Source organism: Myxine glutinosa, chromosome 8 (genome assembly GCF_964187855.1).
Source record: "Myxine glutinosa chromosome 8, kmMyxGlut1.1, whole genome shotgun sequence".
Classification (NCBI taxonomy): Eukaryota; Metazoa; Chordata; class Myxini; order Myxiniformes; family Myxinidae; genus Myxine; species Myxine glutinosa.
This window is the reverse complement of record NC_136268.1, coordinates 168204788-168276876: the sequence shown is the minus strand read 5'-3', so window position 1 is coordinate 168276876 and position 72089 is coordinate 168204788.

The window sequence follows — 72089 nt, the reverse complement described above, 5'->3', positions numbered from 1 at the left end:
ATATATTTAGAAATTATTTTTCCACAAAGGAGTGTCTGTGGTGAAATATAAATGTTAACAATCAACTCAGAATCATGAAAAACCCTTATTTGACCCCTCATAAGTTACTTAAGGGCCGATTTTAAAAAAAAAATTCTCGAAAATAATTTTTCGGTACCCGAATTCAACAGCTTTTTTTCTGGGTTTCCCACGGGAGTTGACCTTCAACATTTTAACACATGTTATTACACACCTTTGCAAACATATTGGTGAAGAAATTTTTTGGTAACAATTTAGTTAACAGATTTTCATATGTTTCCCTTACTAAATTCACGCAATAGAGAAACAACATAATCATTAATCAAACATAAGATAATCAATCTCTTACTAGACAGAACACAGCAACGCAATAAAACATCCATACAGAAAAGAAATAATCAATTAAAACTTTATTGCGACAAGTTAACCACGACAAGTTAACGACATGTGAAATTATCAATTAAAACTTTATTGCGACAAGTTAACCACGCCAAGTTAACGACATGTGAAATAATCAATTAAAACTTTATTGCGACAAGTTAACCACGCCAAGTTAACGACAAGTGAAATAATCAATTAAAACTTTATTGCGACAAGTTAACCACGCCAAGTTAACGACAAGTGAAATAATCAATTAAAACTTTATTGCGACAAGTTAACCACGCCAAGTTAACGACAAGTGAAATAATCAATTAAAACTTCATTGCGACAATTTAACCACGCCAAGTTAACGACAAGTGAATAATCAATTAAAACTTTATTGCGACAATTTAACCACGCCAAGTTAACGACAAGTGAAATTATCAATTAAAACTTTATTGCGACAAGTTAACCACGACAAGTTAACGACATGTGAAATAATCAATTAAAACTTTATTGCGACAATTTAACCACGCCAAGTTAACGACATGCGAAATTATCAATTAAAACTTTATTGCGACAATTTAAACACGCCAAGTTAACGACAAGTGAAATTATCAATTAAAACTTTATTGCGACAATTTAACCACGCCAAGTTAACGACAAGTGAAATTATCAATTAAAACTTTATTGCGACAAGTTAACCACGACAAGTTAACGACATGTGAAATAATCAATTAAAACTTTATTGCGACAAGTTAACCACGCCAAGTTAACGACAAGTGAAATAATCAATTAAAACTTTATTGCGACAAGTTAACCACGCCAAGTTAACGACAAGTGAAATAATCAATTAAAACTTTATTGCGACAAGTTAACCACGCCAAGTTAACGACATGTGAAATTGTCAATTAAAACTTTATTGCGACAAGTTAACCACGCCAAGTTAACGACATGTGAAATAATCAATTAAAACTTTATTGCGACAAGTTAACCACGCCAAGTTAACGACAAGTGAAATAATCAATTAAAACTTTATTGCGACAAGTTAACCACGCCAAGTTAACGACAAGTGAAATGATCAATTAAAACTTTATTGCGACAAGTTAACCACGCCAAGTTAGCGACATGTGAAATAATCAATTAAAACTTTATTGCGACAAGTTAACCACGCCAAGTTAACGACATGTGAAATAATCAATTAAAACTTTATTGCGACAAGTTAACCACGCCAAGTTAACGACATGTGAAATAATCAATTAAAACTTTATTGCGACAAGTTAACCACGCCAAGTTAACGACATGTGAAATAATCAATTAAAACTTTATTGCGACAAGTTAACCACGCCAAGTTAACGACATGTGAAATAATCAATCAAAACTTTATTGCGACAAGTTAACCACGCCAAGTTAACGACAAGTGAAATAATCAATTAAAACTTTATTGCGACAAGTTAACCACGCCAAGTTAACGACAAGTGAAATAATCAATTAAAACTCTATTGCGACAATTTAACCACGCCAAGTTAACGACAAGTGAAATTATCAATTAAAACTTTATTGCGACAATTTAACCACGCCAAGTTAACGACAAGTGAAATTATCAATTAAAACTTTATTGCGACAATTCAACCACGCCAAGTTAACGACAAGTGAAATTATCAATTAAAACTTTATTGCGACAAGTTAACCACGACAAGTTAACGACATGTGAAATAATCAATTAAAACTTTATTGCGACAATTTAACCACGCCAAGTTAACGACAAGTGAAATAATCAATTAAAACTTTATTGCGACAAGTTAACCACGCCAAGTTAACGACAAGTGTAATAATCAATTAAAACTTTATTGCGACAAGTTAACCACGCCAAGTTAACGACATGTGAAATTGTCAATTAAAACTTTATTGCGACAAGTTAACCACGCCAAGTTAACGACATGTGAAATAATCAATTAAAACTTTATTGCGACAAGTTAACCACGCCAAGTTAAAGACAAGTGAAATAATCAATTAAAACTTTATTGCGACAAGTTAACCACGCCAAGTTAACGACAAGTGAAATGATCAATTAAAACTTTATTGCGACAAGTTAACCACGCCAAGTTAGCGACATGTGAAATGATCAATTAAAACTTTATTGCGACAAGTTAACCACGCCAAGTTAACGACATGTGAAATAATCAATTAAAACTTTATTGCGACAAGTTAACCACGCCAAGTTAACGACATGTGAAATAATCAATTATAACTTTATTGCGACAAGTTAACCACGCCAAGTTAACGACATGTGAAATAATCAATTATAACTTTATTGCGACAAGTTAACCACGCCAAGTTAACGACATGTGAAATAATCAATTAAAACTTTATTGCGACAAGTTAACCACGCCAAGTTAACGACAAGTGAAATAATCAATTAAAACTTTATTGCGACAAGTTAACCACGCCAAGTTAACGACAAGTGAAATAATCAATTAAAACTCTATTGCGACAATTTAACCACGCCAAGTTAACGACATGTGAAATAATCAATTAAAACTTTATTGCGACAAGTTAACCACGCCAAGTTAACGACAAGTGAATAATCAATTAAAACTTTATTGCGACAAGTTAACCACGCCAAGTTAACGACAAGTGAAATAATCAATTAAAACTCTATTGCGACAATTTAACCACGCCAAGTTAACGACATGTGAAATAATCAATTAAAACTTTATTGCGACAAGTTAACCACGCCAAGTTAACGACAAGTGAAATAATCAATTAAAACTTTATTGCGACAAGTTAACCACGCCAAGTTAACGACATGTGAAATAATCAATTAAAACTTTATTGCGACAAGTTAACCACGCCAAGTTAACGACAAGTGAATAATCAATTAAAACTTTATTGCGACAAGTTAACCACGCCAAGTTAACGACAAGTGAAATAATCAATTAAAACTTTATCACTGTCCATGGGTCAATATCTCAGAGCTGGATCACAGGGTTAGAGTACGACACGTGGTGCTCCGAACCCACTACCCCAACAATTTAGCACTTTCTGTTTCCAGCATATTTCAGAGAGTGCCAATATTGGGGCAGTGGGTAAACGGGGCTTATCAAACTTCCACAAGCATATCAATTCATCGATCAATACATATTTCATACATACACATGCATACATGTATGAATACATCTTACTATAATTCACCAAATGTCTGTCTGTCCGTCTGTTCCCAGGTACCGCAAAAACGGCTGAACCGATCGCAACGAAATTTTGGGTGGGTAATCCTGGGACCCCCTGGAGTAAAATAGGCTATATTGTGTTTCCAATTTCAGCTTATATATAATAAGCAAACTTATATGGTTATGGATGAGACCATAACGTCCCCTTCTTCTTCAAATATAATTACGAACACCGTTCCTAATTAACCCTCTTAATTACGTTTAGACTACTGAGACCCTCAGACCTTTGACGACCCTTTAGTTCCCCCCAAGACCCTTAATACCACCAAAACCCCTGAAGACCCAAAATACCCTTAAAGACCCAAAAGACCCTGAAGACCCAAAATACCCCGAAGACCCAAAAGACCCAGAAGACCCAAAATACCCTGAAGACCCAGAAGACCCAAAACACACTGAAGACCCCAAATACCCTTAAATACCCAGAGGAACGAAAAGACCCTTAATACCACCAAAACCCCTGAAGACCCAAAATACCCTTAAAGACCCTGAAGACCCAGAAGACCCAAAACACACTGAAGACCCCAAAGACCCTTAAAGACCCAGAGGAACGAAAAGACCCTTAAGACCCAAAAGCCCATGAAGACACTGAAGTCCCAAAAGACACCGAAGACCCCACAAACCCTGAAGACACAAAAGACACCGAAAAGGTCAAAGATGCCTATCCCCCTGAAACGACGTGTGGTGAGGCGCGCAGAGCGCGCCAAGTCATACTAGTACATATAATGCATCAACGCATACACACATAAATACATAATACTTACATACATACATACATTCATGCATACATACAGATGTAGATAGACACACATACACACATACATACATACATACATACATACACATATGCAAACATACACACGCACACACATATGCATACATACATACATACATACATACATATATACATACATACACATGTAAACACACACAAGAGAGGTGAATACTTTGAGACCTGGAAGGGCTCCGTTCCAGATTCTGAAACCCACAAATGGAGATGACAACCAAAGAAATACATACATACATACATACATACATACATACATACATACATACATACATACAATTATACATACATAGACATACATACATACATACATACATACATACGTACATACATACACACATACATACATACATACATAAAAACCTAAATACACATACATACATAGACATACACATGCATGCATACATCCATCCATATATACACACACAATCACACATACATACACACATGCACACATACATACATACATACACACATACATGCACACATGCACACATACATATATACATTCATACATACATACATACATGCATACACACACACATACATACATGCACACATACATACATGCACACATACATACATACATACATACATACACATACATACATACATGCATACATGCATGCATGCATACATACATACATACATACACACACACACACACTCACATACACACACACATGCATACATACACACATACATACATACACACATGCATACATGCATACATGCACACATACATACATACATACATACATACACACATACATACACACATACATACACACATACATACATGCGCGCATACATGCACACATACATACATACATACACACACAAACATGCACACATACATACATGCACACATACATACATGCATACACACATACATACATACATACATACACACACATGCATACATACACACATGTATACATGCACACATGCATACATACATACATACAGAATACATAACGGTAACATATCATTGTGAAGGTTTCAAACTATGATGTCACATTATTCATTTAAATCACTAACATGGCCAAGCATAACCGCTTTCAAATGCTCTTAGTAACTTCGTAATCTGAGAGTATAAATAAATAAGTAAATAAGACAAAAGTAATTCTCCGTTTATTGAGTTTTATAAAACCTATTACACGGAAGACTTAACCTTTATACCTCATATTTAATACCTAACCTTTATACCTCTCGTGGTTTGTAAAGAAATTAAATAATGCATACGATGTTCACAAGTCTAAACTACACTTGTGGATGGGTAGCCGTACAGCGATGGACACTCAAAGTGATCTGAGACGGAATTGTTAACGAATAACGTTAACGAATTGTTAACGAACTGCATTCAACATTTAACCCACAGCATCTAACCCCTGACTATCTCCTCTCCTTCTCCCTCCTTTGTGCTTTGAATATTTCCCTATTGATTCTTCTTTTTTTGCAATTGTCTTTATGTTTTGCTATGCGTTATGTTTTGCACTCTGTCAAAGCGTCTTTGGGCTTCCTGAAAAGCGCTATATAAAATAAATGCATTATTATTATTATTATTATTAATAACGAAATGGTAACTCTACCTACCTGGTATCGGATCAATATATTAATTAATTAATATTGCACCGTTTCGGTTTCCATCTGAACCCAAGTTACCTGAGCTGCAGACTCGGCCTATCGAGTTCCCGTCCGATGTCCTTGGTCATGATGCAGACAATCCATGATTTTCCATGATGGGTTCAAATCCATGAGGTTCAAATCCCGTAACTACCAATTACGCATTGTCCGTTAATTGTTGACTATAAACTCCTTGTAATTGATATCAAGGTACACCGACGTCTTCTAACATTTTTGTCCTGAACACGAGATATGTACAAGCCCTCCCCTTACCTGTAGCAAAAACGAATTGCACGCAGACACTCATTGTAGACATTTTCGCTTTTCCTGGCCGAATAACGTATCACGTAAGCTCGGTTTGAATGGACTCCATTTTAAAAAGAAGATTCTCAACCCGAATTATCATCGATTGTAATAAAAAAATAATTCAAACTGCAGTAAAAACAGTTATTATTGTATGGGTACCACATATGACAAGCAAAGCACAAGCACATCCCGGTACCTGGAACGACAGGTAACTGGAACGACAGGTAACTGGAACGACCGGTAACTGGAACGACAGGTAACTGGAACGACAGGCACCTGGAACGCCCGGCACAGGGAACGCCCAGGTGTCTATCAACATACATATGACATCGACATATCGATCATGTGAGACTTGTACAATGTAGACAGAGAAACAAATACATTATAGGTGTCTATCAACATACATATGACATCGACATATCGATCATGTGAGACTTGTACAATGGAGACAGAGAAACAAATACATTATAGGTGTCTATCAACCTACATATGACATCGACATATCGATCATCTGAGGCTTGTACAATTTAGACAGAGAAACAAATACATTATAGGTGTCTATCAACCTACATATGACATCGACATATCGATCATGTGAGGCTTGTACAATGGAGACAGAGAAACAAATACATTATAGGTGTCTATCAACCTATATATGACATCGACATATCGATCATGTGAGGCTTGTACAATGTAGACAGAGAAACAAATACATTATAGGTGTCTATCAATCTACATATGACATCGACATATCGATCATGTGAGGCTTGTACAATGGAGATAGAGAAACAAATATATTATAGGTGTCTATCAACATACATATGACATCGACATATCGATCATCTGAGGCTTGTACAATGGAGACAGAGAAACAAAATAATACATTATAGGTGTCTATCAACCTACATATGACATCGACATATCGGTCATCTGAGGCTTGTACAATGGAGACAGAGAAACAAATACATTGTAGGTGTCTATCAACCTACATATGACATCGACATATCGATCATCTGAGGCTTGTACAATGTAGACCGAAACAAATACATTATAGGTGTCTATCAACCTACATATAACATCGACATATCGATCACGTGAGGCTTGTACAATGGAGACAGACAAAGAAATACTTGGACAAACTCGTTTTACCAAATGGAAATCGATCTCATGACAATTTCCTGGTTTCCTGGACACGAGGCCTTCGCTTGATCCACATCACCCCAACAGTTTAGCACTTTCTGGGTGCACACGTACAGAAGAGTACTACTGTTGGAGCGAGGTGGGCCAAGCCAACGGAATGTACACCAGGTACAACGGAATGTAGCGCTTGAGCAGAGAGTTCATTCAGGCGGATCGATCATGGTCACTCCTGGACCGGAAAGGGAAAGAAAGCAGCAATAAGTAAGTGATGAAGCAAACCTGAGTTAAAGTGAAGGTAGGGGGGGGGGGGGGGTCCATGGGGCGGACTGTGAGCGGACAAAGCAAGAGAAGAAGAGCACATACCTGCGTGGTTCCCTAGAGGACGAAATGGAGACCGAGTGGCCACAAGGAGACCTTTTTATACCCGCGCTTTCCGTCGCTCCTTAAATCCCACATTTGCAAGTTGCTTTCAGGTTAATGAGTATGAAAATCCCCATTGTGTCCGGCAGATGTGACTGTTTGCTGAGAATCAGCAGGGGGGAGGGAGAGGTGGGAGGGAAGGTGTTGGTGGTGGTGGAGGAGATGGTGGTTGCTGGTGGTGTTGGTGGTTGGGTGGGAGGATGGGAACTTTGGTCCGGCCGATGTTATATGGACTTTAAATGTCTTGATGTCGATCACCAAGTATCCTTCGTTATCCAAAGAAATGTTTGTTATCCCATAGTTTGGGACAACTTGGGGCCAGTGAGTTGACGCATTCCTTATAGCGAGCGCGTATCATCGGATCCTTAGACAATAAATAGACATAGATTTGTCTGATTGGGAGTATGTGCGCACAGGTCCATGAATCGTTTGTGTTTTATCTCCCTTTGCATTGGTGACTAGGCCCTTGTTTGTCCGCCTCGGTTTGAAGCCGCTTTGTTAATCTGCTCTGGTCAAGCAATGCTTGTTTGACAATCACGGATATGCTCGGTGCGGGAACGTTATCATCTGGTGCAGGAACGTTATCATCTGTACGCCTCAATAGACTCAGATTTTGGTGAATACTCCATTGTTGTTCTGGTCCACGCGGAAACCTTTGTAGGTCTCGTGAGCGACTGTGAATAGTCGGCGGTGAAAAACAATACTCTTGGAGTGAAGTAGAGGTGGACAAGACCTGCCTGGGTCGACGTAGAGGTTATGTCCACCTTAACCTAGACCCGTGGACAAGACCTGCCTGGGTCGACATAGAGGTTAGGTCCACCTTAACCTAGACCCGTGGACAAGACTTGCTGGGTCGACGTAGAGGTTATGCCCACCTTAACCTAGACCCGTGGACAAGACCTGCCTGGGTCGACGTAGAGGTTAGGTCCACCTTAACCTAGACCCGTGGACAAGACCTGCCTGGGTCGACATAGAGGTTAGGTCCACCTTAACCTACACCCGTGGACAAGACTTGCCTGGGTCGACGGAGAGGTTAGTGTCGTGTCCATCAGGCTTGCAGTTGCAGAGGATTTTTTTTTTCATACTGATCAGATCAAGCGTTGTACTTGTCGAATTATGACGTCATAATGAAGGCACCGATGACATCATCATCAACATATCTTATTCCCCATGCGGACTACTTGACAATGAGCCATCTTTCAACTTTTTTCCATTGAGCGGTTTGGAAGATATCGAGATGTAACGTTTTTCCAAGATGGCGTCCGTACCACGTGGCCTATACGTCATAATTATGGATAGAAACAATTATACATGGGGAGGCGTTCCTATGGTAAAATTTCGTGTCAATCGGACCAACAGTCGCCGATAAAATGAATTTTAACAAGTCGATGGATAGGTTAGTGATATTTAACATTCAAAGTACACGGTGCCAAAAAGTACACTGTACTACACACCAAAAGTACACACAAAAGTACACCAAAGTACACTGTACACCCACATACATTCAAAGTACACCGTGCCCATGCCAAGTAAATACATATCCTACAGCACGGAATTGCAGGGGCGCCTTCGGTGATACCACCGTGCAGCTCATAGAGACTGTATTGGGAGGAAGAGGTGTACAATTATAATTGATTGTATATATAACGATCATAAAATTGGGATCGTAAAATCATGAACAGGCATGATTGAACAAATAATGATCATAAAATATTTTCTGAATCAATTGGCTAAAAGCATGCCTAAACCACCAGTGCTTCATCCGAAGCTGTAACTTTTTGAAAATTAATGAAATAAGGCATTAATCGAAAAAATTAAATAATTAGTTGTTTAATCAATAAATAATTAATCGATTAATTGAGTAATCAATAAATCAAAAATACCCTTAACAGCCAAATCACTTGGTCACTGTCATGTCCAAATATCAGCTTCCCAGCTCAAAAGGTGCCTGAGATATTGGCCAGATGAGAAAGAAAATAAATAAATGATTAATAATGAAAATAAATAAATAAAAATTATAAATAAATAAAAAAATGAAAGAAAATAAATAAATGAGTAATAATGAGAATAAAGAAATAGTAATCATAAAATAATTAAATAATGAAAGAAAATAAATAAATGAGTAATAATGAGAATAAAGAAATAATAATCATAAAATACTTAAATAATTAATCAATTGGCTAATAGGATATGTATATAAAATAATTAAATAATGAAAGAAAATAAATAAATGAGTAATAATGAGAATAAAGAAATAATAATCATAAAATACTTAAATAATTAATCAATTGGCTAATAGAGGCACCTTTGAATACCTAAAAAACCATCACCATTTCATCCCAATCATTAACTTCAATTTTTTAAATAAAGTCATTTATCGAAAAATTAAATAATTAATCGATTTATTGATCAATCAATAAATCAAAAATAGCCTTTACAGCCAAATCACTTGGTCATTGGAATGTCCAAATATCAGCCTCCTAACTCAAAAGGTGCCTGAGATAATGCCCAGAAGAGAAAGGAAATAAATAAGTACTTAATTAATCGATAATAATTAAGTAACAAATCAAATAATTGATTAATCAAAAAACCCCAAAAATTTTTTGGACAAAAAACTTGCTCACGATTGTGCCCAAATTTCAGCTTCCTAACTTAAATGATGGCTGAGATATCGTCCGGAAAAAAAAAAACATGAAAAATCACTCATAGAGCGACACTTGGCAAAAGGGGAACAAAGTAGAATGGCACTCAGTAGAGCATCCTTTTGACCTCACAAATAATTGGTGGTTGAATTATGTGACCTAATATGCAAATCGTCTTCAAATTAAGTTAATCGGATGAAAATTGAAGATTTTAGAAATTTGGCCTATGTTGACCTTTTGGCCTATGTTGACCTCAAAAATAGTTGGGGGTTGAATTCAGCGACAAGATATGCAAATTGTCTTCAAATTTTAAATTAATCGGATGAAAATTGACAATTTTAGAAATTTGGTATATGTTGACCTTTTGGCCTATGTTGACCTAAAAATAGTTGGTTGTTGAATTCAGTTCGCTGATATGCAAATCCTATTCAAATTTCAAGTCAATCAGATGCAAATTGAGGATTTTAGATTTTAAAAAAGTGGTTGACCTTTGGCCTATGTTGACCTTTTGGCCTACGCTGATCTCAAAAATAGTTGGTGGTTGAATTCAGTTAGCTGATATGCAGATCCTACGCAAATTTCAAGTCAATCGGATGAAAATTGAGGATTTTAGAAATTTGAAATGGTTGTTGACCTTTGGCCTATGTTGACGAGGAGAGCCCATGAGATGTCATAACAATAAAATCTGTCTTAGACAGTAAAACGAGCATTAAGTAAATCAAATCTGTGGTATATGTGACGTTAAACAAATGTCACGTGATGTGAAACTTCAGCTGAACTGCGATTGGGATGTGACTGTAATCAAAGTTTCGAGCTATAATCACAGCCGTGATGGTTTGGTCAAATAATGGGATAACAATGATAATAATCACAGCCGTGATGGTTTGGTCAAGCAATGGGATGACAATGATAATAATCACAGCCGTGATGGTTTGGTCAAACAATGGGATAACAATGATAATAATCACAGCCGTGATGGTTTGGTCAAATAATGGGATAACAATGATAATAATCACAGCCATGATGGTTTGGCCAAACAATGGGATAACAATGATAATAATCACAGCCGTGATGGTTTGGTCAAATAATGGGATAACAATGATAATAATCACAGCCGTGATGGTTTGGTCAAGCAATGGGATGACAATGATAATAATCACAGCCGTGATGGTTTGGTCAAACAATGGGATAACAATGATAATAATCACAGCCGTGATGGTTTGGTCAAATAATGGGATAACAATGATAATAATCACAGCCATGATGGTTTGGTCAAACAATGGGATGACAATGATAATAATCACAGCCATGATGGTTTGGTCAAACAATGGGATAACAATGATAATAATCACAGCCATGATGGTTTGGTCAAACAATGCGATGACAATGATAATAATCACAGCTGTGATGGTTTGGTCAAATAATGGGATAACAATGATAATAATCACAGCCGTGATGGTTTGGTCAAACAATGGGATGACAATGATAATAATCACAGCAGTGATGGTTTGGTCAAATAATGGGATGACAATGATAATAATCACAGCCGTGATGGTTTGGTCAAACAATGGGATAACAATGATAATAATCACAGCCATGATGGTTTGGTCAAACAATGGGATGACAAAGGCAATAATCACAGCCGTGATGGTTTGGTCAAATAATGGGATGACAATGATAATAATCACAGCCATGATGGTTTGGTCAAACAATGAAAATAATCACAGCCGTGATGGTTTGGTCAAACAATGATAATAATCACAGCCGTGATGGTTTGGTCAAACAATGGGATAACAATGATAATAATCACAGCCATGATGGTTTGATCAAATAATGGGATGACAATGATAATAATCAGAGCCGTGATGGTTTGGTCAAACAATGGGATAACAATGATAATAATCACAGCCGTGATGGTTTGGTCAAATAATGGGATAACAATGATAATAATCACAGCCGTGATGGTTTGGTCAAACAATGGGATGACAATGATAATAATCACAGCCGTGATGGTTTGGTCAAATAATGGGATGACAATGATAATAATCACAGCCGTGATGGTTTGGTCAAACAATGGGATAACAATGATAATAATCACAGCCATGTTGGTTTGGTCAAACAATGGGATGACAAAGACAATAATCACAGCCGTGATGGTTTGGTCAAATAATGGGATGACAATGATAATAATCACAGCCATGATGGTTTGGTCAAACAATGGGATAACAATGAATCACAGCCATGATAGTTTGGTCAAACAATGGGATGACAATGATAATAATCACAGCCGTGATGATTTGGTCAAATAATGGGATGACAATGATAATAATCACAGCCGTGATGGTTTGGTCAAACAATGATAATAATCACAACCGTGATGGTTTGGTCAAACAATGGGATGACAATGATAATAATCCCAGCCGTGATGGTTTGTTCAAACAATGGAATGACAAAGACAATAATCACAGCCGTGATGGTTTGGTCAAACAATGGGATAACAATGATAATAATCACAGCCATGATAGTTTGGTCAAACAATAGGATGACAATGATAATAATCACAGCCGTGATGGTTTGGTCAAATAATGGGAGAACAATGATAATAATCACAGCCATGATGGTTTGGTCAAACAACGGGATAACAATGATTACAAGCGTTACGCCTAGGTCCCCCGTCGGTGAAGTGATGTGAGTTGACAAAGTGGAAGACGCAAGGCGGCCATCTTGGATTTTGACGTGGCGACCCAATTTTCAAAGCTTTCTTCCTTATGCCTAGATACACCCACACACCAGATTAGAAGTTGGTACTTCGCTTATTTTTCAAGATATTCCGCTCACAAGGTTCATACATATATATGGTGACGGCCATCTTGGATTTTAACGTGGCGACCCAATTTTCAATAGCGTTCTTCCTTGTGCCTGGATACACCCACACACCAGATTAGAAGTTGGTCCTTCGCTTATTTTTCAAGATATTCCGCTCACAAGGTTCAGACATACATGGCGTCAGACATACATGGCGGCGGCAATCTTGGATTTTGACGTGGGTTGCACCCACACATCAAATTAGAATTCGGTCGTTCGCTTACGCACGCACGTACGCACGCACGCCCGCACGGACACACGGATGGAGGGGAAAACCATAGTCCCCCTTTCGCTCCGCGGTGCGACGGGGGGACAACAAGCATTACGCCAAGGTCCCCCATCGGTGAAGTGATGTGAGTTGACAAAGTGGAAGACGCAAGGCGGCCATCTTGGATTTTGACGTAGCGACCCAATTTTCAATAGCCTTCTTCCTTATGCCTAGATACACCCACACACCATATTGGAAGTTAGCAGTTCATTTATTTTTCAAGATATTTCGCTCACAATGTTCAGACATATATATGGTGGCGGCCATCTTGGATTTTAACGTGGCGACCCAATTTTCAATAGCCTTCTTCCTTATGCCGAGATACACCCACACACCAGATTAGAAGTTGGTACTTCGCCTATTTTTCAAGATATTCCGCTCACAAGGTTCAAACATACATGGCGTCAGACATACATGGCGGCGGCTATCTTGGATTTTGACGTGGGTTGCACCTACACACGAAATTCGAATTTGGTTCTTCGCTTACGCACGCACGCACGCACGCACGGACGGACGGACACACGGATGGAGGGGAAAACCAAAGTCCCCCTTTCGCTCCGCGGTGCGACGGGGGACAATAATCACAGCCGTGATGGTTTGGTCAAACAATGGGATGACAATGATAATAATCACAGCCATGATGGTTTGCTCAAACAATGGGATGACAATGATAATAATCACAGCCATGATGGTTTGCTCAAACAATGGGATGACAATGATAATAATCACAGCCATGATGGTTTGGTCCAACAATGGGATGACAATGATAATAATCACAGCCATGATGGTTTGGTCAAACAATGGGATAACAATGATAATAAGCACAGCCATGATGGTTTGGTCAAACAATGGGATAACAATGATAATAAGCACAGCCATGTTGGTTTGGTCAAACAATGGGATAACAATGATAAATAGCACAGTCGTGATGGTTTGGTCAAACAATGGGATGACAATAGGCAACTGGTCCAGCAGTAGAAAGTGTTGTCCATCACTCACAGAACACTTGTGGGATTTTCAGGGTGTTTTGGGTCTTCAGGGTGTTTTGGGTCTTCAGGGTCTTTGGGGTCTTCAGGGGCTTTTGGGTCTTAAGAGTCTTTTGGTTCCTCTGAGTCTTTAAGAATCTTTTGCGTCTTCGGGGTGTTTTCGGTCTTCGGGGTCTTAAGGGTATGTTGGGTATTTAAGGGTCTTTGTGGTCTTCAGTGTGTTTTGGGTCTTTGGGGTGTCCGTCACTCACAGAACACTTGTGGGATTTTATGGAGTCGCCCTGAAACTTGTCCGCGCTTTTCAGGGTTGGAGGGGATGGGGGCGAATAAACGGCGAATGAACGTATGATTCGCTAGACCTGGAAAGACATCACCTGGTTTCACTAATCCGTTCCGATGTGGCTTAGCCTGGGATAATGAGATATCGAATGTAACTCGGGGTCATTAAATCATGTTTCGAGGGCCGTTCAATAAGTTCTCGTATGTGGACACTCATCAAGAACGGCCTGCTTTATATTTTCCAATATGTAACGCAGTAACGATGTGTAATGTCCACTCGACAGAAAGAGTAATGCTCGTACATACATACACTCAACTCTAAGTTGTCTAGCTAGGTTTTGAATCCAGACACAACTATAAACTGCCATCCTGGTGTTTCACGGGCAGGGGATTCATCAACGTGGTTGTGTCCTTCGGATGGACGTTAAGCCGGATACCTAGTCTGCCGGAATTCGTTGGTGGATGTTAAATATCCCGACGATGCCCTTCGTGAAGAGTGGGCGACCTATCGCCGGCACCCTGAATAGATTCCTCATTCCTGCACGAACTGCTGCTGGGAAGGCAATGGCAAACCACCCAATGTAACCCTTGCTTAGAAAGTATTTCCTCTGAATGGTACATCGATGACATGAATATATTAAAATTTAAATCACAAGTTCTCGCTTCTTGTCCCACCCACGAGTACCTCCGTCCGATAACATTTTGAACGTGTCTCGTGACGACGAATGGATTCGTGTTTATGCATTTGTAACATTTCATGTTGTATTTCACACGCAATGTGCAACACCCGGATTAAACAACACTAGCGTGCCTCACCACACGTCGTTTCAGAGGGATAGGCATCTTTGACCATTTCGGTGTCTTTTGGGTCTTCAGGGTCTTTTGGGTCTTCATGGTGTTTCGGGTCTTCTGGGCCATTTGGGTCTTTTGGATGCTCTGGGCCTTTAAGGGTAGTTTGGGTCTTTGGGGTGTTTAGGGGCCTTCAGGGTCTTTAGGGTCTTCGGTGTCTTCAGGGGTTTTTGGGTCTGAAGGGTCTTTTGGTTCCTCTGGGTCATTAAGGGTCTTTGGGGTATTTTGGTTCTTCAGGGTATTTAAGGGTCATTTGGATCTTCAGGGTCTTTGGGGTCTTCAGGGGCTTTTGGGTCTTAAGTGTCTTTTGGTTCCTCTGAGTCTTTAAGAATATTTTGCATCTTCGGGATGTTTTGGGTCTCCGGGGTCTTTTGGGTATTTGGGGTATGTTGGGTATTTAAGGGTCTTTGTGGTCTTCAGGGTGTTTTGGGTCTTTGGGGTGTTTTGGGTCTTCGGTGTCTTTTGGGTCTTCGGGGTATTTTGGGTCTTCAGGGTCTTTTGCGTCTTCAGGGGCTTTTGGGTCTTAAGTGTCTTTTGGTTCCTCTGAGTGTTTAAGAATATTTTGCGTCTTGGGGGTGTTTTGGGTCTTCAGGGTCTTTTGGTTCTTCGGGGTCTTTTGGGTCTTCATGGTGTTTTGGGTCTTTGGGGTCTTTGAGGTCTTTGTGGTCTTCAGGGTGTTTTGTGTCTTCGGGGTCTTTTGGGTCTTCAGGTTATTTTGGGTCTTCAGGGTGTTTTGGATCTTTAGGGTGTTTTGGATATTTAGGGTGTTTTGGGTCTTCAGGGTGTTTTAGATCTTCGGGGTATTTTGGGTCTTCAGGTTCTTCTGGATCCTCAGGGCCTTTTAGGGTATTTTGGGTCTTTTGGGTGTTTTGGGTCGTCAGGGTATTTTGGGTCTTCAGCGTTCTTGGTGGTCTTAAGGGTCTTTGGGGACTTAAAGGGTCGTCAAAGGTCTGAGAGGTCTCAGCAGTCTATACGTAATTAAGAGTTCACGGACTGTTTTGGGTGTTAATATAATTTGAAGAAGAAGAAGAAGACGTTTGGGTCGCATATAAACAAACAAACAAACATAACCATACACGTTTGCTCTATTATAATAAGATTTATAGCAGGGATTCTTGGTACTGGTGGAAAATGAAGGACGAGGCCGGCGAGAGGATCGCGGGGTCCATTTTCTGACCGCGGATGATTTTCATCCCTGAAGTGATGCCAGGTATCGTGGGTGCCCCTCCCCCCATACGCCCCAGCAATGTGGGGGATCTGGGCCCAGGTTGCCCCCGCCCTCCACCCCAGAAATGTGGGGGATCTGTACCCAGGTTGCCCCCACTCTCCACCCCAGCAATGTGGGGGATCTGTGCCCAGGTTGCCCCCACTCTCCACCCCAGCAATGTGGGGGATCTGTGCCAAGGTTGCCCCCAATCTCCACCCCAGCAATGTGGGGGACCTGTGCCCAGGTTGCCCCCACTCTCCACCTCAGCAATGTGGTGGATCTGTGCCCAGGTTGCCCCCACTCTCCACCCCAGCAATGTGGGGGATCTGTGCCCAGGTTTCCCCCAATCTCCACCCCAGCAATGTGGGGGATCTGTGCCCAGGTTGCCCCCAATCTCCAACCCAGCAATGTGGGGGATCTGTGCCCAGGTTGCCCCCGCCCTCCACCCCAGCAATGTGGGGACCTGTGCCCAGGTTGCCCCAAATCTCCACCCCAGCAATGTGGGGGATCTGTGCCCAGGTTGCCCCCGCCCTCCACCTGAGCAATGTGGGGGACCTGTGCCCAGGCTTTTGCTGGAGCCCAACAGGAAACCGCCAAGACAATGGGGGACGCAATCTGAAAAGGTTCATCGGAGCCTGCAGAGAAGTGCGCACAAGGTAATTTAGATAATGGTACTCGAGCCTGGTGCATATGCAGGAATGTTAAACGCCTGTTTCGAGGTGTTACATCTTCAAAGGAACATTGTTCAGCTGCGAGTCCGTTCGTTTACAAGACTTTTGGGCCAGGATTTGTACCCAACGAGATTCCTCCATCACAACATCTCGAAACAATTGGAATGTCAACTCCAACAAAACTTGAACACTCCTTTCCTCCACCACTGGAAGCAATCTCCAACAAAAACCGAGCACTCCTTTCCTCCACCATTGGATGCCATCTCCAACAAAAACCGAGCACACCTTTTCTCCACCATTGGATGCAATCTCCAACAAAAACCGAGCACACCTTTTCTCCACAATTGGATGCCATCGACAACAAAAACCGAGCACTCCTTTTCTCCACCACTGGAAGCAATCTCCAACAAAAACCGAGCACTCCTTTTCTCCACCATTGGATGCCATCTCCAACAAAAAACAACACACCTGTTCGCTACCATTGAATGCCATCAACAAAAACCAGCACACCTTTTCTCCACCACAGGACGCCATCTCCAAAAAAACTGAGCACACCTTTTCTCCACCAATGGAAGACATCTCCAACGAAAACCGAGCAATCCTTTTCTCTACCATTGGATGCCATCTCCAACAAAAACCGAGCAAACCTTTTCTCTACCATTGGATGCCATCTCCAACAAAAACCGAGCATACCTTTTCTCTGCCATTGGATGCCATCTCCAACAAAAACCGAGCATACCTTTTCTCTGCCATTGGATGCCATCTCCAACAAAAACCGAGCAAACCTTTTCTCTACCATTGGATGCCATCTCCAACAAAAACCGAGCATACCTTTTCTCTGCCATTGGATGCCATCTCCAACAAAAACCGAGCAAACCTTTTCTCTACCATTGGATGCCATCTCCAACAAAAACCGAGCAATCCTTTTCTCTACCATTGGATGCCATCTCCAACAAAAACCGAGCATACCTTTTCTCTGCCATTGTATGCCATCTCCAACAAAAACCGAGCAAACCTTTTCTCTACCATTGGATGCCATCTCCAACAAAAACCGAGCAAACCTTTTCTCTACCATTGGATGCCATCTCCAACAAAAACCGAGCAAACCTTTTCTCTACCATTGGATGCCATCTCCAACAAAAACCGAGCACACCTTTTGTCTACCATTGGATGCCATCTCCAACAAAAACCGAGCAAACCTTTTCTCTGCCATTGGATGCCATCTCCAACAAAAACCGAGCACACCTTTTGTCTACCATTGGATGCCATCTCCAACAAAAACCGAGCACACCTTTTGTCTACCATTGGATGCCATCTCCAACAAAAACCGAGCATACCTTTTCTCTACCATTGGATGCCATCTCCAACAAAAACCGAGCATAACTTTTCGCTACCATTGGATGCCATCTCCAACAAAAACCGAGCATACCTTTTCTCTACCATTGGATGCCATCTCCAACAAAAACCGAGCAATCCTTTTCTCTACCATTGGATGCCATCTCCAACAAAAACCGAGCATACCTTTTCTCTACCATTGGATGCCATCTCCAACAAAAACCGAGCAATCCTTTTCTCTACCATTGGATGCCATCTCCAACAAAAACCGAGCACACCTTTTCTCTGCCATTGGATGCCATCTCCAACAAAAACCGAGCAAACCTTTTCTCTACCATTGGATGCCATCTCCAACAAAAACCGAGCACACCTTTTGTCTACCATTGGATGCCATCTCCAACAAAAACCGAGCAAACCTTTTCTCTACCATTGGATGCCATCTCCAACAAAAACCGAGCACAACTTTTCTCTACCATTGGATGCCATCTCCAACAAAAACCGAGCACACCTTTTGTCTACCATTGGATGCCATCTCCAACAAAAACCAGCACACCTTTTCTCTACCATTGGATTCCATCTCCAACAAAAACTGAGCACACCTTTTCTCTACCATTGGATGCCATCTCCAACAAAAACCGAGCACACCTTTTGTCTACCATTGGATGCCATCTCCAACAAAAACCGACCACACCTTTTGCCTACCATTGGATGCCATCTACAACAAAAACCGATCACACCTTTTCTCCACCATTGGATGCCATCTACAACAAAAACCGATCACACCTTTTCTCCACCATTGGATGCCATCTCCAAAAAAAACGAGCACACCTTTTCGATACCATCTGATGCCATCTCCAACAAAAACCAACACACCTGTTCGCTACCATTGGATGCCATCTCTAACAAAAACCGAGCACACGTTTCTCTACCATTGGATACCATCTTTAACAAAACCTGAACACACCTTTTCTCCCCCACTGGAAGCCATCTCGAACAAAAACTGAGCACCATTTTCTCCACCATTGGATGCCATCTCCAACAAAAACCAACACACTGTTCACTACCATTGAATGCCATCAACAAAAATCAGCACACCTTTTCTCCACCATTGGATGCCATCTCCAACAAAAACCAACACACCTGTTCGCTACCATTGAATGCCATCAACAAAAACCAGCACACCTTTTCTCCACCACTGGACGCCATCTCCAAAAAAACTGAGCACACCTTTTCTCCACCAATGGAAGACATCTCCAACGAAAACCGAGCAATCCTTTGCTCTTCCATTGGATGCCATCTCCAACAAAAACCGAGCATACCTTTTCTCTACTATTGAATGCCATCTCCAACAAAAACCGAGCACACCTTTTCTCCACCATTGGATGCCATCTCCAACAAAAACCGAGCACACCTTTTCTCTACCATTGGATGCCATCTCCAACAAAAACCGAGCACAAGTTTTCTCTTCCATTGAATGCCATCTCCAACAAAAACCGAGCACACCTTTTCTCCACCATTGGATGCCATCTCCAACAAAAACCGAGCACACCTTTTCTCTACCATTGGATGCCATCTCCAACAAAAACCGAGCACACGTTTTCTCTACCATTGAATGCCATCTCCAACAAAAACCGAGCACACCTTTTCTCCACCATTGGATGCCATCTCCAACAAAAACCGAGCACACCTTTTCCCTACCATTGGATGCCATCTCCAACAAAAACCAAGCACACATTTTCTCTACCATTGAATGCCATCTCCAACAAAAACCGAGCACACCTTTTCTCTACCATTGAATGCCATCTCCAACAAAAACCAGCACACCTTTTCTCCACCATTGGATGCCATCTCCAACAAAAACCAGCACACCTTTTCCCTACCATTGAATGCATCAACAACAAAAACCGCGCACACCTTTTCTCTCCCATTGAATGCCATCTCCAACAAAAACTAGCACACCTTTTCTCTACCATTGAATGCCATCTCCAACAAAAACCAGCACACCTTTTCTCCACCATTGAATGCCATCTCCAACAAAAAAAACAGCACACCTTTTCTCTAGCATTGGATGCCATCTCCAACAAAAACCGAGCACACCTTTTCTCCACCATTGGATGCCATCTCCAACAAAAACCGAGCACACTTTTTCTCTACCATTGGATGCCATCTCCAACAAAAACCGAGCACACCTTTTCTCTGCCATTGAATGCCATCTCCAACAAAAACCGAGCACACCTTTTCTCCACCATTGGATGCCATCTCCAACAAAAACCGAGCACACCTTTTCTCTACCATTGGATGCCATCTCCAACAAAAACCAAGCACACATTTTCTCTACCATTGAATGCCATCTCCAACAAAAACCGAGCACACCTTTTCTCTACCATTGAATGCCATCTCCAACAAAAACCAGCACACCTTTTCTCCACCATTGGATGCCGTCTCCAACAAAAACCAGCACACCTTTTCTCCACCATTGGATGCCATCTCCAACAAAAACCATCACACCTTTTCTCTACCATTGAATGCCATCAACAAAAAGCAGCACACCTTTTCTCTACCATTGAATGCCATCAACAAAAAGCAGCACACCTTTTCAACACCAAATGTCCACTCCTTGTGAGTCACTGCACTTGCTCAATCGTTGGGGAGCTCAATTTTCTACCGCTGGATGAAACTCCCGAGTGGCTAAAACGCAACAACATTCATCATGTTTTTCCATAGGATAAGTGTGTGCAATTTCCAGTGACTTCAGTATTCAACTTGGACGAGTACTGAAATAAATGGCAAAGTTCCATGGTTTTCAATCAATCTTCTTCATCAAACATTCTTCTTTCCCCCACTTGAGGGGGTCGGACTGTCTCCTGTCTCCTCCAAGCTTCCCTATCCCTTGGCCATGCATGGGTCCACTTGAACGTGCGTACAGCCCATCCTCCGTACAGCCCATCCTCCGTACAGCCCCTCCGTACAGCCCATCCTCCAGACAGCCCATCCTCCATACAGCCCATCCTCCGTACAGCCCATCCTCCGTACAGCCCATCCTCCGTACAGCCCATCCTCCATACAGCCCATCCTCCGTACAGCCCATCCTCCGGACAGCCCATCCTCCATACAGCCCATCCTCCGTACAGCCCATCCTCCGTACAGCCCATCCTCCGTACAGCCCATCCTCCATACAGCCCATCCTCCGTACAGCCCATCCTCCGGACAGCCCATCCTCCATACAGCCCATCCTCCGTACAGCCCATCCTCCGTACAGCCCATCCTCCGTACAGCCCATCCTCCATACAGCCCATCCTCCATACAGCCCATCCTCCGTACAGCCCATCCTCCGTACAGCCCATCCTCCGTACAGCCCATCCTCCATACAGCCCATCCTCCATACAGCCCATCCTCCTTTCACCCTCCTTTCCTCCATACAGCCCATCCTCCGTACAGCCCATCCTCCTTTCACCCTCCTTTCCTCCATACAGCCCATCCTCCTTTTCCTCGATCTTCCTCTTCTTTTACCTTCACTCTTGACTTACCTTTGTCCTTCAGAAACACTGGCGAGCACCCCTGTCCATCCTTTCTACCTGCCCAAACCACTTCACCTTGAATCCTGAACCTGAATCTGTTTCTCTTTGTGTTTTCTGCTTATTTATTTTCAATAAACAAGCATACTGTGTGTGTGTGTGTGTGTGTGTGTGTGTGTGTATGTGTATATATATATATATGTGTGTCATGTGTGTACATTATGTGTGTGTATGTGTGTACATATGTGTCTGTCATGTCACTGAACTACTCCCTCAAACTTTTTGAAATCGTACGAAGCTTATGTTTAATTTTTTGAAAACAATTTTTTTAAACAAATAAATATATACAGACTTGGCCTTTAATATGGAATTTTTTTTTTCCTTGACTTTGGTTTACTTTCTGAACTCAGTATATCAATCTAGTGAGTTTCTTTAACCCTTCAGTGATGTCTTTGTTGAAAGAACCATGTCACTGAATGTCTTTCGCAGCAAGAAGTCAATAACAGGATTATATCACAGGTGGCGTGACAAAATGTAAGGACAGGTACATTTGATGATTGGCTTCATTAACAAAGTCACATTAACAAAGTCACAAAGATGATTGTCACATTAACAAAATCTAGAATAATTTCAACATAATTCCAATGAACTTTTGGTTCTAAGACATCTTGAAAAGTAAGTTCACCACCACAAAAAAAATATTCCATATTAAATGCCAAGTCTGTGTATTTATATATATATATACTGTATATATGGAGGTCCAGACACCCTGGGAACATTTTGAAGAACGACATCTGCAACAAACAACTAAGTTTATTATTGTTCTTTGGTGCGAAACAAAACATGAGTATGGATGTGACCGCTTTAACACGGACAGGCATCACGTGACACGCAACAGGGTGAGGTGCATCACGTGATATGGATCGGTCGAGGTGTATTACGTGACACGCAGCAGGGTGAGGTGCATCACGTGACACGCAGCAGGGTGAGGTGCATCACGTGATATGGATCGGGTCGAGGTGCATCACGTGACACGCAACAGGGCGAGGTGCTCCATAAGGACAAGAGTCGCTTGTCCCCGCGTACAGCAATGAGCGTGGCTGGTTGGCTGCAGTCACCGTCTCACGGCTCAGTCAGTGCTAGCTGCTAGCGATCAGATCCCAAAGGTACGTACAGTGCTTGTAACGCGACATACGGTGTAGCGACTTATAGTGCAGTGATCTTATTTGTTGTACATATTATTATTATTATTTCATATACTACAAATATATATGTAAAATTTATTATAAGAAACTCATTGTTGTCAATATAGTTACATGTACATTTAACAAAAACATTATCTAATACGTATAAAATGGTAAACTATATATATATATTTATTTTTTTTCAGACCAAGATGCCGAAACAAGTCGAGAAGAAATATCGACCCCAAAACTATCGCCGTGAGTGGGAAAAAGAGAGTTGGGCACAAGGATGGCTTTCTGTATCGAAACATCATCCAGGAAAGGCTTATTGCTCCTTTTGCGATAAACATCTCGTCCCGGGAAAATCCGAGCTTATCGGACACACGAAGACATCACTTCACTTGCCGCGAGCCAAGACATGTCAGCAAAATCGGCCCATATCATCTTTTGCTGTCACCAGGGATTCCACAACTGTCAAGGCAGAGTTGAACGTTGTGGCCCTTATTGCAAGAAAGAACATTTCACTCAACTTCTTAGACTCTCTTGTGGCAACTCTCCATGGCATCGCCGATGACTCAAAAGGCATCAAGGAAATGAGCTGCAATCGCACCAAAGGTACATACCTTCTTACCGAATGTTTGTCACAGTATGCCCACGAAAAGCTTGTTGAGGACTTGAAACTATCGAGGGGATTTTCCATCTTGTGTGATAAGGCGACCGACATCACAATGAACAAAGTCTTCTGCGTTAATGTCCGTTTCCTGAACGCAAACAATGAACCAGTCACACGATTCTACCGTCTTATTCCTGTGGAGGAAGGGGATGCCACTGGACTGTACGCATCCCTGGAAAGTACTTTGCAGAACGATGAGCTTCATTGGGACAAAGTCATAGGCTATGCATCAGATGGGGAGAATCTGATGCAAGGAGCCAAGAACTCTCTTCTGACGCGAATGGAAGAGGCTGCACCAAATCTATTTGTTCTAAAGTGTTACTGCCACACTTTCCATCTTGTTGCAGAGCACGCCAGTAAGGTTCTATCAAAGACAGCTGATCAGCTAATACACGATGTCTACAATTACTTCAAGATGTCCCCCAATAGGCAGAAAAGTTATGCTGAGTTCCAGAAGTTTGTAGATGTGGATACTCATCGAATCCTGAAACCATGCCAGACACGTTGGCTATCTGTGGCCCAGTGTGTTACTCGGATTTTGGAACAATGGCCTGCTCTCGTTCTGTTCTTCACTGCAGAGGCAAGTGATGTCACAGAGGCAAGTGATGTCACAGAGGCAAGTGATGTCACAGAGGCAAGTGATGTCACAGAGGCAAGTGATGTCACAGAGGCAAGTGACAAGAGCGATGGCTCCCCGCAGGCTGAGAGGATATTACAGGCATTGAAATCTATGTACGTCAAGGCAACATTGGAGTTCTGCGATTATGTCCTTGGAGACTTGACAGGTTTGAATGTTATATTCCAGTCGAATGGGTTTCAGCTTCATCGCCTTGTGCCAGAGGTTGCGCGTGTTGTAAAGATTCTGTGCCAAAACTTCAGGAAGCCAATCCAGAACCTGACCAACATCAATGTTGACGACGAGTCACAGTGGCTACCACTTGACAAAGTTTACCCAGGGGTAATGGCAGTGGAATCCATGAAGCTTATACTTCCACATGAGAGGGAGAGCTTCCAGATAAGGTGCAGAGATTGGTGCAGGGAAGCTGTGCGCCAAATTCTTCAGAGGATCGATCTGTCCGACCCAGTTCTGAATGCACTAAAAGATGTGAACCATGTGAAAATACTGAATGGCAGTGCTGATGTCAGATCTGGCGCAGTTCTTGCCAAGGGCTTTCCAAGGATCAGTTCGTCAAAAGTGCAGACTATTGATCGACAATGGCGTTCCCTTCTGATTGATGACAATGTGAAGAAAGGAGGGTGGGAGAGCAAGCCCATTGTCGAGTTTTGGCAGAGTCTGAGCTGCCTTCCTGAGTATGAAGACGTCGCGATCTTTATGCTGCAAATGACCGCCTTGCCACAAAGCACTGCAGAGGTAGAGAGGACCTTCTCCAAACTTAATGCGAACAAAACAAAGCTAAGGAGTTCCCTAGCTGTACACACCTTGGAGGCCATCATCAAAACGGCAGAAACCTTTCCATCGCGTGTTGATGTAAACGCAAGGCTTGCTCGCTTGTATACCGACGCAAGAAAGACGTACATGGAGAAGTACACAGAAAATGAGCAGACCCATGCTGAGGACTTTCAGTAATACATGTATTTTCATTTTCATTTATACACATATTGTACTTTCAGTAATACAGTTGTAAATACTTGCAAAACTGATGTAGCCGGATACCAAAGGAAAATGTTCATTTACGCCAAAAAATTGTTTGTTTGTTTTGTGGAATAAGCAATTTATTAGCTAAAATACCAAAGAAAACTTTACTTTTTCTATGCCAAAAAGTATTTTTTACAACTTTTGTAATGAAAGAATAAAATAAATAAAAACTGAAAAAATATAAAAATACTTTTATTTTCACATTACGGTCACATTTTCACATTTCACATTTCACATTTTCACATTTTCACATATTTTCACATTTTCACATTTTCACATTTCACATTTTCACATATGTATGTAAAATGGATTTGGGGAATTTTGGTCCAATATTGCGAATTTTCAGCCTTATTGTAGGGAGTTCTTGTTTTGAACTTGTGGGAACACTCAGTGTAGGTGCAGTATTTTTATTTTATTTTAGGGATGGGCGTAGGTGAAACGTAGGGGAAAATGCGCACGTGTGGTAGGGGAAAATGAAAATTTAGAGTGGCATCCCTGATCACGTGATATGGATGGGCGAGCACAGACAGACAACGGTGAAAACACAACGTCCACTTTCGGTGTCGAAAGTAAAAAGCTCGGACTTCTCCGCCGTGATTCCGCCAAACTAACAGTTTCCAACATTTCTTCTGTCTGAACATTTGTCTGAAGCCATCAGATTATTTTACAATAATCACATGAATACAGATGTTGCATCAATGGGGTTAAGAAATGCAGGTAAAAACAATTCGAACACTAGAACACCACAATTCCTTTCGACATCAACCAATAACACTTTGTGAACAGACGACTTTTTACATTTGTCTTCCTTCGATCCGAGGCGCTTTCTGGTTTTGTTCTGGTTTTGTTCTGTTATTGTTTTGCTTGTTTTCTTTGTGTATCCCCCACCTCGAGTGGCTTTCTGGCTTTGTGGCGGCAAATATCCCATTAAAACCAAACAAACAAAGAAAACAACACATTCAGCTGCTCCACAAAGACATCATGTCATGTCCTCTCTGTTTGCATGACATTTGCACCAACTCTCATGTTATTACCTTATTTTGGAGACGTTACCTTTGTACCAAAAGTTTGGCCAATACAGTACATATTCTTATTGCATTGCGTCTGCGAATTGGACCCGGATGTGGATAAAACATGACTTCATCATGGCTTCATCATGGCCGGTTAGCCTTGATTGGAAAGCACTGGGCTTACGTCACCTTCGTCTAAACCGTATTTCAATGAGGATCCAACTGTAGTATACAAAAGTCCAATTGTCTGTGTCTGACACTTTGCTTTTTCATGCAAGCCAAGGACAAAATGGAAAACATAAACTCCGATGATTAAATGAATGTTCGCCTAACTATGATTATTATTATTAAATAAAAATTGGTTTAATACATTGGGACATATTGACATATAAAAAACCTCAACATGTGACATGTATTAAATTAATTAATACCTGGTCACATACTGTGTCCAACAGATGCACATAATTAATACCCACGCATAAGCGATGTGTTTAACACAAATGCGCAAAGATTTAAACCTCTAAACGATCCATTAACTGCTTTAGCATTTCCAGCTGAGCACAGAACTCGTGATGCTGAAATGTCTTTTATTGTGTTCATTTGTCCATTACATTTACTAATGGGTCCTTGTAATTCATTAAGAATGCAATGATATCTTTTGAAACCAAATGGCCTCTGTGTGATACGTACACAACCTCATGTACATACGTGATGCGGACTCTGCATCCACGACAAAGTAAAATGAACTGTTATAGGACTTGGAATGTTTCTACCAAACGAACCAAAGTAACACCAGTTCCTCCAAACTCCAGTTATTCAAAACTCCAGTTATTCCAAACTCCAGTTATTCCAAACTCCAGTTATTCCAAACTCCAGTTATTCAAAGCTCCAGTTATTCCAAACTCTAGTTATTCCAAGCTCAAGTTATTCCAAACACCAGTTATTCCAAGCTCCAGTTATCCCAAACTCCAGTTCCTCAAAACTCCATTTATTCCAAACTCCAGTTATTCCAAACTCCAGTTATTCCAAAGTCCAGTTATTCAAAACTCCAGTTATTCCAAACTCCAGTTATTCCAAACTCCAGTTATTCCAAACTCCAGTTATTCCAAACTCCAGCTATTCCAAACTCCAGTTATTCCAAACTCCAGTTATTCCAAACTCCAGTTATTCCAAACTCCAGTTATTCCAAACTCCAGTTATTCCAAACTCCAGTTATTCCAAACTCCAGCTATTCCAAACTCCAGTTATTCCAAACTCCAGTTATCCCAAACTCCAATTATTCCAAACATCAGTTCCTCCAAACTCCAGTTATTCCAAACTCCAGTTATTCCAAACTCCAGTTCCTCCAAACTCCAGTTATTCCAAACTCCAGTTATTCCAAACTCCAGTTATTCCAAACGCCAGTTCCTCCAAACTCCAGTTATTCCAAACTCCAGTTATTCCAAACTCCAGTTCCTCCAAACTCCAGTTCCTCCAAACTCCAGTTATTCCAAACTCCAGTTATTCCAAACTCCAATTATCCCAAACACCAGTTATTCTAAACACCAGTTATTCCAAACTCCAGTTCCTCCAAACTCCAGGTATTCCAAACTCCAGTTATTCCAAACTCCAGTTCCTCCAAACTCCATTTATTCCATACACCAGTTATTCCAAACTCCAGTTATTCCAAACTCTAGGTATTCCAAACTCTAGTTATTCCAAACTCCAGTTCCTCCAAACTCCATTTATTCCATACACCAGTTATTCCAAACTCCAGTTATTCCAAACACCAGTTATTCCAAACTCCAGTTATTCCAAACTCCAGTTATTCCAAACTCCAGTTATTCCAAACTCCAGTTATTCCAAACTCCAATTATCCCAAACTCCAGTTATTCCAAACACCAGTTATTCCAAATTCCAGTTCCTCCAAACTCCAGTTCCTCCAAACTCCATTTATTCCAAGCATCAGTTCCTCCAAACTCCAGTTATTCCAAGCCCCAGTTATTCCAAGCATCAGTTATTCCAAACTCCAGCTATTCTAAACTCCAGTTATTCCAAACTCCAGTTATCCCAAACTCCAATTATTCCAAACATCAGTTCCTCCAAACTCCAGTTATTCCAAACTCCAGTTATTCCATACACCAGTTATTCCAAACTCCAGGTATTCCAAACTCCAGTTATTCCATACTCCAGTTATTCCAAACTCCAGTTATTCCAAACTCCAATTATCCCAAACTCCAGTTATTCCAAACTCCAGTTATTCCAAACTCCAGTTCCTCCAAACTCCAGTTATTCCAAACTCCAGTTATCCCAAACTCCAATTATTCCAAACATCAGTTCCTCCAAACTCCAGTTATTCCAAACTCCAGTTCCTCCAAACTCCATTTATTCCAAGCATCAGTTCCTCCAAACTCCAGTTATTCCAAGCCCCAGTTATTCCAAGCCCCAGTTATTCCAAACACCAGTTATTCCAAACTCCAGTTCCTCCAAACTCCAGTTCCTCCAAACTCCATTTATTCCATACACCAGTTATTCCAAACTCCAGGTATTCGAAACTCCAGTTAATTCCAAACTCCAGTTCCTCCAAACTCCAGTTATTCCAAACTCCAGTTATTCCAAACTCCAGTTATTCCAAACACCAGTTATTCCACACTCCAGTTATTCCAAACTCCATTTCCTCCAAACTCCATTTATTCCATACACCAGTTATTCCAAACTCCAGGTATTCGAAACTCCAGTTAATTCCAAACTCCAGTTCCTCCAAACTCCAGTTATTCCAAACTCCAGTTATCCCAAACTCCAGTTCCTCCAAACTCCAGTTATTCCAAGCCCCAGTTAGTCCAAGCCCCAGTTATTCCAAACACCAGTTATTCCAAGCATCAGTTCCTCCAAACTCCAGTTATTCCATACACCAGTTATTCCAAACTCCAGGTATTCGGAACTCCAGTTATTCCAAACTCCATTTCCTCCAAACTCCAGTTATTCCAAACTCCAGTTCCTCCAAACTCCAGTTATTCCAAACTCCATTTCCTCCAAACTCCAGTTATTCCAAACTCCAGTTCCTCCAAACTCCATTTATTCCAAGCATCAGTTCCTCCAAACTCCAGTTATTCCAAGCCCCAGTTATTCCAAGCATCAGTTATTCCAAACTCCAGCTATTCCAAACTCCAGTTATTCCAAACTCCAGTTATCCCAAACTCCAATTATTCCAAACATCAGTTCCTCCAAACTCCAGTTATTCCAAGCCCCAGTTATTCCAAGCATCAGTTATTCCAAACTCCAGCTATTCCAAACTCCAGTTATTCCAAACTCCAGTTATTCCAAACTCCAGTTATTCCAAACTCCAGTTCCTCCAAACTCCAGTTATTCCAAACTCCAGTTATTCCAAACTCCAGTTATTCCAAACGCCAGTTCCTCCAAACTCCAGTTATTCCAAACTCCAGTTATTCCAAACTCCAGTTATTCCAAACTCCAATTATCCCAAACACCAGTTATTCTAAACACCAGTTATTCCAAATTCCAGTTCCTCCAAACTCCAGTTATTCCAAACTCCAGTTATTCCAAACTCCAGTTCCTCCAAACTCCAGGTATTCCAAACTCCAGTTATTCCAAACTCCAGTTCCTCCAAACTCCATTTATTCCATACACCAGTTATTCCAAACTCCAGTTATTCCAAACTCCAGGTATTCCAAACTCTGGTTATTCTAAACTCCAGTTCCTCCAAACTCCATTTATTCCATACACCAGTTCCTCCAAATTCCAGTTATTCCAAACTCCAGTTCCTCCAAATTCCAGTTCCTCCAAATTCCAGTTATTCAAAACTCCAGTTATTCCAAACTCCAGTTATCCCAAACTCCAGTTATCCCAAACTCCAGCTATTTCAAACTCCAGTTATTCCAAACTCCAGTTATCCCAAACTCCAATTATTCCAAACATCAGTTCCTCCAAACTCCAGTTATTCCAAACTCCAGTTATTCCAAACTCTAGTTATTCCAAACTCCAGTTATTCCAAACGCCAGTTCCTCCAAACTCCAGTTATTCCAAACTCCAGTTATTCCAAACTCCAGTTCCTCCAAACTCCAGTTATTCCAAACTCCAGTTATCCCAAACTCCAGTTATTCCAAACTCCAGTTATCCCAAACTCCAATTATTCCAAACATCAGTTCCTCCAAACTCCAGTTATTCCAAACTCCAGTTATTCCAAACTCTAGTTATTCCAAACTCCAGTTATTCCAAACGCCAGTTCCTCCAAACTCCAGTTATTCCAAATTCCAGTTATTCCAAACTCCAGTTCCTCCAAACTCCAGTTATTCCAAACTCCAGTTATCCCAAACTCCAGTTATTCCAAACTCCAGTTATTCCAAACTCCAGCTATTTCAAACTCCAGTTATTCCAAACTCCAGTTATCCCAAACTCCAATTATTCCAAACATCAGTTCCTCCAAACTCCAGTTATTCCAAACTCCAGTGATTCCAAACTCTAGTTATTCCAAACTCCAGTTATTCCAAACGCCAGTTCCTCCAAACTCCAGTTATTCCAAACTCCAGTTATTCCAAACTCCAGTTCCTCCAAACTCCAGTTATTCCAAACTCCAGTTATTCCAAACTCCAATTATCCCAAACACCAGTTATTCTAAACACCAGTTATTCCAAACTCCAGTTATTCCAAACTCCAGGTATTCCAAACTCTAGTTATTCCAAACTCCAGTTCCTCCAAACTCCATTTATTCCATACACCAGTTATTCCAAACTCTAGTTCCTCCAAACTCCAGTTATTCCAAACTCCAGTTCCTCCAAACTCCAGTTATTCCAAACTCCAGTTATCCCAAACTCCAGTTATTCCAAACTCCAGTTATTCCAAACTCCAGTTATCCCAAACTCCAATTATTCCAAACATCAGTTCCTCCAAACTCCAGTTATTCCAAACTCCAGTTATTCCAAACTCCAGTTATTCCAAACTCCAGTTATTCCAAACTCCAGTTCCTCCAAACTCCAGTTATTCCAAACTCCAGTTATTCCAAACGCCAGTACATTCCAAACGCCAGTTCCTCCAAACTCCAGTTATTCCAAACTCCAGTTATTCCAAACTCCAGTTATTCCAAACTCCAGTTATTCCAAACTCCAATTATCCCAAACACCAGTTATTCTAAACACCAGTTATTCCAAATTCCAGTTCCTCCAAACTCCAGTTATTCCAAACTCCAGTTATTCCAAACTCCAGTTCCTCCAAACTCCAGGTATTCCAAACTCCAGTTATTCCAAACTCCAGTTCCTCCAAACTCCATTTATTCCATACACCAGTTATTCCAAACTCCAGTTATTCCAAACTCCAGGTATTCCAAACTCTGGTTATTCTAAACTCCAGTTCCTCCAAACTCCATTTATTCCATACACCAGTTCCTCCAAATTCCAGTTATTCCAAACTCCAGTTCCTCCAAATTCCAGTTCCTCCAAACTCCAGTTCCTCCAAACTCCAGTTATTCCAAACTCCAGTTCCTCCAAACTCCAGTTATTCCAAACTCCAGTTATCCCAAACTCCAGTTATTCCAAACTCCAGTTATTCCAAACTCCAGCTATTCCAAACTCCAGTTATTCCAAACTCCAGTTATCCCAAACTCCAATTATTCCAAACATCAGTTCCTCCAAACTCCAGTTATTCCAAACTCCAGTTATTCCAAACTCCAGGTATTCCATACACCAGTTATTCCAAACTCCAGGTATTCCAAACTCCAGTTATTCCATACTCCAGTTATTCCAAACTCCAGTTATTCCAAACTCCAATTATCCCAAACTCCAGTTATTCCAAACTCCAGTTATTCCAAACTCCAGTTCCTCCAAACTCCAGTTATTCCAAACTCCAGTTATCCCAAACTCCAGTTATTCCAAACTCCAGTTATTCCAAACTCCAGTTATCCCAAACTCCAATTATTCCAAACATCAGTTCCTCCAAACTCCAGTTATTCCAAACTCCAGTTATTCCAAACTCCAGTTATTCGAAACTCCAGTTATTCCAAAGTCCAGTTCCTCCAAAGTCCAGTTCCTCCTAACTCCAGTTATTCCAAACTCCAGTTCCTCCAAACTCCAGTTATTCCAAACTCCAATTATCCCAAACTCCAGTTATTCCAAACTCCAGTTATTCCAAACTCCAGTTATTCCAAACTCCAGTTCCTCCAAACTCCAATTATCCCAAACTCCAGTTATTCCAAACTCCAGTTATTCCAAACTCCAGTTATTCCAAACTCCAGTTCCTCCAAACTCCATTTATTCCATACACCAGTTATTCCAAACTCCAGGTATTCGAAACTCCATTTATTCCAAACTCCAGTTATTCCAAACTCCAGGTATTCCAAACTCCAGTTATTCCAAAATCCAGTTCCTCCAAACTCCATTTATTCCATACACCAGTTATTCCAAACTCCAGGTATTCCAGACTCCAGTTATTCCAAACTCCAGTTATTCCAAACTGCAGTTATTCCAAACTCCATTTCCTCCATACACCAGTTATTCCGAACTCCAGTTCCTCCAAACTCCAGTTATTCCAAACTCCAGTTATTCCAAACTCCATTTCCTCCAAACTCCAGTTATTCCAAACTCCAGTTCCTCCAAACTCCAGTTATTCCAAACTCCATTTCCTCCAAACTCCAATTATTCCAAACTCCAGTTCCTCCAAACTCCATTTATTCCAAGCATCAGTTCCTCCAAACTCCAGTTATTCCAAGCCCCAGTTATTCCAAGCCCCAGTTATTCCAAACACCAGTTATTCCAAACTCCAGTTCCTCCAAACTCCAGTTCCTCCAAACTCCATTTATTCCATACACCAGTTATTCCAAACTCCAGGTATTCGAAACTCCAGTTAATTCCAAACTCCAGTTCCTCCAAACTCCAGTTATTCCAAACTCCAGTTATCCCAAACTCCTGTTATTCCAAACTCCAGTTATTCCAAACACCAGTTATTCCACACTCCAGTTATTCCAAACTCCATTTCCTCCAAACTCCATTTATTCCATACACCAGTTATTCCAAACTCCAGGTATTCGAAACTCCAGTTAATTCCAAACTCCAGTTCCTCCAAACTCCAGTTATTCCAAACTCCAGTTATCCCAAACTCCAGTTCCTCCAAACTCCAGTTATTCCAAGCCCCAGTTAGTCCAAGCCCCAGTTATTCCAAACACCAGTTATTCCAAGCATCAGTTCCTCCAAACTCCAGTTATTCCATACACCAGTTATTCCAAACTCCAGGTATTCGAAACTCCAGTTATTCCAAACTCCATTTCCTCCAAACTCCAGTTATTCCAAACTCCAGTTCCTCCAAACTCCAGTTATTCCAAACTCCATTTCCTCCAAACTCCAGTTATTCCAAACTCCAGTTCCTCCAAACTCCAGTTATTCCAAGCCCCAGTTATTCCAAGCATCAGTTATTCCAAACTCCAGCTATTCTAAACTCCAGTTATTCCAAACTCCAGTTATCCCAAACTCCAATTATTCCAAACATCAGTTCCTCCAAACTCCAGTTATTCCAAACTCCAGTTATTCCAAACTCCAGTTATTCCAAACTCCAGTTATTCCAAACTCCAGTTCCTCCAAACTCCAGTTATTCCAAACTCCAGTTATTCCAAACTCCAGTTATTCCAAACGCCAGTTCCTCCAAACTCCAGTTATTCCAAACTCCAGTTATTCCAAACTCCAGCTATTTCAAACTCCAGTTATTCCAAACTCCAGTTATCCCAAACTCCAATTATTCCAAACATCAGTTCCTCCAAACTCCAGTTATTCCAAACTCCAGTGATTCCAAACTCTAGTTATTCCAAACTCCAGTTATTCCAAACGCCAGTTCCTCCAAACTCCAGTTATTCCAAACTCCAGTTATTCCAAACTCCAGTTCCTCCAAACTCCAGTTATTCCAAACTCCAGTTATTCCAAACTCCAATTATCCCAAACACCAGTTATTCTAAACACCAGTTATTCCAAACTCCAGTTATTCCAAACTCCAGGTATTCCAAACTCTAGTTATTCCAAACTCCAGTTCCTCCAAACTCCATTTATTCCATACACCAGTTATTCCAAACTCCAGTTCCTCCAAACTCCAGTTATTCCAAACTCCAGTTCCTCCAAACTCCAGTTATCCCAAACTCCAGTTATTCCAAACTCCAGTTATTCCAAACTCCAGTTATCCCAAACTCCAATTATTCCAAACATCAGTTCCTCCAAACTCCAGTTATTCCAAACTCCAGTTATTCCAAACTCCAGTTATTCCAAACTCCAGTTATTCCAAACTCCAGTTCCTCCAAACTCCAGTTATTCCAAACTCCAGTTATTCCAAACTCCAGTTATTCCAAACGCCAGTTCCTCCAAACTCCAGTTATTCCAAACTCCAGTTATTCCAAACTCCAGTTATTCCAAACTCCAGTTATTCCAAACTCCAATTATCCCAAACACCAGTTATTCTAAACACCAGTTATTCCAAATTCCAGTTCCTCCAAACTCCAGTTATTCCAAACTCCAGTTATTCCAAAATCCAGTTCCTCCAAACTCCAGGTATTCCAAACTCCAGTTATTCCAAACTCCAGTTCCTCCAAACTCCATTTATTCCATACACCAGTTATTCCAAACTCCAGTTATTCCAAACTCCAGGTATTCCAAACTCTGGTTATTCTAAACTCCAGTTCCTCCAAACTCCATTTATTCCATACACCAGTTCCTCCAAATTCCAGTTATTCCAAACTCCAGTTCCTCCAAATTCCAGTTCCTCCAAACTCCAGTTATTCAAAACTCCAGTTATTCCAAACTCCAGTTATCCCAAACTCCAGTTATTCCAAACTCCAGTTATCCCAAACTCCAGCTATTTCAAACTCCAGTTATTCCAAACTCCAGTTATCCCAAACTCCAATTATTCCAAACATCAGTTCCTCCAAACTCCAGTTATTCCAAACTCCAGTTATTCCAAACTCTAGTTATTCCAAACTCCAGTTATTCCAAACGCCAGTTCCTCCAAACTCCAGTTATTCCAAACTCCAGTTATTCCAAACTCCAGTTCCTCCAAACTCCAGTTATTCCAAACTCCAGTTATCCCAAACTCCAGTTATTCCAAACTCCAGTTATCCCAAACTCCAATTATTCCAAACATCAGTTCCTCCAAACTCCAGTTATTCCAAACTCCAGTTATTCCAAACTCTAGTTATTCCAAACTCCAGTTATTCCAAACGCCAGTTCCTCCAAACTCCAGTTATTCCAAATTCCAGTTATTCCAAACTCCAGTTCCTCCAAACTCCAGTTATTCCAAACTCCAGTTATCCCAAACTCCAGTTATTCCAAACTCCAGTTATTCCAAACTCCAGCTATTTCAAACTCCAGTTATTCCAAACTCCAGTTATCCCAAACTCCAATTATTCCAAACATCAGTTCCTCCAAACTCCAGTTATTCCAAACTCCAGTGATTCCAAACTCTAGTTATTCCAAACTCCAGTTATTCCAAACGCCAGTTCCTCCAAACTCCAGTTATTCCAAACTCCAGTTATTCCAAACTCCAGTTCCTCCAAACTCCAGTTATTCCAAACTCCAGTTATTCCAAACTCCAATTATCCCAAACACCAGTTATTCTAAACACCAGTTATTCCAAACTCCAGTTATTCCAAACTCCAGGTATTCCAAACTCTAGTTATTCCAAACTCCAGTTCCTCCAAACTCCATTTATTCCATACACCAGTTATTCCAAACTCCAGTTCCTCCAAACTCCAGTTATTCCAAACTCCAGTTCCTCCAAACTCCAGTTATTCCAAACTCCAGTTATCCCAAACTCCAGTTATTCCAAACTCCAGTTATTCCAAACTCCAGCTATTCCAAACTCCAGTTATTCCAAACTCCAGTTATCCCAAACTCCAATTATTCCAAACATCAGTTCCTCCAAACTCCAGTTATTCCAAACTCCAGTTATTCCAAACTCCAGGTATTCCATACACCAGTTATTCCAAACTCCAGGTATTCCAAACTCCAGTTATTCCATACTCCAGTTATTACAAACTCCAGTTATTCCAAAATCCAATTATCCCAAACTCCAGTTATTCCAAACTCCAGTTATTCCAAACTCCAGTTCCTCCAAACTCCAGTTATTCCAAACTCCAGTTATCCCAAACTCCAGTTATTCCAAACTCCAGTTATTCCAAACTCCAGTTCCTCCAAACTCCATTTATTCCATACACCAGTTATTCCAAACTCCAGGTATTCGAAACTCCATTTATTCCAAACTCCAGTTATTCCAAACTCCAGGTATTCCAAACTCCAGTTCCTCCATACACCAGTTATTCCGAACTCCAGTTCCTCCAAACTCCAGTTATTCCAAACTCCAGTTATTCCAAACTCCATTTCCTCCAAACTCCAGTTATTCCAAACTCCAGTTCCTCCAAACTCCAGTTATTCCAAACTCCATTTCCTCCAAACTCTAATTATTCCAAACTCCAGTTCCTCCAAACTCCATTTATTCCAAGCATCAGTTCCTCCAAACTCCAGTTATTCCAAACTCCAGGTCCAAACTCCAGTTATTCCAAACTCCATTTCCTCCAAACTCCAGTTATTCCAAACTCCAGTTCCTCCAAACTCCATTTATTCCAAGCATCAGTTCCTCCAAACTCCAGTTATTCCAAGCCCCAGTTATTCCAAGCATCAGTTATTCCAAACTCCAGCTATTCTAAACTCCAGTTATTCCAAACTCCAGTTATCCCAAACTCCAATTATTCCAAACATCAGTTCCTCCAAACTCCAGTTATTCCAAACTCCAGTTATTCCAAACTCCAGTTATTCCAAACTCCAGTTATTCCAAACTCCAGTTCCTCCAAACTCCAGTTATTCCAAACTCCAGTTATTCCAAACTCCAGTTATTCCAAACACCCGTTCCTCCAAACTCCAGTTATTCCAAACTCCAGTTATTCCAAACTCCAGCTATTTCAAACTCCAGTTATTCCAAACTCCAGTTATCCCAAACTCCAATTATTCCAAACATCAGTTCCTCCAAACTCCAGTTATTCCAAACTCCAGTGATTCCAAACTCTAGTTATTCCAAACTCCAGTTATTCCAAACGCGAGTTCCTCCAAACTCCAGTTATTCCAAACTCCAGTTATTCCAAACTCCAGTTCCTCCAAACTCCAGTTATTCCAAACTCCAGTTATTCCAAACTCCAATTATCCCAAACACCAGTTATTCTAAACACCAGTTATTCCAAACTCCAGTTCCTCCAAACTCCAGTTATTCCAAACTCCAGTTATTCCACACTCCAGTTATTCCAAACTCCAGGTATTCCAAACTCCAGTTCCTCCAAACTCCAGTTATCCCAAACTCCAATTATTCCAAACATCAGTTCCTCCAAACTCCAGTTATTCCAAACTCCAGTTATTCCAAACTCTAGTTATTCCAAACTCCAGTTATTCGAAACTCCAGTTCCTCCAAACTTCAGTTATTCCAAACTCCAGTTATTCCAAACTCCAGTTATCCCAAACTCCAGTTCCTCCAAACTCCAGTTATTCCAAGCCCCAGTTAGTCCAAGCCCCAGTTATTCCAAACACCAGTTATTCCAAGCATCAGTTCCTCCAAACTCCAGTTATTCCATACACCAGTTATTCCAAACTCCAGGTATTCGGAACTCCAGTTATTCCAAACTCCATTTCCTCCAAACTCCAGTTATTCCAAACTCCAGTTCCTCCAAACTCCAGTTATTCCAAACTCCATTTCCTCCAAACTCCAGTTATTCCAAACTCCAGTTCCTCCAAACTCCATTTATTCCAAGCATCAGTTCCTCCAAACTCCAGTTATTCCAAGCCCCAGTTATTCCAAGCATCAGTTATTCCAAACTCCAGCTATTCCAAACTCCAGTTATTCCAAACTCCAGTTATCCCAAACTCCAATTATTCCAAACATCAGTTCCTCCAAACTCCAGTTATTCCAAACTCCAGTTATTCCAAACTCCAGTTATTCCAAACTCCAGTTATTCCAAACTCCAGTTCCTCCAAACTCCAGTTATTCCAAACTCCAGTTATTCCAAACTCCAGTTATTCCAAACGCCAGTTCCTCCAAACTCCAGTTATTCCAAACTCCAGTTTTTCCAAACTCCAGTTATTCCAAACTCCAGTTATTCCAAACTCCAATTATCCCAAACACCAGTTATTCTAAACACCAGTTATTCCAAATTCCAGTTCCTCCAAACTCCAGTTATTCCAAACTCCAGTTATTCCAAACTCCAGTTCCTCCAAACTCCAGGTATTCCAAACTCCAGTTATTCCAAACTCCAGTTCCTCCAAACTCCATTTATTCCATACACCAGTTATTCCAAACTCCAGTTATTCCAAACTCCAGGTATTCCAAACTCTGGTTATTCTAAACTCCAGTTCCTCCAAACTCCATTTATTCCATACACCAGTTCCTCCAAATTCCAGTTATTCCAAACTCCAGTTCCTCCAAATTCCAGTTCCTCCAAACTCCAGTTATTCAAAACTCCAGTTATTCCAAACTCCAGTTATCCCAAACTCCAGTTATTCCAAACTCCAGTTATCCCAAACTCCAGCTATTTCAAACTCCAGTTATTCCAAACTCCAGTTATCCCAAACTCCAATTATTCCAAACATCAGTTCCTCCAAACTCCAGTTATTCCAAACTCCAGTTATTCCAAACTCTAGTTATTCCAAACTCCAGTTATTCCAAACACCAGTTCCTCCAAACTCCAGTTATTCCAAACTCCAGTTATTCCAAACTCCAGTTCCTCCAAACTCCAGTTATTCCAAACTCCAGTTATCCCAAACTCCAGTTATTCCAAACTCCAGTTATCCCAAACTCCAATTATTCCAAACATCAGTTCCTCCAAACTCCAGTTATTCCAAACTCCAGTTATTCCAAACTCTAGTTATTCCAAACTCCAGTTATTCCAAACGCCAGTTCCTCCAAACTCCAGTTATTCCAAATTCCAGTTATTCCAAACTCCAGTTCCTCCAAACTCCAGTTATTCCAAACTCCAGTTATCCCAAACTCCAGTTATTCCAAACTCCAGTTATTCCAAACTCCAGCTATTTCAAACTCCAGTTATTCCAAACTCCAGTTATCCCAAACTCCAATTATTCCAAACATCAGTTCCTCCAAACTCCAGTTATTCCAAACTCCAGTGATTCCAAACTCTAGTTATTCCAAACTCCAGTTATTCCAAACGCCAGTTCCTCCAAACTCCAGTTATTCCAAACTCCAGTTATTCCAAACTCCAGTTCCTCCAAACTCCAGTTATTCCAAACTCCAGTTATTCCAAACTCCAATTATCCCAAACACCAGTTATTCTAAACACCAGTTATTCCAAACTCCAGTTATTCCAAACTCCAGGTATTCCAAACTCTAGTTATTCCAAACTCCAGTTCCTCCAAACTCCATTTATTCCATACACCAGTTATTCCAAACTCCAGTTCCTCCAAACTCCAGTTATTCCAAACTCCAGTTCCTCCAAACTCCAGTTATTCCAAACTCCAGTTATCCCAAACTCCAGTTATTCCAAACTCCAGTTATTCCAAACTCCAGTTATCCCAAACTCCAATTATTCCAAACATCAGTTCCTCCAAACTCCAGTTATTCCAAACCTAAGTTATTCCAAACTCCAGTTATTCCAAACTCCAGTTATTCCAAACTCTAGTTCCTCCAAACTCCAGTTATTCCAAACTCCAGTTATTCCAAACGCCAGTACATTCCAAACGCCAGTTCCTCCAAACTCCAGTTATTCCAAACTCCAGTTATTCCAAACTCCAGTTATTCCAAACTCCAGTTATTCCAAACTCCAATTATCCCAAACACCAGTTATTCTAAACACCAGTTATTCCAAATTCCAGTTCCTCCAAACTCCAGTTATTCCAAACTCCAGTTATTCCAAACTCCAGTTCCTCCAAACTCCAGGTATTCCAAACTCCAGTTATTCCAAACTCCAGTTCCTCCAAACTCCATTTATTCCATACACCAGTTATTCCAAACTCCAGTTATTCCAAACTCCAGGTATTCCAAACTCTGGTTATTCTAAACTCCAGTTCCTCCAAACTCCATTTATTCCATACACCAGTTCCTCCAAATTCCAGTTATTCCAAACTCCAGTTCCTCCAAATTCCAGTTCCTCCAAACTCCAGTTATTCAAAACTCCAGTTATTCCAAACTCCAGTTATCCCAAACTCCAGTTATTCCAAACTCCAGTTATCCCAAACTCCAGCTATTTCAAACTCCAGTTATTCCAAACTCCAGTTATCCCAAACTCCAATTATTCCAAACATCAGTTCCTCCAAACTCCAGTTATTCCAAACTCCAGTTATTCCAAACTCTAGTTATTCCAAACTCCAGTTATTCCAAACTCCAGTTCCTCCAAACTCCAGTTATTCCAAACTCCAGTTATCCCAAACTCCAGTTATTCCAAACTCCAGTTATCCCAAACTCCAATTATTCCAAACATCAGTTCCTCCAAACTCCAGTTATTCCAAACTCCAGTTATTCCAAACTCCAGTTCCTCCAAACTCCAGTTATTCCAAACTCCAGCTATTTCAAACTCCAGTTATTCCAAACTCCAGTTATCCCAAACTCCAATTATTCCAAACATCAGTTCCTCCAAACTCCAGTTATTCCAAACGCCAGTTCCTCCAAACTCCAGTTATTCCAAACTCCAGTTATTCCAAACTCCAGTTCCTCCAAACTCCAGTTATTCCAAACTCCAGTTATCCCAAACTCCAGTTATTCCAAACTCCAGTTATCCCAAACTCCAATTATTCCAAACATCAGTTCCTCCAAACTCCAGTTATTCCAAACTCCAGTTATTCCAAACTCTAGTTATTCCAAACTCCAGTTATTCCAAACGCCAGTTCCTCCAAACTCCAGTTATTCCAAATTCCAGTTATTCCAAACTCCAGTTCCTCCAAACTCCAGTTATTCCAAACTCCAGTTATCCCAAACTCCAGTTATTTCAAACTCCAGTTATTCCAAACTCCAGCTATTTCAAACTCCAGTTATTCCAAACTCCAGTTATCCCAAACTCCAATTATTCCAAACATCAGTTCCTCCAAACTCCAGTTATTCCAAACTCCAGTGATTCCAAACTCTAGTTATTCCAAACTCCAGTTATTCCAAACTCCAGTTCCTCCAAACTCCAGTTATTCCAAACTCCAGTTATCCCAAACTCCAGTTATTCCAAACTCCAGTTATTCCAAACTCCAGGTATTCCAAACTCTAGTTATTCCAAACTCCAGTTCCTCCAAACTCCATTTATTCCATACACCAGTTATTCCAAACTCCAGTTCCTCCAAACTCCAGTTATTCCAAACTCCAGTTCCTCCAAACTCCAGTTATTCCAAACTCGAGTTATCCCAAACTCCAGTTATTCCAAACTCCAGTTATTCCAAACTCCAGCTATTCCAAACTCCAGTTATTCCAAACTCCAGTTATCCCAAACTCCAATTATTCCAAACATCAGTTCCTCCAAACTCCAGTTATTCCAAACTCCAGTTATTCCAAACTCCAGGTATTCCATACACCAGTTATTCCAAACTCCAGGTATTCCAAACTCCAGTTATTCCATACTCCAGTTATTCCAAACTCCAGTTATTCCAAACTCCAATTATCCCAAACTCCAGTTATTCCAAACTCCAGTTATTCCAAACTCCAGTTCCTCCAAACTCCAGTTATTCCAAACTCCAGTTATCCCAAACTCCAGTTATTCCAAACTCCAGTTATTCCAAACTCCAGTTATCCCAAACTCCAATTATTCCAAACATCAGTTCCTCCAAACTCCAGTTATTCCAAACTCCAGTTATTCCAAACTCCAGTTATTCGAAACTCCAGTTATTCCAAAGTCCAGTTCCTCCAAAGTCCAGTTCCTCCTAACTCCAGTTATTCCAAACTCCAGTTCCTCCAAACTCCAGTTATTCCAAACACCAGTTATTCCAAACTCCAGTTATTCCAAACTCCAGTTATTCCAAACTCCAGTTATTCCAAACTCCAATTATCCCAAACTCCAGTTATTCCAAACACCAGTTATTCCAAATTCCAGTTCCTCCAAACTCCAGTTATTCCAAACTCCAGTTATTCCAAACTCCAGTTCCTCCAAACTCCATTTATTCCATACACCAGTTATTCCAAACTCCAGGTATTCGAAACTCCATTTATTCCAAACTCCAGTTATTCCAAACTCCAGGTATTCCAAACTCCAGTTATTCCAAACTCCAGTTCCTCCAAACTCCATTTATTCCATACACCAGTTATTCCAAACTCCAGGTATTCCAAACTCCAGTTATTCCAAACTCCAGTTATTCCAAACTGCAGTTATTCCAAACTCCATTTCCTCCATACACCAGTTATTCCGAACTCCAGTTCCTCCAAACTCCAGTTATTCCAAACTCCAGTTATTCCAAACTCCATTTCCTCCAAACTCCAGTTATTCCAAACTCCAGTTATTCCAAACTCCAGTTCCTCCAAACTCCAGTTATTCCAAACTCCATTTCCTCCAAACTCCAGTTATTCCAAACTCCAGTTCCTCCAAACTCCATTTATTCCAAGCATCAGTTCCTCCAAACTCCAGTTATTCCAAGCCCCAGTTATTCCAAGCCCCAGTTATTCCAAACACCAGTTATTCCAAACTCCAGTTCCTCCAAACTCCAGTTCCTCCAAACTCCATTTATTCCATACACCAGTTATTCCAAACTCCAGGTATTCGAAACTCCAGTTAATTCCAAACTCCAGTTCCTCCAAACTCCAGTTATTCCAAACTCCAGTTATCCCAAACTCCTGTTATTCCAAACTCCAGTTATTCCAAACACCAGTTATTCCACACTCCAGTTATTCCAAACTCCATTTCCTCCAAACTCCATTTATTCCATACACCAGTTATTCCAAACTCCAGGTATTCGAAACTCCAGTTAATTCCAAACTCCAGTTCCTCCAAACTCCAGTTATTCCAAACTCCAGTTATCCCAAACTCCAGTTCCTCCAAACTCCAGTTATTCCAAACACCAGTTATTCCAAGCATCAGTTCCTCCAAACTCCAGTTATTCCATACACCAGTTATTCCAAACTCCAGGTATTCGAAACTCCAGTTATTCCAAACTCCATTTCCTCCAAACTCCAGTTATTCCAAACTCCAGTTCCTCCAAACTCCAGTTATTCCAAACTCCATTTCCTCCAAACTCCAGTTATTCCAAACTCCAGTTCCTCCAAACTCCATTTATTCCAAGCATCAGTTCCTCCAAACTCCAGTTATTCCAAGCCCCAGTTATTCCAAGCATCAGTTATTCCAAACTCCAGCTATTCTAAACTCCAGTTATTCCAAACTCCAGTTATCCCAAACTCCAATTATTCCAAACATCAGTTCCTCCAAACTCCAGTTATTCCAAACTCCAGTTATTCCATACACCAGTTATTCCAAACTCCAGGTATTCCAAACTCCAGTTATTCCATACTCCAGTTATTCCAAACTCCAGTTATTCCAAACTCCAATTATCCCAAACTCCAGTTATTCCAAACTCCAGTTATTCCAAACTCCAGTTCCTCCAAACTCCAGTTATTCCAAACTCCAGTTATCCCAAACTCCAATTATTCCAAACATCAGTTCCTCCAAACTCCAGTTATTCCAAACTCCAGGTATTCCATACACCAGTTATTCCAAACTCCAGGTATTCCAAACTCCAGTTATTCCATACTCCAGTTATTCCATACTCCAGTTATTCCAAACTCCAATTATCCCAAACTCCAGTTATTCCAAACTCCAGTTATTCCAAACTCCAGTTCCTCCAAACTCCAGTTATTCCAAACTCCAGTTATCCCAAACTCCAGTTATTCCAAACTCCAGTTATTCCAAACTCCAGTTATCCCAAACTCCAGTTATTCCAAACTCCAGTTATTCCAAACTCCAGTTATCCCAAACTCCAATTATTCCAAACATCAGTTCCTCCAAACTCCAGTTATTCCAAACTCCAGTTATTCCAAACTCCAGTTATTCCAAACTCCAGTTATTCCAAACTCCAGTTCCTCCAAACTCCAGTTATTCCAAACTCCAGTTATTCCAAACTCCAGTTATTCCAAACGCCAGTTCCTCCAAACTCCAGTTATTCCAAACTCCAGTTATTCCAAACTCCAGTTATTCCAAACTCCAGTTATTCCAAACTCCAATTATCCCAAACACCAGTTATTCTAAACACCAGTTATTCCAAATTCCAGTTCCTCCAAACTCCAGTTATTCCAAACTCCAGTTATTCCAAAATCCAGTTCCTCCAAACTCCAGGTATTCCAAACTCCAGTTATTCCAAACTCCAGTTCCTCCAAACTCCATTTATTCCATACACCAGTTATTCCAAACTCCAGTTATTCCAAACTCCAGGTATTCCAAACTCTGGTTATTCTAAACTCCAGTTCCTCCAAACTCCATTTATTCCATACACCAGTTCCTCCAAATTCCAGTTATTCCAAACTCCAGTTCCTCCAAATTCCAGTTCCTCCAAACTCCAGTTATTCAAAACTCCAGTTATTCCAAACTCCAGTTATCCCAAACTCCAGTTATTCCAAACTCCAGTTATCCCAAACTCCAGCTATTTCAAACTCCAGTTATTCCAAACTCCAGTTATCCCAAACTCCAATTATTCCAAACATCAGTTCCTCCAAACTCCAGTTATTCCAAACTCCAGTTATTCCAAACTCCAGTTCCTCCAAACTCCAGTTATTCCAAACTCCAGTTATCCCAAACTCCAGTTATTCCAAACTCCAGTTATCCCAAACTCCAATTATTCCAAACATCAGTTCCTCCAAACTCCAGTTATTCCAAACTCCAGTTATTCCAAACTCTAGTTATTCCAAACTCCAGTTATTCCAAACGCCAGTTCCTCCAAACTCCAGTTATTCCAAATTCCAGTTATTCCAAACTCCAGTTCCTCCAAACTCCAGTTATTCCAAACTCCAGTTATCCCAAACTCCAGTTATTCCAAACTCCAGTTATTCCAAACTCCAGCTATTTCAAACTCCAGTTATTCCAAACTCCAGTTATCCCAAACTCCAATTATTCCAAACATCAGTTCCTCCAAACTCCAGTTATTCCAAACTCCAGTGATTCCAAACTCTAGTTATTCCAAACTCCAGTTATTCCAAACGCCAGTTCCTCCAAACTCCAGTTATTCCAAACTCCAGTTATTCCAAACTCCAGTTCCTCCAAACTCCAGTTATTCCAAACTCCAGTTATTCCAAACTCCAATTATCCCAAACACCAGTTATTCTAAACACCAGTTATTCCAAACTCCAGTTATTCCAAACTCCAGGTATTCCAAACTCTAGTTATTCCAAACTCCAGTTCCTCCAAACTCCATTTATTCCATACACCAGTTATTCCAAACTCCAGTTCCTCCAAACTCCAGTTATTCCAAACTCCAGTTCCTCCAAACTCCAGTTATTCCAAACTCCAGTTATCCCAAACTCCAGTTATTCCAAACTCCAGTTATTCCAAACTCCAGCTATTCCAAACTCCAGTTATTCCAAACTCCAGTTATCCCAAACTCCAATTATTCCAAACATCAGTTCCTCCAAACTCCAGTTATTCCAAACTCCAGTTATTCCAAACTCCAGGTATTCCATACACCAGTTATTCCAAACTCCAGGTATTCCAAACTCCAGTTATTCCATACTCCAGTTATTCCAAACTCCAGTTATTCCAAAATCCAATTATCCCAAACTCCAGTTATTCCAAACTCCAGTTATTCCAAACTCCAGTTCCTCCAAACTCCAGTTATTCCAAACTCCAGTTATCCCAAACTCCAGTTATTCCAAACTCCAGTTATTCCAAACTCCAGTTCCTCCAAACTCCATTTATTCCATACACCAGTTATTCCAAACTCCAGGTATTCGAAACTCCATTTATTCCAAACTCCAGTTATTCCAAACTCCAGGTATTCCAAACTCCAGTTCCTCCATACACCAGTTATTCCGAACTCCAGTTCCTCCAAACTCCAGTTATTCCAAACTCCAGTTATTCCAAACTCCATTTCCTCCAAACTCCAGTTATTCCAAACTCCAGTTCCTCCAAACTCCAGTTATTCCAAACTCCATTTCCTCCAAACTCTAATTATTCCAAACTCCAGTTCCTCCAAACTCCATTTATTCCAAGCATCAGTTCCTCCAAACTCCAGTTATTCCAAACTCCAGGTCCAAACTCCAGTTATTCCAAACTCCATTTCCTCCAAACTCCAGTTATTCCAAACTCCAGTTCCTCCAAACTCCATTTATTCCAAGCATCAGTTCCTCCAAACTCCAGTTATTCCAAGCCCCAGTTATTCCAAGCATCAGTTATTCCAAACTCCAGCTATTCTAAACTCCAGTTATTCCAAACTCCAGTTATCCCAAACTCCAATTATTCCAAACATCAGTTCCTCCAAACTCCAGTTATTCCAAACTCCAGTTATTCCAAACTCCAGTTATTCCAAACTCCAGTTATTCCAAACTCCAGTTCCTCCAAACTCCAGTTATTCCAAACTCCAGTTATTCCAAACTCCAGTTATTCCAAACGCCAGTTCCTCCAAACTCCAGTTATTCCAAACTCCAGTTATTCCAAACTCCAGCTATTTCAAACTCCAGTTATTCCAAACTCCAGTTATCCCAAACTCCAATTATTCCAAACATCAGTTCCTCCAAACTCCAGTTATTCCAAACTCCAGTGATTCCAAACTCTAGTTATTCCAAACTCCAGTTATTCCAAACGCGAGTTCCTCCAAACTCCAGTTATTCCAAACTCCAGTTATTCCAAACTCCAGTTCCTCCAAACTCCAGTTATTCCAAACTCCAGTTATTCCAAACTCCAATTATCCCAAACACCAGTTATTCTAAACACCAGTTATTCCAAACTCCAGTTCCTCCAAACTCCAGTTATTCCAAATTCCAGTTATTCCACACTCCAGTTATTCCAAACTCCAGGTATTCCAAACTCCAGTTCCTCCAAACTCCAGTTATCCCAAACTCCAATTATTCCAAACATCAGTTCCTCCAAACTCCAGTTATTCCAAACTCCAGTTATTCCAAACTCTAGTTATTCCAAACTCCAGTTATTCGAAACTCCAGTTCCTCCAAACTTCAGTTATTCCAAACTCCAGTTATTCCAAACTCCAGTTATCCCAAACTCCAGTTCCTCCAAACTCCAGTTATTCCAAGCCCCAGTTAGTCCAAGCCCCAGTTATTCCAAACACCAGTTATTCCAAGCATCAGTTCCTCCAAACTCCAGTTATTCCATACACCAGTTATTCCAAACTCCAGGTATTCGGAACTCCAGTTATTCCAAACTCCATTTCCTCCAAACTCCAGTTATTCCAAACTCCAGTTCCTCCAAACTCCAGTTATTCCAAACTCCATTTCCTCCAAACTCCAGTTATTCCAAACTCCAGTTCCTCCAAACTCCATTTATTCCAAGCATCAGTTCCTCCAAACTCCAGTTATTCCAAGCCCCAGTTATTCCAAGCATCAGTTATTCCAAACTCCAGCTATTCCAAACTCCAGTTATTCCAAACTCCAGTTATCCCAAACTCCAATTATTCCAAACATCAGTTCCTCCAAACTCCAGTTATTCCAAACTCCAGTTATTCCAAACTCCAGTTATTCCAAACTCCAGTTATTCCAAATTCCAGTTCCTCCAAACTCCAGTTATTCCAAACTCCAGTTATTCCAAACTCCAGTTCCTCCAAACTCCAGGTATTCCAAACTCCAGTTATTCCAAACTCCAGTTCCTCCAAACTCCATTTATTCCATACACCAGTTATTCCAAACTCCAGTTATTCCAAACTCCAGGTATTCCAAACTCTGGTTATTCTAAACTCCAGTTCCTCCAAACTCCATTTATTCCATACACCAGTTCCTCCAAATTCCAGTTATTCCAAACTCCAGTTCCTCCAAATTCCAGTTCCTCCAAACTCCAGTTATTCAAAACTCCAGTTATTCCAAACTCCAGTTATCCCAAACTCCAGTTATTCCAAACTCCAGTTATCCCAAACTCCAATTATTCCAAACATCAGTTCCTCCAAACTCCAGTTATTCCAAACTCCAGTTATTCCAAACTCTAGTTATTCCAAACTCCAGTTATTCCAAACGCCAGTTCCTCCAAACTCCAGTTATTCCAAACTCCAGCTATTTCAAACTCCAGTTATTCCAAACTCCAGTTATCCCAAACTCCAATTATTCCAAACATCAGTTCCTCCAAACTCCAGTTATTCCAAACTCCAGTTATTCCAAACTCTAGTTATTCCAAACTCCAGTTATTCCAAACGCCAGTTCCTCCAAACTCCAGTTATTCCAAACTCCAGTTATTCCAAACTCCAGTTCCTCCAAACTCCAGTTATTCCAAACTCCAGTTATCCCAAACTCCAGTTATTCCAAACTCCAGTTATCCCAAACTCCAATTATTCCAAACATCAGTTCCTCCAAACTCCAGTTATTCCAAACTCCAGTTATTCCAAACTCTAGTTATTCCAAACTCCAGTTATTCCAAACGCCAGTTCCTCCAAACTCCAGTTATTCCAAATTCCAGTTATTCCAAACTTCAGTTCCTCCAAACTCCAGTTATTCCAAACTCCAGTTATCCCAAACTCCAGTTATTCCAAACTCCAGTTATTCCAAACTCTAGCTATTTCAAACTCCAGTTATTCCAAACTCCAGTTATCCCAAACTCCAATTATTCCAAACATCAGTTCCTCCAAACTCCAGTTATTCCAAACTCCAGTGATTCCAAACTCTAGTTATTCCAAACTCCAGTTATTCCAAACGCCAGTTCCTCCAAACTCCAGTTATTCCAAACTCCAGTTATTCCAAACTCCAGTTCCTCCAAACTCCAGTTATTCCAAACTCCAGTTATTCCAAACTCCAATTATCCCAAACACCAGTTATTCTAAACACCAGTTATTCCAAACTCCAGTTATTCCAAACTCCAGGTATTCCAAACTCTAGTTATTCCAAACTCCAGTTCCTCCAAACTCCATTTATTCCATACACCAGTTATTCCAAACTCCAGTTCCTCCAAACTCCAGTTATTCCAAACTCCAGTTCCTCCAAACTCCAGTTATTCCAAACTCCAGTTATCCCAAACTCCAGTTATTCCAAACTCCAGTTATTCCAAACTCCAGTTATCCCAAACTCCAATTATTCCAAACATCAGTTCCTCCAAACTCCAGTTATTCCAAACCTAAGTTATTCCAAACTCCAGTTATTCCAAACTCCAGTTATTCCAAACTCCAGTTCCTCCAAACTCCAGTTATTCCAAACTCCAGTTATTCCAAACGCCAGTACATTCCAAACGCCAGTTCCTCCAAACTCCAGTTATTCCAAACTCCAGTTATTCCAAACTCCAGTTATTCCAAACTCCAGTTATTCCAAACTCCAATTATCCCAAACACCAGTTATTCTAAACACCAGTTATTCCAAATTCCAGTTCCTCCAAACTCCAGTTATTCCAAACTCCAGTTATTCCAAACTCCAGTTCCTCCAAACTCCAGGTATTCCAAACTCCAGTTATTCCAAACTCCAGTTCCTCCAAACTCCATTTATTCCATACACCAGTTATTCCAAACTCCAGTTATTCCAAACTCCAGTTATTCCAAACTCCAGGTATTCCAAACTCTGGTTATTCTAAACTCCAGTTCCTCCAAACTCCATTTATTCCATACACCAGTTCCTCAAAATTCCAGTTATTCCAAACTCCAGTTCCTCCAAATTCCAGTTCCTCCAAACTCCAGTTATTCAAAACTCCAGTTATTCCAAACTCCAGTTATCCCAAACTCCAGTTATTCCAAACTCCAGTTATCCCAAACTCCAGCTATTTCAAACTCCAGTTATTCCAAACTCCAGTTATCCCAAACTCCAATTATTCCAAACATCAGTTCCTCCAAACTCCAGTTATTCCAAACTCCAGTTATTCCAAACTCTAGTTATTCCAAACTCCAGTTATTCCAAACGCCAGTTCCTCCAAACTCCAGTTATTCCAAACTCCAGTTATTCCAAACTCCAGTTCCTCCAAACTCCAGTTATTCCAAACTCCAGTTATCCCAAACTCCAGTTATTCCAAACTCCAGTTATCCCAAACTCCAATTATTCCAAACATCAGTTCCTCCAAACTCCAGTTATTCCAAACTCCAGTTATTCCAAACTCTAGTTATTCCAAACTCCAGTTATTCCAAACGCCAGTTCCTCCAAACTCCAGTTATTCCAAATTCCAGTTATTCCAAACTCCAGTTCCTCCAAACTCCAGTTATTCCAAACTCCAGTTATCCCAAACTCCAGTTATTCCAAACTCCAGTTATTCCAAACTCCAGCTATTTCAAACTCCAGTTATTCCAAACTCCAGTTATCCCAAACTCCAATTATTCCAAACATCAGTTCCTCCAAACTCCAGTTATTCCAAACTCCAGTGATTCCAAACTCTAGTTATTCCAAACTCCAGTTATTCCAAACGCCAGTTCCTCCAAACTCCAGTTATTCCAAACTCCAGTTATTCCAAACTCCAGTTCCTCCAAACTCCAGTTATTCCAAACTCCAGTTATTCCAAACTCCAATTATCCCAAACACCAGTTATTCTAAACACCAGTTATTCCAAACTCCAGTTATTCCAAACTCCAGGTATTCCAAACTCTAGTTATTCCAAACTCCAGTTCCTCCAAACTCCATTTATTCCATACACCAGTTATTCCAAACTCCAGTTCCTCCAAACTCCAGTTATTCCAAACTCCAGTTCCTCCAAACTCCAGTTATTCCAAACTCCAGTTATCCCAAACTCCAGTTATTCCAAACTCCAGTTATTCCAAACTCCAGCTATTCCAAACTCCAGTTATTCCAAACTCCAGTTATCCCAAACTCCAATTATTCCAAACATCAGTTCCTCCAAACTCCAGTTATTCCAAACTCCAGTTATTCCAAACTCCAGGTATTCCATACACCAGTTATTCCAAACTCCAGGTATTCCAAACTCCAGTTATTCCATACTCCAGTTATTCCAAACTCCAGTTATTCCAAACTCCAATTATCCCAAACTCCAGTTATTCCAAACTCCAGTTATTCCAAACTCCAGTTCCTCCAAACTCCAGTTATTCCAAACTCCAGTTATCCCAAACTCCAGTTATTCCAAACTCCAGTTATTCCAAACTCCAGTTATCCCAAACTCCAATTATTCCAAACATCAGTTCCTCCAAACTCCAGTTATTCCAAACTCCAGTTATTCCAAACTCCAGTTATTCGAAACTCCAGTTATTCCAAAGTCCAGTTCCTCCAAAGTCCAGTTCCTCCTAACTCCAGTTATTCCAAACTCCAGTTCCTCCAAACTCCAGTTATTCCAAACACCAGTTATTCCAAACTCCAGTTATTCCAAACTCCAGTTATTCCAAACTCCAGTTATTCCAAACTCCAATTATCCCAAACTCCAGTTATTCCAAACACCAGTTATTCCAAATTCCAGTTCCTCCAAACTCCAGTTATTCCAAACTCCAGTTATTCCAAACTCCAGTTCCTCCAAACTCCATTTATTCCATACACCAGTTATTCCAAACTCCAGGTATTCGAAACTCCATTTATTCCAAACTCCAGTTATTCCAAACTCCAGGTATTCCAAACTCCAGTTATTCCAAACTCCAGTTCCTCCAAACTCCATTTATTCCATACACCAGTTATTCCAAACTCCAGGTATTCCAAACTCCAGTTATTCCAAACTCCAGTTATTCCAAACTGCAGTTATTCCAAACTCCATTTCCTCCATACACCAGTTATTCCGAACTCCAGTTCCTCCAAACTCCAGTTATTCCAAACTCCAGTTATTCCAAACTCCATTTCCTCCAAACTCCAGTTATTCCAAACTCCAGTTATTCCAAACTCCAGTTCCTCCAAACTCCAGTTATTCCAAACTCCATTTCCTCCAAACTCCAGTTATTCCAAACTCCAGTTCCTCCAAACTCCATTTATTCCAAGCATCAGTTCCTCCAAACTCCAGTTATTCCAAGCCCCAGTTATTCCAAGCCCCAGTTATTCCAAACACCAGTTATTCCAAACTCCAGTTCCTCCAAACTCCAGTTCCTCCAAACTCCATTTATTCCATACACCAGTTATTCCAAACTCCAGGTATTCGAAACTCCAGTTAATTCCAAACTCCAGTTCCTCCAAACTCCAGTTATTCCAAACTCCAGTTATCCCAAACTCCTGTTATTCCAAACTCCAGTTATTCCAAACACCAGTTATTCCACACTCCAGTTATTCCAAACTCCATTTCCTCCAAACTCCATTTATTCCATACACCAGTTATTCCAAACTCCAGGTATTCGAAACTCCAGTTAATTCCAAACTCCAGTTCCTCCAAACTCCAGTTATTCCAAACTCCAGTTATCCCAAACTCCAGTTCCTCCAAACTCCAGTTATTCCAAGCCCCAGTTAGTCCAAGCCCCAGTTATTCCAAACACCAGTTATTCCAAGCATCAGTTCCTCCAAACTCCAGTTATTCCATACACCAGTTATTCCAAACTCCAGGTATTCGAAACTCCAGTTATTCCAAACTCCATTTCCTCCAAACTCCAGTTATTCCAAACTCCAGTTCCTCCAAACTCCAGTTATTCCAAACTCCATTTCCTCCAAACTCCAGTTATTCCAAACTCCAGTTCCTCCAAACTCCATTTATTCCAAGCATCAGTTCCTCCAAACTCCAGTTATTCCAAGCCCCAGTTATTCCAAGCATCAGTTATTCCAAACTCCAGCTATTCTAAACTCCAGTTATTCCAAACTCCAGTTATCCCAAACTCCAATTATTCCAAACATCAGTTCCTCCAAACTCCAGTTATTCCAAACTCCAGTTATTCCAAACTCCAGTTATTCCAAACTCCAGTTATTCCAAACTCCAGTTCCTCCAAACTCCAGTTATTCCAAACTCCAGTTATTCCAAACTCCAGTTATTCCAAACGCCAGTTCCTCCAAACTCCAGTTATTCCAAACTCCAGTTATTCCAAACTCCAGCTATTTCAAACTCCAGTTATTCCAAACTCCAGTTATCCCAAACTCCAATTATTCCAAACATCAGTTCCTCCAAACTCCAGTTATTCCAAGCTCCAGTGATTCCAAACTCTAGTTATTCCAAACTCCAGTTATTCCAAACGCCAGTTCCTCCAAACTCCAGTTATTCCAAACTCCAGTTATTCCAAACTCCAGTTCCTCCAAACTCCAGTTATTCCAAACTCCAGTTATTCCAAACTCCAATTATCCCAAACACCAGTTATTCTAAACACCAGTTATTCCAAACTCCAGTTATTCCAAACTCCAGGTATTCCAAACTCTAGTTATTCCAAACTCCAGTTCCTCCAAACTCCATTTATTCCATACACCAGTTATTCCAAACTCCAGTTCCTCCAAACTCCAGTTATTCCAAACTCCAGTTCCTCCAAACTCCAGTTATCCCAAACTCCAGTTATTCCAAACTCCAGTTATTCCAAACTCCAGTTATTCTAAACACCAGTTATTCCAAATTCCAGTTCCTCCAAACTCCAGTTATTCCAAACTCCAGTTATTCCAAAATCCAGTTCCTCCAAACTCCAGGTATTCCAAACTCCAGTTATTCCAAACTCCAGTTCCTCCAAACTCCATTTATTCCATACACCAGTTATTCCAAACTCCAGTTATTCCAAACTCCAGGTATTCCAAACTCTGGTTATTCTAAACTCCAGTTCCTCCAAACTCCATTTATTCCATACACCAGTTCCTCCAAATTCCAGTTATTCCAAACTCCAGTTCCTCCAAATTCCAGTTCCTCCAAACTCCAGTTATTCAAAACTCCAGTTATTCCAAACTCCAGTTATCCCAAACTCCAGTTATTCCAAACTCCAGTTATCCCAAACTCCAGCTATTTCAAACTCCAGTTATTCCAAACTCCAGTTATCCCAAACTCCAATTATTCCAAACATCAGTTCCTCCAAACTCCAGTTATTCCAAACTCCAGTTATTCCAAACTCTAGTTATTCCAAACTCCAGTTATTCCAAACGCCAGTTCCTCCAAACTCCAGTTATTCCAAACTCCAGTTATTCCAAACTCCAGTTCCTCCAAACTCCAGTTATTCCAAACTCCAGTTATCCCAAACTCCAGTTATTCCAAACTCCAGTTATCCCAAACTCCAATTATTCCAAACATCAGTTCCTCCAAACTCCAGTTATTCCAAACTCCAGTTATTCCAAACTCTAGTTATTCCAAACTCCAGTTATTCCAAACGCCAGTTCCTCCAAACTCCAGTTATTCCAAATTCCAGTTATTCCAAACTCCAGTTCCTCCAAACTCCAGTTATTCCAAACTCCAGTTATCCCAAACTCCAGTTATTCCAAACTCCAGTTATTCCAAACTCCAGCTATTTCAAACTCCAGTTATTCCAAACTCCAGTTATCCCAAACTCCAATTATTCCAAACATCAGTTCCTCCAAACTCCAGTTATTCCAAACTCCAGTGATTCCAAACTCTAGTTATTCCAAACTCCAGTTATTCCAAACGCCAGTTCCTCCAAACCCTAGTTATTCCAAACTCCAGTTATTCCAAACTCCAGTTCCTCCAAACTCCAGTTCCTCCAAACTCCAGTTATTCCAAACTCCAGTTATTCCAAACTCCAATTATCCCAAACACCAGTTATTCTAAACACCAGTTATTCCAAACTCCAGTTATTCCAAACTCCAGGTATTCCAAACTCTAGTTATTCCAAACTCCAGTTCCTCCAAACTCCATTTATTCCATACACCAGTTATTCCAAACTCCAGTTCCTCCAAACTCCAGTTATTCCAAACTCCAGTTCCTCCAAACTCCAGTTATTCCAAACTCCAGTTATCCCAAACTCCAGTTATTCCAAACTCCAGTTATTCCAAACTCCAGCTATTCCAAACTCCAGTTATTCCAAACTCCAGTTATCCCAAACTCCAATTATTCCAAACATCAGTTCCTCCAAACTCCAGTTATTCCAAACTCCAGTTATTCCAAACTCCAGTTATTCCAAACTCCAGTTATTCCAAACTCCAGGTATTCCATACACCAGTTATTCCAAACTCCAGGTATTCCAAACTCCAGTTATTCCATACACCAGTTATTCCAAACTCCAGTTATTCCAAAATCCAATTATCCCAAACTCCAGTTATTCCAAACTCCAGTTATTCCAAACTCCAGTTCCTCCAAACTCCAGTTATTCCAAACTCCAGTTATCCCAAACTCCAGTTATTCCAAACTCCAGTTATTCCAAACTCCAGTTCCTCCAAACTCCATTTATTCCATACACCAGTTATTCCAAACTCCAGGTATTCGAAACTCCATTTATTCCAAACTCCAGTTATTCCAAACTCCAGGTATTCCAAACTCCAGTTCCTCCATACACCAGTTATTCCGAACTCCAGTTCCTCCAAACTCCAGTTATTCCAAACTCCAGTTATTCCAAACTCCATTTCCTCCAAACTCCAGTTATTCCAAACTCCAGTTCCTCCAAACTCCAGTTATTCCAAACTCCATTTCCTCCAAACTCTAATTATTCCAAACTCCAGTTCCTCCAAACTCCATTTATTCCAAGCATCAGTTCCTCCAAACTCCAGTTATTCCAAACTCCAGGTCCAAACTCCAGTTATTCCAAACTCCATTTCCTCCAAACTCCAGTTATTCCAAACTCCAGTTCCTCCAAACTCCATTTATTCCAAGCATCAGTTCCTCCAAACTCCAGTTATTCCAAGCCCCAGTTATTCCAAGCATCAGTTATTCCAAACTCCAGCTATTCTAAACTCCAGTTATTCCAAACTCCAGTTATCCCAAACTCCAATTATTCCAAACATCAGTTCCTCCAAACTCCAGTTATTCCAAACTCCAGTTATTCCAAACTCCAGTTATTCCAAACTCCAGTTATTCCAAACTCCAGTTCCTCCAAACTCCAGTTATTCCAAACTCCAGTTATTCCAAACTCCAGTTATTCCAAACGCCAGTTCCTCCAAACTCCAGTTATTCCAAACTCCAGTTATTCCAAACTCCAGCTATTTCAAACTCCAGTTATTCCAAACTCCAGTTATCCCAAATTCCAATTATTCCAAACATCAGTTCCTCCAAACTCCAGTTATTCCAAACTCCAGTGATTCCAAACTCTAGTTATTCCAAACTCCAGTTATTCCAAACGCCAGTTCCTCCAAACTCCAGTTATTCCAAACTCCAGTTATTCCAAACTCCAGTTCCTCCAAACTCCAGTTATTCCAAACTCCAGTTATTCCAAACTCCAATTATCCCAAACACCAGTTATTCTAAACACCAGTTATTCCAAACTCCAGTTCCTCCAAACTCCAGTTATTCCAAACTCCAGTTATTCCAAACTCCAGTTATTCCAAACTCCAGTTATCCCAAACACCAGTTATTCCAAACTCCAGTTATTCCAAACTCCAGTTCCTCCAAACTCTAGTTATTCCAAACTCCAGTTATTCCAAACTCCAGTTATTCCAAACTCCAATTATCCCAAACACCAGTTATTCTAAACACCAGTTATTCCAAACTCCAGTTATTCCAAACTCCAGGTATTCCAAACTCTAGTTATTCCAAACTCCAGTTCCTCCAAACTCCATTTATTCCATACACCAGTTATTCCAAACTCCAGTTCCTCCAAACTCCAGTTATTCCAAACTCCAGTTCCTCCAAACTCCAGTTATCCCAAACTCCAGTTATTCCAAACTCCAGTTATTCCAAACTCCAGTTATCCCAAACTCCAATTATTCCAAACATCAGTTCCTCCAAACTCCAGTTATTCCAAACTCCAGTTATTCCAAACTCCAGTTATTCCAAACTCCAGTTATTCCAAACTCCAGTTCCTCCAAACTCCAGTTATTCCAAACTCCAGTTATTCCAAACTCCAGTTATTCCAAACGCCAGTTCCTCCAAACTCCAGTTATTCCAAACTCCAGTTATTCCAAACTCCAGTTATTCCAAACTCCAGTTATTCCAAACTCCAATTATCCCAAACACCAGTTATTCTAAACACCAGTTATTCCAAATTCCAGTTCCTCCAAACTCCAGTTATTCCAAACTCCAGTTATTCCAAAATCCAGTTCCTCCAAACTCCAGGTATTCCAAACTCCAGTTATTCCAAACTCCAGTTCCTCCAAACTCCATTTATTCCATACACCAGTTATTCCAAACTCCAGTTATTCCAATCTCCAGGTATTCCAAACTCTGGTTATTCTAAACTCCAGTTCCTCCAAACTCCATTTATTCCATACACCAGTTCCTCCAAATTCCAGTTATTCCAAACTCCAGTTCCTCCAAATTCCAGTTCCTCCAAACTCCAGTTATTCAAAACTCCAGTTATTCCAAACTCCAGTTATCCCAAACTCCAGTTATTCCAAACTCCAGTTATCCCAAACTCCAGCTATTTCAAACTCCAGTTATTCCAAACTCCAGTTATCCCAAACTCCAATTATTCCAAACATCAGTTCCTCCAAACTCCAGTTATTCCAAACTCCAGTTATTCCAAACTCTAGTTATTCCAAACTCCAGTTATTCCAAACGCCAGTTCCTCCAAACTCCAGTTATTCCAAACTCCAGTTATTCCAAACTCCAGTTCCTCCAAACTCCAGTTATTCCAAACTCCAGTTATCCCAAACTCCAGTTATTCCAAACTCCAGTTATCCCAAACTCCAATTATTCCAAACATCAGTTCCTCCAAACTCCAGTTATTCCAAACTCCAGTTATTCCAAACTCTAGTTATTCCAAACTTCAGTTATTCCAAACGCCAGTTCCTCCAAACTCCAGTTATTCCAAATTCCAGTTATTCCAAACTCCAGTTCCTCCAAACTCCAGTTATTCCAAACTCCAGTTATCCCAAACTCCAGTTATTCCAAACTCCAGTTATTCCAAACTCCAGCTATTTCAAACTCCAGTTATTCCAAACTCCAGTTATCCCAAACTCCAATTATTCCAAACATCAGTTATTCCAAACTCCAGTTATTCCAAACTCCAGTGATTCCAAACTCCAGTTATTCCAAACTCCAGTGATTCCAAACTCTAGTTATTCCAAACTCCAGTTATTCCAAACGCCAGTTCCTCCAAACTCCAGTTATTCCAAACTCCAGTTATTCCAAACTCCAGTTCCTCCAAACTCCATTTATTCCAAACTCCAGTTATTCCAAACTCCAATTATCCCAAACACCAGTTATTCTAAACACCAGTTATTCCAAACTCCAGTTATTCCAAACTCCAGGTATTCCAAACTCTAGTTATTCCAAACTCCAGTTCCTCCAAACTCCATTTATTCCATACACCAGTTATTCCAAACTCCAGTTCCTCCAAACTCCAGTTATTCCAAACTCCAGTTCCTCCAAACTCCAGTTATTCCAAACTCCAGTTATCCCAAACTCCAGTTATTCCAAACTCCAGTTATTCCAAACTCCAGCTATTCCAAACTCCAGTTATTCCAAACTCCAGTTATCCCAAACTCCAATTATTCCAAACATCAGTTCCTCCAAACTCCAGTTATTCCAAACTCCAGTTATTCCAAACTCCAGGTATTCCATACACCAGTTATTCCAAACTCCAGGTATTCCAAACTCCAGTTATTCCATACTCCAGTTATTCCAAACTCCAGTTATTCCAAACTCCAATTATCCCAAACTCCAGTTATTCCAAACTCCAGTTATTCCAAACTCCAGTTCCTCCAAACTCCAGTTATTCCAAACTCCAGTTATCCCAAACTCCAGTTATTCCAAACTCCAGTTATTCCAAACTCCAGTTCCTCCAAACTCCATTTATTCCATACACCAGTTCCTCCAAACTCCATTTATTCCATACACCAGTTATTCCAAACTCCAGGTATTCGAAACTCCATTTATTCCAAACTCCAGTTATTCCAAACTCCAGGTATTCCAAACTCCAGTTCCTCCATACACCAGTTATTCCGAACTCCAGTTCCTCCAAACTCCAGTTATTCCAAACTCCAGTTATTCCAAACTCCATTTCCTCCAAACTCCAGTTATTCCAAACTCCAGTTCCTCCAAACTCCAGTTATTCCAAACTCCATTTCCTCCAAACTCTAATTATTCCAAACTCCAGTTCCTCCAAACTCCATTTATTCCAAGCATCAGTTCCTCCAAACTCCAGTTATTCCAAACTCCAGTTCCTCCAAACTCCATTTATTCCAAGCATCAGTTCCTCCAAACAATCGGACTGTCTCCTGTCTCCTCCAAGCTTCCCTATCCCTTGGCCATGCATGGGTCCACTTGAACGTGCGTACCCCCATATCATCCTCCGTACAGCCCCTCCGTACAGCCCATCCTCCAGACAGCCCATCCTCCATACAGCCCATCCTCCGTACAGCCCATCCTCCGTACAGCCCATCCTCCGTACAGCCCATCCTCCATACAGCCCATCCTCCATACAGCCCATCCTCCTTTCACCCTCCTTTCCTCCATACAGCCCATCCTCCGTACAGCCCATCCTCCGTACAGCCCATCCTCCGTACAGCCCATCCTCCATACAGCCCATCCTCCATACAGCCCATCCTCCTTTCACCCTCCTTTCCTCCATACAGCCCATCCTCCGTACAGCCCATCCTCCTTTCACCCTCCTTTCCTCCATACAGCCCATCCTCCTTTTCCTCGATCTTCCTCTTCTTTTACCTTCACTCTTGACTTACCTTTGTCCTTCAGAAACACTGGCGAGCACCCCTGTCCATCCTTTCTACCTGCCCAAACCACTTCACCTTGAATCCTGAACCTGAATCTGTTTCTCTTTGTGTTTTCTGCTTATTTATTTTCAATAAACAAGCATACTGTGTGTGTGTGTGTGTGTGTGTGTATGTGTATATATATATATATATGTGTGTCATGTGTGTACATTATGTGTGTGTATGTGTGTACATATGTGTCTGTCATGTCACTGAACTACTCCCTCAAACTTTTTGAAATCGTACGAAGCTTATGTTTAATTTTTTGAAAACAATTTTTTTAAACAAATAAATATATACAGACTTGGCCTTTAATATGGAATTTTTTTTTTCCTTGACTTTGGTTTACTTTCTGAACTCAGTATATCAATCTAGTGAGTTTCTTTAACCCTTCAGTGATGTCTTCGTTGAAAGAACCATGTCACTGAATGTCTTTCGCAGCAAGAAGTCAATAACAGGATTATATCACAGGTGGCGTGACAAAATGTAAGGACAGGTACATTTGATGATTGGCTTCATTAACAAAGTCACATTAACAAAGTCACAAAGATGATTGTCACATTAACAAAATCTAGAATAATTTCAACATAATTCCAATGAACTTTTGGTTCTAAGACATCTTGAAAAGTAAGCTCACCACCACAAAAAAAATATTCCATATTAAATGCCAAGTCTGTGTATTTATATATATATATACTGTATATATGGAGGTCCAGACACCCTGGGAACATTTTGAAGAACGACATCTGCAACAAACAACTAAGTTTATTATTGTTCTTTGGTGCGAAACAAAACATGAGTATGGATGTGACCGCTTTAACACGGACAGGCATCACGTGACACGCAACAGGGTGAGGTGCATCACGTGATATGGATCGGTCGAGGTGTATTACGTGACACGCAGCAGGGTGAGGTGCATCACGTGATATGGATCGGGTCGAGGTGCATCACGTGACACGCAGCAGGGTGAGGTGCATCACGTGACACGCAACAGGGTGAGGTGCATCACCTGACACGCAGCAGGGTGAGGTGCATCACGTGATATGGATCGGGTCGAGGTGCATCACGTGACACGCAACAGGGCGAGGTGCTCCATAAGGACAAGAGTCGCTTGTCCCCGCGTACAGCAATGAGCGTGGCTGGTTGGCTGCAGTCACCGTCTCACGGCTGACGGCTCAGTCAGTGCTAGCTGCTCGCGATCAGATCCCAAAGGTACGTACAGTGAGTGCTAGCGATCAGATCCCAAAGGTACGTACAGTGCTAGCGATCAGATCCCAAAGGTACGTACAGTGCTTGTAACGCGACATACGGTGTAGCGACTTATAGTGCAGTGATCTTATTTGTTGTACATATTATTATTATTATTTCATATACTACAAATATATATGTAAAATTTATTATAAGAAACTCATTGTTGTCAATATAGTTACATGTACATTTAACAAAAACATTATCTAATACGTATAAAATGGTAAACTATATATGTATATATTTTTTTTTTCAGACCAAGATGCCGAAACAAGTCGAGAAGAAATATCGACCCCAAAACTATCGCCGTGAGTGGGAAAAAGAGAGTTGGGCACAAGGATGGCTTTCTGTATCGAAACATCATCCAGGAAAGGCTTATTGCTCCTTTTGCGATAAACATCTCGTCCCGGGAAAATCCGAGCTTATCGGACACACGAAGACATCACTTCACTTGCAGCGAGCCAAGACATGTCAGCAAAATCGGCCCATATCATCTTTTGCTGTCACCAGGGATTCCACAACTGTCAAGGCAGAGTTGAACGTTGTGGCCCTTATTGCAAGAAAGAACATTTCACTCAACTTCTTAGACTCTCTTGTGGCAACTCTCCATGGCATCGCCGATGACTCAAAAGGCATCAAGGAAATGAGCTGCAATCGCACCAAAGGTACATACCTTCTTACCGAATGTTTGTCACAGTATGCCCACGAAAAGCTTGTTGAGGACTTGAAACTATCGAGGGGATTTTCCATCTTGTGTGATAAGGCGACCGACATCACAATGAACAAAGTCTTCTGCGTTAATGTCCGTTTCCTGAACGCAAACAATGAACCAGTCACACGATTCTACCGTCTTATTCCTGTGGAGGAAGGGGATGCCACTGGACTGTACGCATCCCTGGAAAGTACTTTGCAGAACGATGAGCTTCATTGGGACAAAGTCATAGGCTATGCATCAGATGGGGAGAATCTGATGCAAGGAGCCAAGAACTCTCTTCTGACGCGAATGGAAGAGGCTGCACCAAATCTATTTGTTCTAAAGTGTTACTGCCACACTTTCCATCTTGTTGCAGAGCACGCCAGTAAGGTTCTATCAAAGACAGCTGATCAGCTAATACACGATGTCTACAATTACTTCAAGATGTCCCCCAATAGGCAGAAAAGTTATGCTGAGTTCCAGAAGTTTGTAGATGTGGATACTCATCGAATCCTGAAACCATGCCAGACACGTTGGCTATCTGTGGCCCAGTGTGTTACTCGGATTTTGGAACAATGGCCTGCTCTCGTTCTGTTCTTCACTGCAGAGGCAAGTGATGTCACAGAGGCAAGTGATGTCACAGAGGCAAGTGACAAGAGCGATGGCTCCCCGCAGGCTGAGAGGATATTACAGGCATTGAAATCTATGTACGTCAAGGCAACATTGGAGTTCTGCGATTATGTCCTTGGAGACTTGACAGGTTTGAATGTTATATTCCAGTCGAATGGGTTTCAGCTTCATCGCCTTGTGCCAGAGGTTGTGCGTGTTGTAAAGATTCTGTGCCAAAACTTCAGGAAGCCAATCCAGAACCTGACCAACATCAATGTTGACGACGAGTCACAGTGGCTACCACTTGACAAAGTTTACCCAGGGGTAATGGCAGTGGAATCCATGAAGCTTATACTTCCACATGAGAGGGAGAGCTTCCAGATAAGGTGCAGAGATTGGTGCAGGGAAGCTGTGCGCCAAATTCTTCAGAGGATCGATCTGTCCGACCCAGTTCTGAATGCACTAAAAGATGTGAACCATGTGAAAATACTGAATGGCAGTGCTGATGTCAGATCTGGCGCAGTTCTTGCCAAGGGCTTTCCAAGGATCAGTTCGTCAAAAGTGCAGACTATTGATCGACAATGGCGTTCCCTTCTGATTGATGACAATGTGAAGAAAGGAGGGTGGGAGAGCAAGCCCATTGTCGAGTTTTGGCAGAGTCTGAGCTGCCTTCCTGAGTATGAAGACGTCGCGATCTTTATGCTGCAAATGACCGCCTTGCCACAAAGCACTGCAGAGGTAGAGAGGACCTTCTCCAAACTTAATGCGAACAAAACAAAGCTAAGGAGTTCCCTAGCTGTACACACCTTGGAGGCCATCATCAAAACGGCAGAAACCTTTCCATCGCGTGTTGATGTAAACGCAAGGCTTGCTCGCTTGTATACCGACGCAAGAAAGACGTACATGGAGAAGTACACAGAAAATGAGCAGACCCATGCTGAGGACTTTCAGTAATACATGTATTTTCATTTTCATTTATACACATATTGTACTTTCAGTAATACAGTTGTAAATACTTGCAAAACTGATGTAGCCGGATACCAAAGGAAAATGTTCATTTCCGCCAAAAAATTGTTTGTTTGTTTTGTGGAATAAGCAATTTATTAGCTAAAATACCAAAGAAAACTTTACTTTTTCTATGCCAAAAAGTATTTTTTACAACTTTTGTAATGAAAGAATAAAATAAATAAAAACTGAAAAAATATAAAAATACTTTTATTTTCACATTACGGTCACATTTTCACATTTCACATTTCACATTTTCACATTTTCACATTTTCACATATTTTCACATTTTCACATATTTTCACATTTTCACATTTTCACATATGTATGTAAAATGGATTTGGGGAATTTTGGTCCAATATTGCGAATTTTCAGCCTTATTGTAGGGAGTTCTTGTTTTGAACTTGTGGGAACACTCAGTGTAGGTGCAGTATTTTTATTTTATTTTAGGGATGGGCGTAGGTGAAACGTAGGGGAAAATGCGCACGTGTGGTAGGGGAAAATGAAAATTTAGAGTGGCATCCCTGATCACGTGATATGGATGGGCGAGCACAGACAGACAACGGTGAAAACACAACGTCCACTTTCGGTGTCGAAAGTAAAAAGCTCGGACTTCTCCGCCGTGATTCCGCCAAACTAACAGTTTCCAACATTTCTTCTGTCTGAACATTTGTCTGAAGCCATCAGATTATTTTACAATAATCACATGAATACAGATGTTGCATCAATGGGGTTAAGAAATGCAGGTAAAAACAATTCGAACACTAGAACACCACAATTCCTTTCGACATCAACCAATAACACTTTGTGAACAGACGACTTTTTACATTTGTCTTCCTTCGATCCGAGGCGCTTTCTGGTTTTGTTCTGGTTTTGTTCTGTTATTGTTTTGCTTGTTTTCTTTGTGTATCCCCCACCTCGAGTGGCTTTCTGGCTTTGTGGCGGCAAATATCCCATTAAAACCAAACAAACAAAGAAAACAACACATTCAGCTGCTCCACAAAGACATCATGTCATGTCCTCTCTGTTTGCATGACATTTGCACCAACTCTCATGTTATTACCTTATTTTGGAGACGTTACCTTTGTACCAAAAGTTTGGCCAATACAGTACATATTCTTATTGCATTGCGTCTGCGAATTGGACCCGGATGTGGATAAAACATGACTTCATCATGGCTTCATCATGGCCGGTTAGCCTTGATTGGAAAGCACTGGGCTTACGTCACCTTCGTCTAAACCGTATTTCAATGAGGATCCAACTGTAGTATACAAAAGTCCAATTGTCTGTGTCTGACACTTTGCTTTTTCATGCAAGCCAAGGACAAAATGGAAAACATAAACTCCGATGATTAAATGAATGTTCGCCTAACTATGATTATTATTATTAAATAAAAATTGGTTTAATACATTGGGACATATTGACATATAAAAAACCTCAACATGTGACATGTATTAAATTAATTAATACCTGGTCACATACTGTGTCCAACAGATGCACATAATTAATACCCACGCATAAGCGATGTGTTTAACACAAATGCGCAAAGATTTAAACCTCTAAACGATCCATTAACTGCTTTAGCATTTCCAGCTGAGCACAGAACTCGTGATGCTGAAATGTCTTTTATTGTGTTCATTTGTCCATTACATTTACTAATGGGTCCTTGTAATTCATTAAGAATGCAATGATATCTTTTGAAACCAAATGGCCTCTGTGTGATACGTACACAACCTCATGTACATACGTGATGCGGACTCTGCATCCACGACAAAGTAAAATGAACTGTTATAGGACTTGGAATGTTTCTACCAAACGAACCAAAGTAACACCAGTTCCTCCAAACTCCAGTTATTCAAAACTCCAGTTATTCCAAACTCCAGTTATTCCAAACTCCAGTTATCCCAAACTCCAATTATTCCAAACATCAGTTCCTCCAAACTCCAGTTATTCCAAACTCCAGTTATTCCAAACTCCAGTTCCTCCAAACTCCAGTTATTCAAAACTCCAGTTATTCCAAACTCCAGTTATTCCAAACTCCAGTTATTCCAAACTCCAGTTATTCAAAGCTCCAGTTATTCCAAACTCTAGTTATTCCAAGCTCAAGTTATTCCAAACACCAGTTATTCCAAGCTCCAGTTATCCCAAACTCCAGTTCCTCAAAACTCCATTTATTCCAAACTCCAGTTATTCCAAACTCCAGTTATTCCAAAGTCCAGTTATTCCAAACACCAGTTATTCCAAACGCCAGTTCCTCCAAACTCCAGTTCCTCCAAACTCCAGTTATTCAAAACTCCAGTTATTCCAAACTCCAGTTATTCCAAACTCCAGTTATTCCAAACTCCAGTTATTCCAAACTCCAGCTATTCCAAACTCCAGTTATTCCAAACTCCAGTTATTCCAAACTCCAGTTATTCCAAACTCCAGTTATTCCAAACTCCAGTTATTCCAAACTCCAGTTATTCCAAACTCCAGCTATTCCAAACTCCAGTTATTCCAAACTCCAGTTATCCCAAACTCCAATTATTCCAAGCATCAGTTCCTCCAAACTCCAGTTATTCCAAACTCCAGTTATTCCAAACTCCAGTTCCTCCAAACTCCAGTTATTCCAAACTCCAGTTATTCCAAACTCCAGTTATTCCAAACGCCAGTTCCTCCAAACTCCAGTTATTCCAAACTCCAGTTATTCCAAACTCCAGTTCCTCCAAACTCCAGTTCCTCCAAACTCCAGTTATTCCAAACTCCAGTTATTCCAAACTCCAATTATCCCAAACACCAGTTATTCTAAACACCAGTTATTCCAAACTCCAGTTCCTCCAAACTCCAGGTATTCCAAACTCCAGTTATTCCAAACTCCAGTTCCTCCAAACTCCATTTATTCCATACACCAGTTATTCCAAACTCCAGTTATTCCAAACTCTAGGTATTCCAAACTCTAGTTATTCCAAACTCCAGTTCCTCCAAACTCCATTTATTCCATACACCAGTTATTCCAAACTCCAGTTCCTCCAAACTCCAGTTATTCCAAACTCCAGTTCCTCCAAACTCCAGTTATTCCAAACTCCAGTTATCCCCAACTCCAGTTATTCCAAACTCCAGTTATTCCAAACTCCAGCTATTCCAAACTCCAGTTATTCCAAACTCCAGTTATCCCAAACTCCAATTATTCCAAACACCAGTTCCTCCAAACTCCAGTTATTCCAAACTCCAGTTATTCCAAACTCCAGTTATTCGAAACTCCAGTTATTCCAAAGTCCAGTTCCTCCAAAGTCCAGTTCCTCCTAACTCCAGTTATTCCAAACTCCAGTTCCTCCAAACTCCAGTTATTCAAAACTCCAGTTATTCCAAACACCAGTTATTCCAAACTCCAGTTATTCCAAACTCCAGTTATTCCAAACTCCAGTTATTCCAAACTCCAATTATCCCAAACTCCAGTTATTCCAAACACCAGTTATTCCAAATTCCAGTTCCTCCAAACTCCAGTTATTCCAAACTCCAGTTATTCCAAACTCCAGTTCCTCCAAACTCCATTTATTCCATACACCAGTTATTCCAAACTCCAGGTATTCGAAACTCCATTTATTCCAAACTCCAGTTATTCCAAACTCCAGGTATTCCAAACTCCAGTTATTCCAAACTCCAGTTCCTCCAAACTCCATTTATTCCATACACCAGTTATTCCAAACTCCAGGTATTCCAAACTCCAGTTATTCCAAACTCCAGTTATTCCAAACTGCAGTTATTCCAAACTCCATTTCCTCCATACACCAGTTATTCCGAACTCCAGTTCCTCCAAACTCCAGTTATTCCAAACTCCAGTTATTCCAAACTCCATTTCCTCCAAACTCCAGTTATTCCAAACTCCAGTTCCTCCAAACTCCAGTTATTCCAAACTCCATTTCCTCCAAACTCCAGTTATTCCAAACCCCAGTTCCTCCAAACTCCATTTATTCCAAGCATAAGTTCCTCCAAACTCCAGTTATTCCAAGCCCCAGTTATTCCAAGCCCCAGTTATTCCAAACACCAGTTATTCCAAACTCCAGTTCCTCCAAACTCCAGTTCCTCCAAACTCCATTTATTCCATACACCAGTTATTCCAAACTCCAGGTATTCGAAACTCCAGTTAATTCCAAACTCCAGTTCCTCCAAACTCCAGTTATTCCAAACTCCAGTTATCCCAAACTCCAGTTATTCCAAACTCCAGTTATTCTAAACACCAGTTATTCCACACTCCAGTTATTCCAAACTCCATTTCCTCCAAACTCCATTTATTCCATACACCAGTTAGTCCAAGCCCCAGTTATTCCAAACACCAGTTATTCCAAGCATCAGTTCCTCCAAACTCCAGTTATTCCAAGCCCCAGTTAGTCCAAGCCCCAGTTATTCCAAACACCAGTTATTCCAAGCATCAGTTCCTCCAAACTCCAGTTATTCCATACACCAGTTATTCCAAACTCCATTTCCTCCAAACTCCAGTTATTCCAAACTCCAGTTCCTCCAAACTCCATTTATTCCAAGCATCAGTTCCTCCAAACTCCAGTTATTCTAAGCCCCAGTTATTCCAAGCATCAGTTATTCCAAACTCCAGCTATTCCAAACTCCAGTTATTCCAAACTCCAGTTATCCCAAACTCCAATTATTCCAAACATCAGTTCCTCCAAACTCCAGTTATTCCAAACTCCAGTTATTCCAAACTCCAGTTATTCCAAACTCCAGTTATTCCAAACTCCAGTTCCTCCAAACTCCAGTTATTCCAAACTCCAGTTATTCCAAACTCCAGTTATTCCAAACGCCAGTTCCTCCAAACTCCAGTTATTCCAAACTCCAGTTATTCCAAACTCCAGTTATTCCAAACTCCAGTTATTCCAAACTCCAATTATCCCAAACACCAGTTATTCTAAACACCAGTTATTCCAAATTCCAGTTCCTCCAAACTCCAGTTATTCCAAACTCCAGTTATTCCAAACTCCAGTTCCTCCAAACTCCAGTTATTCCAAACTCCAGTTCCTCCAAACTCCATTTATTCCATACACCAGTTATTCCAAACTCCAGTTATTCCAAACTCCAGGTATTCCAAACTCTGGTTATTCTAAACTCCAGTTCCTCCAAACTCCATTTATTCCATACACCAGTTCCTCCAAATTCCAGTTATTCCAAACTCCAGTTCCTCCAAATTCCAGTTCCTCCAAACTCCAGTTATTCAAAACTCCAGTTATTCCAAACTCCAGTTATCCCAAACTCCAGTTATTCCAAACTCCAGTTATCCCAAACTCCAGCTATTTCAAACTCCAGTTATTCCAAACTCCAGTTATCCCAAACTCCAATTATTCCAAACATCAGTTCCTCCAAACTCCAGTTATTCCAAACTCCAGTTATTCCAAACTCTAGTTATTCCAAACTCCAGTTATTCCAAACGCCAGTTCCTCCAAACTCCAGTTATTCCAAACTCCAGTTATTCCAAACTCCAGTTCCTCCAAACTCCAGTTATTCCAAACTCCAGTTATTCCAAACTCCAGCTATTTCAAACTCCAGTTATTCCAAACTCCAGTTATCCCAAACTCCAATTATTCCAAACATCAGTTCCTCCAAACTCCAGTTATTCCAAACTCCAGTGATTCCAAACTCTAGTTATTCCAAACTCCAGTTATTCCAAATGCCAGTTCCTCCAAACTCCAGTTATTCCAAACTCCAGTTATTCCAAACTCCAGTTCCTCCAAACTCCAGTTATTCCAAACTCCAGTTATTCCAAACTCCAATTATCCCAAACACCAGTTATTCTAAACACCAGTTATTCCAAACTCCAGTTATTCCAAACTCCAGGTATTCCAAACTCTAGTTATTCCAAACTCCAGTTCCTCCAAACTCCATTTATTCCATACACCAGTTATTCCAAACTCCAGTTCCTCCAAACTCCAGTTATTCCAAACTCCAGTTATCCCAAACTCCAGTTATTCCAAACTCCAGTTATTCCAAACTCCAGCTATTCCAAACTCCAGTTATTCCAAACTCCAGTTATCCCAAACTCCAATTATTCCAAACATCAGTTCCTCCAAACTCCAGTTATTCCAAACTCCAGTTATTCCAAACTCCAGGTATTCCATACACCAGTTATTCCAAACTCCAGGTATTCCAAACTCCAGTTATTCCAAACTCCAATTATCCCAAACTCCAGTTATTCCAAACACCAGTTATTCCAAATTCCAGTTCCTCCAAACTCCAGTTATTCCAAACTCCAGTTATTCCAAACTCCAGTTCCTCCAAACTCCAGTTATTCCAAACTCCAGTTATCCCAAACTCCAGTTATTCCAAACTCCAGTTATTCCAAACTCCAGTTCCTCCAAACTCCATTTATTCCATACACCAGTTATTCCAAACTCCAGGTATTCGAAACTCCATTTATTCCAAACTCCAGTTATTCCAAACTCCAGGTATTCCAAACTCCAGTTCCTCCATACACCAGTTATTCCGAACTCCAGTTCCTCCAAACTCCAGTTATTCCAAACTCCAGTTATTCCAAACTCCATTTCCTCCAAACTCCAGTTATTCCAAACTCCAGTTCCTCCAAACTCCAGTTATTCCAAACTCCATTTCCTCCAAACTCCAGTTATTCCAAACTCCAGTTCCTCCAAACTCCATTTATTCCAAGCATCAGTTCCTCCAAACTCCAGTTATTCCAAACTCCAGTTCCTCCAAACTCCATTTATTGCATACACCAGTTATTCCAAACTCCAGGTATTCGAAACTCCAGTTCCTCCAAACTCCAGTTATTCCAAACTCCAGTTATTCCAAACACCAGTTATTCCAAACTCCAGTTATTCCAAACTCCAGTTCCTCCAAACTCCATTTATTGCATACACCAGTTATTCCAAACTCCAGGTATTCGAAACTCCAGTTATTCCAAACTCCAGTTATTCCAAACTTCAGGTATTCCAAACTCCAGTTATTCCAAACTCCAGTTCCTCCAAACTCCAGTTATTCCAAACTCCAGTTATTCCAAACGCCAGTTCCTCCAAACTCCAGTTATTCCAAACTCCAGTTATTCCAAACTCCAGTTCCTCCAAACTCCAGTTCCTCCAAACTCCAGTTATTCCAAACTCCAGTTATTCCAAACTCCAGTTCCTCCAAACTCCAGTTCCTCCAAACTCCAGTTATTCCAAACTCCAGTTATTCCAAACTCCAATTATCCCAAACACCAGTTATTCTAAACACCAGTTATTCCAAATTCCAGTTCCTCCAAACTCGTTATTCCAAATTCCAGTTATTGCAAACTCCAGTTCCTCCAAACTCCAGTTCCTCCAAACACCATTTATTCCATACACCAGTTATTCCAATCTCCAGGTATTCCAAACTCCAGTTATTCCAAACTCCAGTTATTCCAAACTCCATGTATTCCAAACTCTAGTTATTCCAAACTCCAGTTATTCCAAACTCCAGTTATTCCAAACTCCAGTTATCCCAAACTCCAATTATTCCAAACATCAGTTCCTCCAAACTCTAGTTATTCCAAACTCCAGTTATTCCAAACTCCAGCTATTCCAAACTCCAGTTATTCCAAACTCCAGTTATCCCAAACTCCAATTATTCCAAACATCAGTTCCTCCAAACTCCAGTTATTCCAAACTCCAGTTATTCCAAACTCCAGCTACTCCAAACTCCAGTTATTCCAAACTACAATTATCCCAAACTCCAGTTATTCCAAACACCAGTTATTCCAAATTCCAGTTCCTCCAAACTCCAGTTATTCCAAACTCCAGTTCCTCCAAACTCCAGTTATTCCAAACTCCAGTTATCCCAAACTCCAGTTATTCCAAACGCTAGTTATTCCAAACTCCAGTTATTCCTAACACCAGTTATTCC